The 70,216-nt window shown below is 36.9% G+C and overlaps 7 protein-coding genes and 2 pseudogenes across 8 annotated transcripts; 5 read left to right on the top strand and 4 right to left on the bottom strand.

Annotated features, from left to right (window-relative positions):
- Positions 1–2,813: 2,813 nt before the first annotated feature.
- On the bottom strand, positions 2,814–4,599 carry LOC145584298 (uncharacterized). The gene is made up of 3 exons (XM_081641170.1): positions 3,970–4,599; positions 3,268–3,441; positions 2,814–3,178 (listed from the first exon to the last, which is right to left on the bottom strand). The coding sequence occupies exons 1-3, from the start codon at positions 4,597–4,599 to the stop codon at positions 2,912–2,914; spliced, it is 1,071 nt and encodes a 356-aa protein (XP_081497296.1). The 3' UTR covers positions 2,814–2,911.
- Positions 4,600–18,947: 14,348 nt separating this feature from the next.
- Positions 18,948–22,213, bottom strand: LOC145585309 (F-box/LRR-repeat protein At3g03360-like). Its single transcript, XM_081642019.1, has 4 exons — positions 21,957–22,213; positions 20,283–21,193; positions 19,703–19,879; positions 18,948–19,615 (listed from the first exon to the last, which is right to left on the bottom strand). Exons 2-4 carry the CDS (start codon positions 21,030–21,032, stop codon positions 19,322–19,324), a joined length of 1,221 nt encoding a protein of 406 aa, XP_081498145.1. The 5' UTR covers positions 21,033–21,193; positions 21,957–22,213; the 3' UTR covers positions 18,948–19,321.
- A 954-nt stretch (positions 22,214–23,167) lies between these two features.
- Positions 23,168–25,564, bottom strand: LOC145585308 (signal peptidase complex-like protein DTM1). The gene is made up of 2 exons (XM_081642018.1): positions 25,221–25,564; positions 23,168–23,471 (listed from the first exon to the last, which is right to left on the bottom strand). Exons 1-2 carry the CDS (start codon positions 25,460–25,462, stop codon positions 23,384–23,386), a joined length of 330 nt encoding a protein of 109 aa, XP_081498144.1. The 5' UTR covers positions 25,463–25,564; the 3' UTR covers positions 23,168–23,383.
- A 2,774-nt stretch (positions 25,565–28,338) lies between these two features.
- On the top strand, positions 28,339–28,791 carry LOC145585307 (multifunctional methyltransferase subunit TRM112 homolog A pseudogene; annotated as a pseudogene).
- A 778-nt stretch (positions 28,792–29,569) lies between these two features.
- On the bottom strand, positions 29,570–34,691 carry LOC145585306 (uncharacterized). The gene is made up of 8 exons (XM_081642016.1): positions 34,168–34,691; positions 33,930–34,070; positions 32,854–33,081; positions 32,154–32,361; positions 31,710–31,846; positions 30,834–30,914; positions 30,241–30,307; positions 29,570–30,114 (listed from the first exon to the last, which is right to left on the bottom strand). The coding sequence occupies exons 1-8, from the start codon at positions 34,434–34,436 to the stop codon at positions 29,797–29,799; spliced, it is 1,449 nt and encodes a 482-aa protein (XP_081498142.1). The 5' UTR covers positions 34,437–34,691; the 3' UTR covers positions 29,570–29,796.
- A 5,252-nt stretch (positions 34,692–39,943) lies between these two features.
- LOC145584297 (uncharacterized) lies at positions 39,944–40,405 on the top strand. Its single transcript, XM_081641169.1, has one exon. The coding sequence runs from the start codon at positions 39,944–39,946 to the stop codon at positions 40,403–40,405; it is 462 nt and encodes a 153-aa protein (XP_081497295.1).
- Positions 40,406–46,062: 5,657 nt separating this feature from the next.
- Positions 46,063–51,581, top strand: LOC145585305 (monothiol glutaredoxin-S15, mitochondrial-like). Its single transcript, XM_081642015.1, has 7 exons — positions 46,063–46,199; positions 46,560–46,679; positions 47,487–47,618; positions 47,756–47,855; positions 48,856–48,922; positions 51,170–51,248; positions 51,324–51,581. The coding sequence occupies exons 2-7, from the start codon at positions 46,608–46,610 to the stop codon at positions 51,381–51,383; spliced, it is 510 nt and encodes a 169-aa protein (XP_081498141.1). The 5' UTR covers positions 46,063–46,199; positions 46,560–46,607; the 3' UTR covers positions 51,384–51,581.
- Positions 51,582–54,180: 2,599 nt separating this feature from the next.
- On the top strand, positions 54,181–60,812 carry LOC145585303 (synaptonemal complex protein 1-like). The gene is made up of 19 exons (XM_081642014.1): positions 54,181–54,700; positions 54,784–54,833; positions 54,935–55,142; positions 55,238–55,363; positions 55,453–55,551; positions 55,997–56,673; positions 56,755–57,003; positions 57,094–57,222; positions 57,326–57,394; positions 57,522–57,632; positions 58,362–58,469; positions 58,557–58,667; positions 58,742–58,828; positions 59,065–59,130; positions 59,230–59,337; positions 59,583–59,669; positions 59,772–59,834; positions 60,114–60,223; positions 60,545–60,812. Exons 1-16 carry the CDS (start codon positions 54,544–54,546, stop codon positions 59,637–59,639), a joined length of 2,412 nt encoding a protein of 803 aa, XP_081498140.1. The 5' UTR covers positions 54,181–54,543; the 3' UTR covers positions 59,640–59,669; positions 59,772–59,834; positions 60,114–60,223; positions 60,545–60,812.
- Positions 60,813–62,384: 1,572 nt separating this feature from the next.
- On the top strand, positions 62,385–64,713 carry LOC145584296 (pre-mRNA-splicing factor SLU7 pseudogene; annotated as a pseudogene). Its single transcript, XR_014100345.1, has 3 exons — positions 62,385–62,579; positions 62,665–62,777; positions 63,466–64,713. The product of XR_014100345.1 is annotated as a pre-mRNA-splicing factor SLU7 pseudogene (transcript).
- The last annotated feature ends 5,503 nt before the right edge of the window (positions 64,714–70,216 follow it).

The following is a 70,216-nucleotide window of genomic DNA, read 5'->3' as shown; positions in this document are numbered from 1 at the left end:
AGAATGGATTAATAATCGTTATTATAATTTCATAACTAAATTCATACTTTCATCGAACAACCACCATGAGTTTCAAAATCAAACAAATTTTTTAAATTTTACAAAATCAAATTCGTTAGATCTTATGCACAACGACGAAATACCAGAAACACAACCTTAGATGCTCGTCAAAGGCTCGTCGAACCGTACGAAATCGGTACGTTGCGATAATTTTTTTAAAAAAAAATTCGAAACCCAAGAAACGCCTAGAATTTTCGAATACCCTAGGCTGAAACACCTAGAATTTTCGAATACCCTAGGCTGAAACGCCTAGTTTTTTCGAAACATAGGCGTTTCAGCCTAGGGTATTCTAAAAAACTAGGCGTTTCACCTCAAACGCCCAGATTTTTCATACAACCACACGGTTGTTTGCACGAACTAGGCGTTTGAGCCTAGGACGTGCGAAAAATCTAGGCGTTTGCGGCGAATTCAGAAAAAAAAAACATTTTCTCCGCCGGCGACCGACTTCCCTTTGTCCTTACTCGTCATTATTGTGGCTGTGTAGATCGTGAAACCGGAGGTAAGGAGTTGATGGTTAAAAGAGGAGGAGGAGGAGGTGGTGGTGGTGGTGGTAGTGGTGGTTAGTATGAAGAGGTGGTAGTGGTGGGTAGTATGAAAAGGGGGGTAAATTGAGGGGGTAATTTTTTTTGATTAAAAAAGGGTAAATTTGTAATTTTAGTTTATTTTGCGGGCGTTAGTTAGATATTCGAGAGCGAAGTTTAGCTTTCCACTTTTTAATTTAGTAAATTAGTACTGTATTTCTTAAGTATGATTTTTTTGTAGGCTTTTTATCACGAACGGCCAAGGCCCCGTTCACTTCATCTTATTTTTACTGAACTAAAATTATTTTACTAAATTGAAATTATTTTTATAGAATTGAAATTAACTTTGCTGAACTAAAATTATTTTTACTGATTTCATGTTATATTTCTTCTTTAAATTTATTGAATTTTTGATTGAAAATGTCTCGAGCAAGACTCATACCTCGCTATCACGGCAAATTATAGATTAATAAGTTTATCGTTATTTTTTTTTGTTGTTTAGTTCGTTTGACTCTTTTTTTTTTTAGAGATGGGAATCGATCTAAAGAGGTCAGGATATTCGGGAATCGAGACAGAAGCTCTAACCACTTGATCTATATAAAATAATTAACCTAGCCTTCAATTCCAAAGCCAAAATACTTAAGAATTATTTTATTGTTAGTATTATTTACTTATGTACAACTTAAATTAATTTAAAATAAAACTCTAAATATTTAAATACTAAATGAAAGCATTTGCGATATATGGATTTTTTTTTATTTTTTTACTATAAATCTCACGAGATGACAATTTTTTTTAAATTAGACATTTCAGCCATTTTGTGTGTGGCTGACCATACCGTGTGAGCACTTATAAAAAAAAAATAACCTCTATAACAATCGATAAGTAACTTCAATAATACTAAGCGGGTAACCCCTATAACAGTGACATAATAACTCCTTTAACACTGATAAAGTAAACCTATTTCACTAACGAAGTAACTCTTATGATGACTAGCTGTGGTTAGCCACATATAAGAATTTGTAATTTTGTGTATATAAAATTTTAGAAGTATATCTCTGGCTATGAAATTAGGCTTTATTTATTGATATATGTTAGATTATTCAGTAACATTCTATTTTATAAAATAGCAATAAAAAATGGTCAAAGTTCAGGAAAAAGAAAAGTCAAGTGTATCAATTATTCAAGAACAGAGGGAGTAAAATGAATATGTCAAAAATAGAATAAAGTAAAGGGGGTAAAACAACCTAAAATGGAAATTGAGTAGAATTCATTACTCCGTGATTAAAAACGCACACAACATCTATAAAATAATTTGAAATTCAATAAATGCATAACCATGCAATTGAATCAATCAAGGCACTCCTGTTTTTCATGAAGCACAAAACCTATTTTTTGTGAGACTGGAGTATGCAAGAAGAAGATGAACAACACATAGCTTTGAACCTAGAACTTAAAACATCAATAATATCATCAAAGTTTCAGGGTTGAGTCCACTTAGAGATCCCTCTACCAAAGAAATCCTAATCAGGCAAGAGTACACCAGCTATACCAACAAGTCCTACAAGGTAATGTGACCATCATTATAATCGGGCTAGCCCCAGTTGCTCTTATTGATTAACAACTTTGTTTCTCAAAATGGCACTTTAGTAAATAAAATCAATTATTTTAATATTTTAATATTATTTTGCTGTACTTTTGGTTCTCTGTATTCCACTTCCACACTTCATCTGGGTAGTCTACCTCGTGAATCACGCTGCTTTTCTCCGTCCTTCATTGAAGCAGATCGCGAACCAGCGCCTCACCTCCATCATTGAAGCAGATGCGAACCAGCGTTTCACCTCCATTGTAGCAGATCGCAAATTACCGTTTTACCTCTATTGAAGCGTTTCCGGCGGCTTCGCCGCCAAATTAAAACGAAAACCCTAAGGAAATATAGAAAAATAAGGGTATGGTTAACCCCAAAAGGGTAGGGTTGCCGTCCTCCTCCATTAAAGATATTCGCGAGCTTTGATTACACCATTGAAGCTGCTTCATTCTCCATTAAAATTGGTTGATACCTCCATTAAAGCTCTAGTCTTCTGCTGCAATTCTTTATTTTCTTAGGCAAATTACAATATTAACCCTCACTTATTGTCTAAAATTACGAATATACCCTCTTGAGATACATCTCTTGTTAATCAATAAGAGAAACTTGTATTTACCCATTATAATCACTGCTAGCAACACCAAACAGCGCCATTAAGGCCGCATCTTCTGCCTTCAACTAAGATAACCACCATTTTTAATATGAATGCCAAAATAAAGACTGAGGTGCAAAGGTGCAGCTGCTACTTGTATACTTCCGACCCACAGATTACCCTTGCATTTGCGGAGGCCCTTGGAAAGCTGCACACTTGCTCCACAAACTTATGCTGCTGAACTCCTACCATTACCATCTTCTCCAAATTGACACAACTCTTAAGCAAAAATTCTGCTAGTCGAAGCAGACCCTGAGAAAGTACCTTGTGGCTGTGCAGGGTGACAGATTTGAGTTGTGGAATCACACGAAGAGAAGAGAGCTCTTCGAAGAACAAATGATGGTCATGTGTTTTACCCTGTACATTATTGAATTAAAAGACTTTATTAAATGAAAATCATGCCAATAATAGATTTCAAATAAACATGATGCACAAAATACACATACTGAAACTCGTTGCATATTCCTCCGTGAAGTTGAGAATACTATGAGTTCTTCCAACTGAGTTGAACTCCTCAAGACTCTCAAAATACCTATGAGCTGATCTTCATTAAGTCGTGACTCGATATGTAAACGCTTCCATCTAGTTTGTGGAATATCTAACTCCTTCAAATTTGATTGCTGAATGAGAATGACAAGTATGCTATCAGTAATCTAACTTTGTCCAATAAGTTGACCAATGATCGTATGCTAATTCATTATGTGATCACATTCAACAATAAAGCACCAGAATCATGTTAATTACCAAAAAGAAAAAAAAAAAAAAAATCCTTGATGTTGATTGGATCTCTACACTCAATTTAATTAGGATTTTGGGAAGGATAATCGCAAGTTAACTAGTACACACTAAAAACCAGTGAATGATTAAATAAACTTAACACCGATGGTGTAATGAACGATATTCAATTGTTAGTAGAAGGCAAGATTTCTAAAATACTATTCAAGATTAATTTAGTACTCATAATATACTTATTCTAGAGCGAGGTAATGAACTTCAATTATAAAATAAAATATGAAGAGCACATGGTTGCATCGACTACCATCAAGACAACACCCCTACATGACAACAATATTGGAAATTTTTTGACTACAAGAGATTGCATAGTTAAATATCAACTTGTAAGGTCTAGTGAAAACAGGGAGACTCACCTGAAAAGCTTCCTCTGAAAATTTGACAACCTCAGCTTTACAAATATTGTTCACAATTTTATCAAACTGGGGCATAGAACTAATACGAACTTCACGAACAGATGGAATATTAATCACTTGAAGATATGACCCTGTTCTACAACTAAGATGAACGTTTAGAATTTTCAGGTTGGGGCAATCAAGCACACTTATTTGATCGGAATCAACATGTAACTTTTCAATGTTTGGAGCAGTAAATCGCACCTCGTCCAAGTCATAGGCATGACACAGAACCAACTCTTGTAAAGAAGGGCATCCAAATATGACTTTCTTTAACATCTCATTACTCACCTTAACACAGGTAAGTGATAATTTTCTTAGTGATCCCATTTGGACACTAATTAACCCCTCAATTTTACCTTCAATAAGTTCAAGGATAACAAGAAACTGACTTGTGAAGGCAGAGCGAGGCAAATTGATATCATACCAATGACCAGATGAACCAAATTGGACTCTACTCAGCCCTTCAATTTCACAGCGATCAAGTTTCAGCTTAACAAGAAAAGGATTTCTGAAGACACAGCGAGGTATAAGTTCATTATAAACATCATATTCAAGTCGAACATCTAATTCCTTGACTTGTCTCTGCATTGTTAATCTCATCCAATGAATCATATCCGGGATTAATAATGTATCATAAATATCACACACATTCGTATCGCAGAAACGGATCAGCAATTTATCAATGGGATTCCTTTTGTGAAGCCATAGCACATCGCACAAAAAATTGGTAAAGCAAAAACTTCTTTCTTTATGATCCACTGTTCCTTTAGGCCTTCTGCTTTGAAAAATTCAGTCTTTAAAATCAAGGGAGGAAACCAAAGTCCAAAGATTACCAAATCTGCGAATCAAGACGGTTCTAACAGCATCTAAAATTGGCAGAAATGAAAGAATGTGCACCAGAATATCATCAGGCAATTCACTCAACCTATCTCTTCCATCATTTTTCATAAAAGCAATACTGGTATTTGAAGTAGATCCCATGTTTTTTGAGGTCATAATCTAGAAAAAACAACATTGAAAGATTTAATTCATAGTGTTTCGGGTGAAAACAATGGGACCTTGCCGAAGGTCCAATGAAATGGTGAAGACTGGGCTCGGTCCAAGTGATGTCGGGCCGAGGGTTTCCTGCACAGCAAACACACGTAAACTAGCCTCGGGGGTGTTGCCGAGGAAGGCCCCTCCAATGCTAAAGTCAGTACAATGTGTAGAGGAAAAGCTATGCAAGAGAATTAATTGCTTGAGGCTTTGTGTGAATGTGAATCTATGTACAAATGTGATATTGATGGCTTTTATACCTTGGCATATATGGGAGAAGTGGGCCTTGGCCCAATTGACTTGCCTTGTGGACTGATCTTGATTTTAGCATAATTGGAGAGTTGAATCTTGACCTTGGGCTTTTAATTGGATCATTTAATGACTAGGCCCAATTGGACTAAATTGGACCCAAACAACTTGCCCCCCAGACCCGATTTGGAAGGATGACGGGTCGGGTTTAATTAGCCAGAAAAAGGAGGAAAGCAAATGATTTAATTAATCCAAAAATTTGAATTTAAACCGCAATTAATGAAATAACGGCGGGTGGATGGATAATTTGTGGAAGTTGGACGGATAATGGGCGGTTAATCAAGAGGAAATGTGTTTAACGGTTACTTAGTGAGGTATTTAAGAGAAATTAAAGACGCGGACTCCCAGAATTCCCATTTCTGGAAATATAAGCAAGAGAACCGCTCTCTCTCTCCTCACTTCTTCACAAACACGAACTCCGACTTGCGCAAAACCCTTGAATCCGCATCAAAACTTCCTTGAATCCCCGAGAATTAAGCTTAGAAACTGAAATTCGTCATTCCGAACTCATAGATCGGCAAATTCCGCTTCAAAATAAGGTAATTTCCTTTGATTTTTGTTTAATTTTCTTCGAATTCGAACTCTTTCCCCTTTTTTCGACTTTTTCTTCGAAACTCAACAATGGTGAGAGGAGTTAGAGGTAGGGCCCGTGCTCCAAGAAGGGCAAGGCAATTCCCCGATCCCAGGAACAGGACTGGGACCTGGAACGGACAAAGAGTGGGGTCTGACCCTGCTGAAGGAATCAAGGCGACCCCAATTTCATCGGCGCCTCCTGAAGGAACGGAGAAGCCGAGCGCTTCTGGGCGGGACGAAGAAGTTCCCGCCTATCTTTGGGATGTTCTTCCTGGATTTCAGGAGTGGGAGGACGCTGAGGTTGCCTCAGCCATGATAAAGAACTGCCCCTACTCTTGGTGGGTAAAGCATGCCGATGTGTATCGGTTTGCTGAACAAATAGAGCTGCACTATGGCATAATGGAAGCCGATGGATATTGGTGTAGAATGCCCGTTGCATCTGATAGAATCCATCGTCCACCCCCGGGGTACGTGGGGGTGTACACAAGACAGCTTCAGTATGGGCTGAGGTTTCCTCTGGACATATTTGTCCGAGACTTGCTGATCCACTACAGGGTCTCCCTGTGCCAGCTAACTCCTGTCAGCATCCGAAGGGTGATGACGTATTTGTGGGTCTGCAAGTTTTTCAGATACGTGCCGAACCTCCATTGCTTCAAAAAGCTTCATCGGCTAGTGCCAAACATTCAAAGTGGGCACGGAGATCACGGTCCTGGGTGGTACCGAATTGAGTCTCGGCCCCAGTATTTAACAATGTGGCCAAATGACTCCTCAGACAAGGACTGGAGGGGTCAATGGATTTGGGTTAGGGCGCCCACAGATCCTAACCACCCTTACATCTTCAGCGCTCCCAGGTATCTATCTGAGCCTGACCCTGAAATGGGAAGCCTGGGCCCTCCCGAAGATAGAGGCCCAGATCTGCACCTTAACCAGCAAAATATTTTCGGCCGAAAGCCGAACCCTGGGGGCGCTGGGGGCCGAATGAAGTATATCCCGGAGACTTGGCTCCCGGATAACCACTATATTTTCCAAGAGCACATGCTAGCAGCTGTCGGCCTCAGCCGAAAGTTCAGGGATGGTAAGTTTCTTCGGCTGGGGTCGAGGCCTTTATTATTTATTCTTAGCAAGAATTTTTGTTTTGCACTTTCCTGCTGAGCCGATCCAGCATTTTTTATTTTGCTGAACTAATCTTTGCTCCTCTTTTCTTATGCTCAGAGCGAGACGAGACTAACGTTGGCATCGACTACAACCGTCTCAGCGTCACCCAAGAGAGAGTTATCATCGATCGGGCCCCCTCTATCACCGATTCGAAGCACAGGGAGGTCCATCTAGATCACTCCCATCTCCAAATCGAGGTTGTTGCCCTGTATCAGAGGCAGAAGCCTTGGTGGAAGAAGAGAGATCCTTGGCTTCAACTGCTAGTTGAGGAACTTGAAGCTGCCCGTACAGCCGAGGAGGTTGCACGGGCTATTGAAGCTTGTGAAGGAGGATAAGGGTCCTCCAGGGCTGCTGAAGAAGAAGCAACAACAAGGGCAGCTGAAGAAGAAGACGAGGCTTTGCTGAAGACCTCGGTGAGTTATACTTAGCTTTTTAGCTTCAAAATTTTTCTTTCTTCTTTCTTTTTTTTTTTTTTTTTACTCACGTTCTTCCTGCCCCCCTGTCTTTTGCAGTCTGAAGAGACCAAAAGACGAAGAGAAGGGAAAGCTCCCGTTCGTCCCGAAGATCAAGTCCAGGAGGAATCCGAATACTCAGAAATGGACGAACAGCCCCTTCGAAAAAGGAGAAGACGGATGGCCATCATCGGCCCTCACGACTTCCAGACGAGGCCGATGTATGTCGGCATAAGCATTAGGGAACCTGAGGAAGGCGGTGGATCGCCGAGGGCTCCTCAGCCACCACCCCAGTCTCCGCCGAAGACCCCTTCACCACCTCCTGAGATGGAGGTGGATCAGAAAACTCCCGATCCCAAGGGAGGGGTTCCATCAGAAGAGGTTCAAGAAAGTGCCGGAGGGCACAATGCTGAGAGTGCTGAGAAACCCGTTGCTGAGGGTTTCTCAGCTGATATTGTTCGGGAGGTTGAGGCTTTCGTCCTCAGCCCTGAAGAAGAAGCAGAGGTCATAATCATTGACTCTGCTGAGAAGGAAGAGAAGGCTCCTGAAGAAGAAGATGCTGAGCCCTCTAAGGTTCAAGAAGCTCCTGAGTCTTCCTTCCCTTCATTCCAGACGCTGCACTCTGGAGAGATGGGTTTCTCGGCCCCCCGAATTCCAATTCCAGATCATATCTGGGACCTCATTTGGGGCCAGAACCGAGAAGGTGCTGCAGCCTACTTCGGCAATTTCTCTGGCTTAACCGAAGTAGATAGGGCGAGGATCTGGTCGCTGAAGGCCACTGCTAGGATGGGCGAATCCAGCAGATCAGTTCCAGACCCTGCAAGGTCGAATCAACTGCTGATGATGCAGTTAAATCCGTATCCTTGCTTTTATTTTTCAATTCAGCTCTTCAGTTCAGTTTTTTTTTATTTTTTACTGAGTTGTGCCTCTGTTCCCAGTTTGTGCACAATCAGACTCTCACTGTAGAGCTGATAGACTTCCTGCAAGACAGGGTCGACGCCACCGAACATGCAAGAAAGGTGGCAGTCGAGGAGCTGAAGCTTGCTCAGCTGAAGCAAGCAGCAGCTGAGGAGAAGCAGAAGGAGGGGGAAGAATATGAGAAAAAGGCTGTTGAAGCCCTCCAAACCTTCTGCGCTGCAATGGAGAAGGAGGTTTTTCCCCCATTGATAGAAGGGGAAAACTTCCTTCGGGATCATCTGGGAGTGGACATCTCCAAGTTCAAGGCTGCCATTGAGAGCCGAATTCGAGAAGGAGCTGCTGCACAGGCTGAGGTGCAACTCAAATTAGAAGCTTTGGAAGCCAGTAGAATGGTTGCTGAAGAAAAGCTCCAAGCTCAAAATGTCCAACTCTCAGAGGCTGCTACTGCTGCTGAAGCTGAGAAAGCCAAGCTTCAAGAGGCTGAGGATCAGTTAAGGGTCAAAGATGATGAGCTGACCCAAGTGAAGACTGAAGCTTCAAAGGTTCAGCAAGAGCTGAACGAGCAGAAGGATGCCTCCTCCAGGCTCGCTGAAGAGCTGAACCAATCCAAGAAGGACTTGGAGGAGGTACAGAAGAAGCTAGCAGACGCTGAAGCCCTGCTCAAGGTCCGTATCTATACTCAAGAGGAGTATGATATGGGTTTCAAGAATGGGTTCAGAGTGTGCCGAAGACTCTATCTTCATGCTGAGCCGAAGCTGGACTGGTCCCAGTGTGCTGAATGGGTCTAGGATCCAGAAGATCCCCATATGAATTTCCCCACTCCTGTTGAAGCTGAGATCCTTGCGGCTGAAGAAGCCGAAGAAGAAGAAGAGAGGAGGGAACTTGAAGCCGAACAGCGGGAAAGGGAGGCTCAGCAGGGTGCACAACCTGCTTCATCTGCTGCTGGAGCTGAAGCCACCATGGGACCCAGCACTGCTGATCAGTCTGATCCTCGGGCTGAAGCATAGGAACTCGGGCAGTCGTCTTCAGAATCTTGCGGTTCATCATGCGCTCAACTTTAGACTTGCCGCTTTTGAAATTTTTTGCCTTGTTTTTTGCTTCAGCTTGCCTTGATGTACAAACTGCTTTTTCTGTTTTTGCATGTACATCGGCATCTGTATTTTTCCGCTTGTGGGCGGCTGCCGATATTTCATTATGTCCTTTGAACAGTCTGAACTTTGTAGCTCGTTTTCTGAGCATTTGAGCTTTAACTGATGCATTTTTCTTCAATTACTTTGCCTTATTTTGAATGCTTTACTTTTTCTTCAAAAATTTGCTAAGTACAAAGCTTTCGGCTCGAAGAATTCTGCTAAAGATAAACTTGCACTAATAGTGCTTCTTGCCCCCCTCAGTAATCTGAAGACTCGGGTCTTTGGATTACTGAATTGGGTTTCTGTCTATCTTTAAAAATGGATATCTGAAACACAAGGCCAACTGAAGGCAATGTTTCAGATCATGGCTTTCTGGGATACAAGGCTCAGTTAAGGCAATATCCCAGACTTGTCCACAGATTCATGTCTTTGGAGAACAAGTCTTACTGAAGTTTAACTTCAGCTGAAAGACCAAAGTTCTTTAAAAAGACAAGTTTGTCAGCAATCTGAAACCCAGTTACCCGAAGGCGAAGGTTTCAGACGAGGCTGAATAAAAATTTTCTAATAGTTGTCGTTATCCTTGGTTTTCTTTCTATCTTTAAAAATGGATATCCGAAACACAGGGCCAACTGAAGGCAATGTTTCAGATAATGGCTCTCTGGGATACGAGGCTCAGCTAAGGCAATATCCCAGACTTGTCCATGGACTCATGTCTTTGGAGAACAAGTCTTACTGAAGTTTAACTTCAGCTGAAAGACCAGAGTTCTTTAAAAAGACGAGTTTGTCAGCAATCTGAAACCCAGTTACCCGAAGGCGAAGGTTTCAGACGAGGCTGAATAAAAAACCTTAAAAAGTTGCAAAAAATAATAGAAATGGTGGCTCTGAAGCCTTTCATTAATAATTCAAAATGTACTTACAAAGATTGCTCTGCCCCGAAGGGTTTACACATGATATTTCTTAAGTACATCAGCATTCCAGTGATTTTTCAGCTCAGTTCCATCTAACTGACGAAGTCTGTATGTCCCTGGCTGAAGCTCATCATAAATTTCATAAGGTCCCTCCCATGCAGCTGAGAGTTTCCCATGGATTCGGTCTTTCTGAACTGCAACAGCATTCCGAAGGACAAGGTCTCCAATTTTGAGAGGCCTTGCATGGACCCTTCGGTTGTAAAATTTGCTGATTCTCTGCTTGTAAGCAGCCATTCTGTCTCGGGCTGAGTCTCTCACTTCGTCAAGGAAATCAAGGGATTCCTTCATAAGTTGCTCGTTCTCTGCCGAGAAGTGGTGCACCCTTAAACTTTCAGAGCCGATTCCCACTGGAAGAACGGCTTCGGCACCATACACCAGCTCAAAGGGTGAATAGCCCGTTGCCTCCTTTTCAGTTGTCCGAAGTGACCAGAGGGTTCCTGGAAGCTCCTCTATCCACTTAGACTTTTGATCTTCAACCCTTTTCTTCAAAGCATTGAGGATCTGTTTATTTGCAGCTTCGGCTTGGCCATTACTTTGTGGATGACAAACTGCTGAATATGCCAATTTGATGCCGAACTGGTCTGTGTACCGCCTCAGTGGTAAATTATCAAATTGCCTCCCATGATCGAAGACAAAGACCTTCGGAATACCGAAGCGAGTGATAATGTTCTGCCAGATAAATTTCCTGACAGTTTGCTCTGTGATGTTCGAAGCTGCTTCAGCCTCAATCCATTTGCTGAAATAGTCTATGCCGACTATTAACCATCTTTTTTGGTAAGGTGCATCTGGAAAGGGCCCCAAAATATCCAGCCCCCATTGGGCAAATGGAAGCGGATTTAGGATCGGCTGAAGGTCTCTAGCAGGCTGATGGATGACTGGTGCGAATTTTTGGCATTTTTCGCATTTTCGGACCAGCTCCTTAGCGTCTGAGATCATGGTGGGCCAGTAATATCCGGCCCTCAATGCCTTGTGGGCTAGGGTCCTTCCCCCAATGTGATTTCAACAGATGCCGAGGTGAATTTCCCGAAGGATGTAATCTGCATCTGTTGGTCCCACGCATTTCAGCAATGGGGCTGAGAAGGACTTTTTCAGAAGCTCTCCTCTGAAGACGATGAACCTTGAGCTAGTTCTCTTCAGCTTGGAGGCCAAAATTCTATCTTCGGGAATTTCTCCCCGAAGCTTGAAAGCTAGGATGGGGTCCATCCAGCTGGGCTCTGGGTCGGCGCAGCACACTTCAGGTGCTTCGTCGACACTTCTTTCTCGGCGCACTTCCACATATACAGATCTGTTCAGCTCGGTGAGGGTTGAACTGGCAAGTTTGGAGAGTGCGTCGGCCTGAGCATTCTGACCCCTTGGGATCAGCTGCACTTCAAAGGTTCTCAGCTTGATAATGGCAAGATAATTCTGATTTGATCTTGGCAAGATAATTTATCATGGAGGGCTCTTTGGCCTCGTAGCTGCCACCGATCTGATATGCAACTAGCTGAGAGTCTGTTTTCAGACAAACATGCTCGGCTTCCAGAGAGATGCACAGTTCTAGGCCCGCGATTGCTGCCTCATATTCAGCTTCGTTATTCGAAGTCTTGAAAGAAAATTTGAGTGCATACTCGAAGGATTTGTCTTCGGGAGAGGTTATCACTACCCCTGCCCCCGAACCATTTACGGTGGAGGATCCATCCGTAAACACGGTCCAGATTTTATTTTCATCGTCTAACGTCTCTTGGTACGAGCATTCGGCCAAGAAGTCCGCTAGAGCTTAAGCCTTGATGGCTGTTCTCGGCTGGTAGCTGATGCTGAATTTAGTGAGCTCGAAAGCCCACTTGGCCAACCTACTAGATTTTTCAACTTTGCCGAGAACTTTTTCCAGCGGCTGATCAGTTAAGACCACTATCTGATGGCAATCAAAGTAGGGCCTCAACTTCCGAGCAGCTACCACTACTGCAAAGGCAACTTTCTCGAGCAGAGGGTAACGAGTCTCGGCATCCGTCAGAGTGTGACTGACAAAGTAGATCGGTTGCTGAATTTTATTTTCTTCCCTCAGCAGCACTGCACTAATGGTAGCTGGGCTAACAGCTACGTACAGATACAAAGTTTCCCCCTCCACTGGACTAGCCAGAGTTGGGAGCTGAGCTAGATGCTCCCGAAGCTGCTTGAAGGCCTCTTTTTGCTCTTCTTCCCAAACGAGCTCTTTTGTTTTTGGGAGTTTCAAGGCTTTGAAGAAAGGTAGTCCCTTGTCCGAAGCCTTAGAAATGAACCTCGAGAAGGCTGCCATTCTTCCAGTGAGCCGTTGAACGTCCCTCTTTGTTTTCGGCTCAGGAAGATCAAGAGCTGCTTTGACTTTGGAGGGATTGGCGTCAATCCCCCTCTTGCTGACCATGAATCCAAGGAATTTCCCTGACTTCACGCCGAAGACACACTTCTTCGGATTCAGCTTCATTTGATGCTTTCTTAGAGTGGCGAAGGTTTCAGCCAGGTCCTTAACATGGTCTTCAGATTTTTTGCTTTTGACGATTGAATCGTCAACATAAACTTCCATGTTTCGGTCCTTTTGATCGGCGAATACCTGATCCACCAGCCTTTGATAAGTCGCCCCCGCATTTTTCAATCCGAAAGGCATCATTTTGTAATTGTACACCCCGGCGTTCGTGACGAATGCCGTCTTTGCTCGGTCGTCGGGGTGCATGAAGATCTGATGATACCCCGAGAATGCGTCCATGAAACTAAGCAAGGCGTGGCCACTCGTCGAGTCGACTAGCTGATCGATTCTCGGTAAGGGATAGAAATCCTTCGGACAAGCCTTATTTAGGTCCGTGAAGTCAACGCACATTCTCCAAGTACCATTGGCCTTCTGAACCATCACCACATTTGCCAGCCATTCTGGATATTGACAAGGCTCGATGAAGCCTGCGTCCAGCAATTTTTTGACCTCGGCTGCGATGTCTCGATTCTTATTTGCGGAGTAATTCCGCTTCTTTTGCTTGACTGGCCGACACGTTGGGTCGACGTTAAGCTTATGGGAGATGAGGTCTGGACTTATCCCAGGCATATCGGCTGCCGAGAAAGCAAACACATCTCTGTTGTCCCGAAGGAGTTGAATAAGTTCACAACGGGTGCTCGGATCGAGGTCCATCCCGATTGTTACACATTTCTCAGCATCTCCTACGGTCAACTCGACCGTTTCAGTCTGCTGGTCCAGGTCCATTGTTGATGGACTGGACTCTTCACAATCTGGCCTGCTGTCTATATCAGCAGGCGTCCCAGACATTTTCTTCTTTGGCTGGCTCTCTGAGTCTTTCGGCTCAGATGAAGAGCTAGCCTTTTCTTTTTCTGACCCTTTTTCTTTGGGCACAGAACCTTGGGCCGAAGCACTTAGACCTTTCGGCTTTTTTGTGCTCGGCTCTCTTTCTTCTTCTTTCTCCTCCTCATCCTCGTCGTCGTCGTCTGGGCGACTAGTGGATGGCTTGAGGTAGTTGCACCTTTGGGCTTCCTTTTGGCTGCCCTGGATCCTTTCAGGGAAACCGGCGTTTGAAACGTAAATCATCAGCTGATGATAAGTTGAGACGACCCCTTGAATCTCGTGAATTATGGGTCTCCCCAAAATCACGTTGTACACTGAAGGAGCGTCGATGACCAAAAATTCGGTCATGACATTCCTAGCTGCTTCATCGCCGCCGATGGTGACAGGAAGTAGAACCTTCCCATCAGGATAAGTTGAAGCCCCATTGAATCCGGATACTGGGTAGGATACTGGCGTAAGGTGCTTGGGCTTCAGCTTGATTTGATCGTAGGCCTTTCGGAACAAAATGTTTGCTCCGCTACCACCGTCAACTAGAACTTTGCTGACGTCGTGGTTGGCCACCGTGGCGATGATCACCAACGGGTCCTCGTGAGGGTACGTCACCCCCCGGCAGTCAGCGGCTATGAACGTCATGTTCGGTACCGGTGACTGGGGTGGCTGAATATCAGCATGATTCACCTGGTGGGTCAGAGCCCTGAGGTGACGCTTGTGCTCCCTCCGAGAGCATGTTCCTCCCGAGATAACATGGATTGGAGGGAATTTTCCCTCCGCAGTTTTGTTGTTCTTTCGGGGGAAGTTGATTTCTTGCCGAGAGTCTTTTTCGGACTTCTCAGCCTCTTTTTTCTCGCGGTGATCCGCGATATATTTTTTCAAGTATCCCTTCCGGACCATGTCCTCGATTTGGTCCTTCAGCTGGATACACTCCTCAGTGTTGTGTCCCGGCGATTCATGGAACTCACACCACTGATTCTTATTTTTTCGCTGATACCACTCAGGGAGTGGTCTCGGCTTTCTGTAACTCTGCTCCTCATTCGTCACACTGTAGATCTTAGCACGCGGAAGAGAGAGCGGAGTGTACGATTCATATCTGCCCGCGAAAGGAGCAGATTTTTCTTTCTTCGACTCGTTGGCCGAAGATTGTTCCGAGGCTTTCGCCTTTCCCTTTGCCTTCTGGCCTTGGCCTTCAGACGAGGGTGCTTGTTTTTGTTTCCCTCCCCCAGTTTGAGGTTGGGTTTTTGCTTTGTTCCACTCTTCAGCTCGGATGAATTTATCCGAAGCATTCAATGCTTCCTCCAAGGTCCTGGGTGAATTCATGACCATGAAGTCAGAGAACGGCCCAGTTCTGAGACCGTGCTGAAGGGCGAAAACTGCCAGCCCTTGGTCCAGCTGAGAAATGCTGGATGACTCGTTGCTGAAGCGAGTCAGATAGTCTAGGAGGCTCTCGGCCTCACCTTGCTGCAATCCCATGAGCTCTGCAGTAGTCTTCTCTCGGCGATTTGCCGTGGAAAACTTGCTCTTGAACTTGGAGGACAGGTCGTCCCACCTAGTAATTGAGCCTTCTTTAACTCCCTTGGAGATCCACGCTTGCGCGACCCCCTTGAGAGTGGTTGGAAAATACTTGCACCAAGTCGCCTCGGACTTGGGGCAGAGATGCATGTGAGCCTCATATGAGGCAATATGGTCCTTCGGATCCGAAGTTCCATCATAAGTAATGTGCGACGGGATTTTAACCGTCGGCACATGAGATTCCAGTATCCATTGCTCGAATGGAGAATTGGAGGGCAGCATTACGGCCTTGCCTTTATTCCCAGCCGAAGGGACCGCGCTCCGCCCTCTCAGAGAGGTAGAAGTGGTCTTCGTCCCTGGCTGGGAGGTCTGGGCCTCGGCTACAGGGTAGGAAAGGCGGCTGTGCACGCTCCGTTCCCTATCGCCGAGACGGTCGTGAACGCTTCGGCGAGCAGTTTCTGGCCGAGAGGCAGAACTGCTGCTTTTATGGGTTCTGCTCATGGTGAGCTGAATGGAAGACTCCCTGAAGAAGTGAGAGTTCCTGTTTCTCTCCCTCTCGGTTCTCAAGGTATCCTCCTCCCATTCGCCAAGCTCCTTGAAAGAGGAGAGTTTCCCCCCCTCCTGGCCGAGGCACCTCCGCTGGTTTTTGGTTTGCGGAGGGGTTCGGTCGCGTGGAGGTGGCATGTTCTGGGCCTTCATGGCTTCCATGAGGACCGCTAAGCCTCTCGCCACCTCCTCCGAGTTGGGCCCTGTCAAGGGTGTCCTCGGCTGAGAGCGAGAGTAGGTGCGAATGCTCCGGGATTGGCTCCGGGCATGAGATTGGGTCCTTTGACTGGACCGATTATCCTCATTTGACCGAGGCGGGCTCGGCGGATGATTGGACTGGATGATAGGAGATTCGGATCTCTCCCTAGGCTCCTCATGAGAGTCGGGTCCCGCGGAGGGGCTCCTATCCCGAGGAGGAGACAGGCTAGAAGTGGGGCGTTCCGAGGGACCCCCTCCTAGTGACTTTCGGTGCTTTCTCGGAGGAGAAGCACCGTGTTTTTGTTCTTGCGATTCTTAGCCATTGGAACTAAGATTGAGGTAGAACGATTGAAATTGGCTTAAAGATTTTTTGAAAGTCTTCCCCACAGACGGCGCCAAATTGTTTCGGGTGAAAACAATGGGACCTTGCCGAAGGTCCAATGAAATGGTGAAGACTGGGCTCAGTCCAAGTGATGTCGGGCCGAGGGTTTCTTGCACAGCAAACACACGTAAACTAGCCTCGGGGGTGTTGCCGAGGAAGGCCCCTCCGATGCTAAAGTCAGTACAATGTGTAGAGGAAAAGCTATGCAAGAGAATTAATTGCTTGAGGCTTTGTGTGAATGTGAATCTATGTACAAATGTGATATTGATGGCTTTTATACCTTGGCATATATGGGAGAAGTGGGCCTTGGCCCAATTGACTTGCCTTGTGGACTGATCTTGATTTTAGCATAATTGGAGAGTTGAACCTTGACCTTGGGCTTTTAATTGGATCATTTAATGACTAGGCCCAATTGGACTAACTTGGACCCAAACACAGAGTTTTATCATCAAACATGAAATCAATAAATTGAATAGAATAACAATATTAAAAGGTTTAATTAAGAGAGTATTACATCACATATAAAGTTAGGTCAAAATTAGTGGTATAATTGAACAGAATAACAAAATAAAAAATCTTAAATGAGGGATTAAGAGAGTGTTTTCATCAAACATAAAATTAAGTCAAAAATAGCGATATAATTGAGGAATATAACAAAATTAAAAACTTATTTTGTATGAACTCAACCAACGTAACCTGAAATCATATTGTCCATTCGAACAGGATTACGACACAATTGAAATAAATAACATAATTGGAAAGCTAAATCAGAAATATAGTACATCAAAAATAGAATTAGGTCAAAATTACATAAGAAATTGGAAACAAAAATATCAAATTCAGAACGGAGAACAGACAATTTACCAGATGAAATAGAAGGGATTAGAAGGCAAGCTTTAAAACTTAAATTTTCATCAGAAAAGCGTGAAATTTGGATTTTTCTGCAAAAACCAAGTGAAGGGATTCCAGGCTCATTGGTTGAAGCAGAGCGAAAATTAAGTTGAATTAGTTATATAGTTTCCCCCGTAGCCTTTGCCTTATTTATTTGTCATTTTAGTTTGACTTGAACCTTGTGGCTTACTGTTACTTTCTCTGTCTGCAAATAATTATCACTTTTGATGAAAATTTATGGGAATTAAGGTGAAAAATGTAAAGTAATGAAAGTATATGGAAAAATGGAATTTCCAACCAATAAAGTGATGAAAGTGTATGGAAAAGAAAAATTATCAATTAAAAAAGTAATTAAAGTACATGAGAAAGAGAAATTCAAGAGTGTAAAAAGTTAAATTAGTCAAAAGTTAGCATAATCTTTATAGCAAATGTTAGGGTAATATAGGAAGAAGACTTTAAAAAGACAAAAAATGAAGGTATAAAAGTATTTTTATGTATCTTAATAATTATAAAGATGTGAAATATGATAAACATTTACGAACAGAGGGAGTAATATAATGAGTTAATGACCCGTTTGATAGGTGTTAATAAATTACGAGCATGTTAATGAATTACGAGTAATGGGTAAATTTATAAAGAAAGTCAATCTTTTTAAATAATGGAGCTCAATCTATGTATAGATTTTTTTTTCTCTAACCATATACATATACTCCTCTCTTTTTTTTCTTCTTTTTATGGAACTCTTTCCCATAATAGTGCTATTAAATCATCCAATTCCCAAAATAGAGTCTCTTTTTTATATTCTTGTATTCCCACTTTAAGTTCTTTTTTTTTTCTTCTTTTTTTTTTTTGACAAAAGATTCTATTAATGAATAACAGAATTACAATATAAAGGCAAATTAATACAAGAATACAAAACAACCTAGAAGGCACATAAGGTGCACTTTATGTTAATGATCCCCTAGAGTGAGTTTGTATGTTGATGAGATTATTTCGGTATCTTAGCATCAAGTTCAAGGTCTACTTGCTCAGTAAAACTTCGGCCCGGATACATGGTAAGAAAACATGCTATATACACACAATATAACTATCATCCCAAACAAAAGGCCCAAGACCCTGTTCTATTAAGATTATTTTCAGTTCAGTTCATTTCAGCTCCAATAAGTTCAGTTTAGTTCTTAATTTCCTTCTCTCATAAAATATGCAGTTTAATTTAGCTTCAATAAGTTCACTTCAGTTCAATCAATGAAAACAGGCCCCAACTCTAACATCAATATTTGTCCCCTACCACCTCCCTCCCTTTGTTAAAACAAAGATTCAAACCAAAGTTGGACCTCTGATTTCAGGGTGTGCTACTATTATTATAACTACACATCTCCCTCAATTCAAACAAATGTTGATATCTTTGCGTTATTGCTACATGGATTCAATTGCTAAGAAATTTTGAGAAATAACTTTTCATATGTTATCTACATTATACTTGATACCAAAATACATTGGTCAAAAGGTTTCTCTCAATCAACCATCACTCAGTCCCTAGTCCATCTAGAAAAGCCGGTTTACAATGTAATTTGAACCAGTAATGCAACAACTAATTTCGAACAGAGTACAAAATAAAACCTAAGAGCGAAGAACTGTACTAGTAACCTCGTGGATCCAGCCCTAAGAACATCAGGACGGTTAACAATCTTAATATGATCAGCACTAAACTTAGAGATTTATCTATCAAAGAAATGCCAATCAGGCAAGAGTGCACCAGCAATAACACCTAGTCCCACTATTTATGTGACCATCATTTTTTTAAATGAATGTGTAAATCAGTAAATCCTCACCACTGATAGGCACATCAAACACCGCCGTAGGGCTGCATCGTCTGGAAACACTACATTAGCCACCATCATTGACATGAATGCCGAAATCAAGACTGAGGCATAAAGGTGCAGCTGCCACTAGTATATCTCCGACCCACAGGTTACCCTTGCATTTGCTGAGGCCCTTGGAAAGCTTAATAATTGCTGCACAAACTTAAGCTCTTCAACTGCTCCCAATTTATATGTACTGGGTAAAATTACCATCTTTTCCAAGCTAACACAACTTTTAAGCAAAAATTCTGCTAGTCGAAGCAGACCTTGACAAGGGACCTTGTGGCCATGTATGGTGACAGATTTGAGTAGTGGAATCACACAAAGGGAGGAGAGCTCTTCGGAGAGTACGTGATGTTCATGTGTTTTACGGTTTTTACCCTGTACGTTATTGGATTAAAAGACTATTACATGAAAGTCAGGGCAATAATAGATTTTAAATAAGCATCATACACAAAATACACCTACCAAATCTCGCCGAAAATTCTGCTGTGAAAATGAGCATACTGTGAGTTCTTCCAAGTGAGGTGAACTTCTCAAGACTTTACAAATACCTATAAACTGATCTTCATCATTAAGCTGTGACTCGATATGTAAACGCTTCCACATAGTTTGTGGAATATCTAACTCCTTGAAGTTTGATTGCTGAATGAAAAATGAGAAGTCATCAATAATCTTATTTATACTTTCTTCTATAACTTGTCCAATTATGATTGTATTATATTCAAGTAATAAACACCAATATGTGATCAATAATAAAGCACCACAATCATGATATTTACCTAAAAAAGAGATTGGATCTCTAAATGCAAATCAGGACAACATGATTTATCAAAGTTTTGGTTTATTAATCATTGCAAGCTAACTAGTACAGTATCTAAGCCTGTAAATATTGCTCTGTAATTTGAATCCATATTAGATATACAAGATTAAATTGACTAACAAAAAAATGCTATAATGGTCAATAATTAGCATATCTATAGTTATTCACTAAATGTAATATAGAAGATTAAACAGTATCAAAAATCATATCAACAGAGAAACTCACCTGAAAAGCTCCATCCGAAAATTTAACAACCTCAACAGTACAAATCTTGCTCACAATTTCATCAATTTGGAAAGTAGATTGAATATAAACTTGGCAAACAGACGGAATATTAACCACTTGAAGAATTGACTCTGTGCTACTAATGAGATGAATATTTAGAATTTTCAGGTTGGGGCAATCAACCTCACATCGACTACAGTATTCAAGATCTAACTTCTCAATGTTTGGAGCAGTAATTCGCAGCTCGTCCACTACATGTACACGCCTTATAACCAACTCTTGTAAACAAGGGCATCCAGATATGATTTTCTCGAACACCTCATTACTCACCTTAACATAGGTAAGCGATAATTTTCTTAGCGATCCCATTTGGATTGTACTTAGACACTTGATTTCACAGTGAGCAAGTTTCAGCATAACAAGAAACTGACCAGTAAAAATACATTGAGGCAAATTAGAATCATAAACTTCTTCATCAATTTGAATTTCTAGTTCCTTGACTTGTCTATCTACTGCGAATCTTATCAATGTGTTTATGTATGTGATAAGTGATTTATCATCATCGTCATACATATATATGTCATTGAAATGAAGCACGAATCTATCAACCGAGATCCCTTTGTGAAGCATGAGTACATTGCGCGCAAAACTAGTAAAGCAATGAATTTGTTTATCAAAATCTATTATGAAATTAGGCCAATTCCCTGCTTTGAAAAATTCATAGTCTTTAAAATCAAGGGAGGAAATCATAGTCCAGAGATTACCAAATCTGCGAATTGACACGGTTCTAACAGCATCTAAAATTGGCAGAAATGAAAGAATGTGCACCAATATTTATCAGGCATTTCACTTAACCTATCTCTTGCATCATGCTTCTTTGAAGTAGATCCCATGTTTTTTGAGGTCATAATCTAGCAAAAAAAACAACACTAAAAGGCTTAATTTAGATTTTTGATAGTATTATAGAGTACATCAAACATAATACTTAGTACGTACTTATAAAACAACAAAATTGAAAAGCTTAAGGCTTGTTCTTTTCACCTTAAAATAATACACGTATATATTACCTAATTTGATTGTATTTATATCAAACATAAAATTAGTGGCATAGTGGAATAGAATATCAAAATTGAAAAGCTTAATTTTGAGAATTTTTACACATAACATATGATAGATATTATATTCATGATAATATTTGTCGCAGATTATGATAGATTTTATGTATATTTTGTATCCTTATCGTATCACGGCTTTAGGTTTTCGATCCCGATTCTTTTATGGTTAATTATTTTGTTTCCGCTTTCAATTCCAAACACATCACCGCCCCTTAGCTATGACGAAGGACGGCGACAACCCGCCTCCTCTGCCACCCTCCACTGAGTTCCACCCAGCACTCACGAATACTAATATCAAGAATTCAATGCCGTTATCTCTAGATTACAAAAAAGGTCCAATATTCTTATTGAGTGGAATTGTTTGAAAATCATGTTTGTGCATATAATGTCCTTGATCATATTGATCCGGCAACACCTCGTCCCTCCGATATTTATGGAAACCTAATGTTGTCTAAATCCAAACTAATCGAAATAAGTCAAAATGAGTCGAACAAAACAAATCCTTCGTGTTACAATCGAATACAACAGCACAATTAAGAACGGTAAAAAGAAAATATACCTGATTAAAAGAGATGGCCTGGTTTAAGGGGCAAGCTTATATACTTGAAATTCTTCAGAAAAACATAAAATTTGGACTGGTGATTTTCTGATTTGGTGCAAAAGCAAAGTGAAGACGATGATTTTATGATATGAGTTTATATAGATTGGCATAACAGGGGTACAATGATTATTATTATTTGTTGAAGCGAAGTTGTTAGTTTGTTACTTCTTACTTATTTGGATTGGAGAGAGAAAGTGAGAAGTAAAATAAGAGAGAGAAAGTTGCCAATTTGATCATGAAGTAGGAGGAATGGATTGAGAAAGAAACGGGAGAGATACGTGATCTCATTGTATATATATTTTGTATTTAATTTATTTACCATTGTATTGTATTACGTATTGGTACTGTATCTGTGTATCATTAGAGTACTTTGTATTTATTTAAAAAAAAAAAAAGGAAGGCTAGTTTGCATTCCATTAGTTATATTATGGAGTAGTGTTAGAGATAATATCGGAAAATATATGTGTGATATATTTTCCGTATTGATCTTATTAGGAGAATAATATATTTAGGTTTATTATATGTTAAGATATTATTTAAGTATATCTTTTAGGAATATTGTTTCCTATCTTATGAGGTTAGGTTTTGTATAAATACTCAACCTATTGATGAATAATAAACAAGCAAGCAATACAAAAGCCATTCTATTCACTCTTCTCTATTAATTTGTCAAGTAGCTATTAGCCTGCTATTTAATTTATACTATACCAATTTTTTTTTTAAATTTTTGCAAGTTTTTCTTGAGTAAATTAGCAAATGAGCTTATTGAAGCTAATTTGCTTGACCAAACTAATTTCAGTTTTAGCTTTAATGGTCAAACTAGTAGTCATAAATTTTTAAAAATTGCAAGTAATTATAATCCCTATCTACAACCACTAATGGTATTCTTCAATTACCAATAAAAGGTATTTTAGAAAGTCAATTTGGCTAATGGTAGTCTTTGATTACCAAATGGTATCTTAAAATTATTTGAAATTAAACTTGTTTACATCTTTGTACTTTATGTATCTCATTATACTTGAAAAAAATGGAAAAAAAAAAAAAAAAAACCGTATTAAAAAGAAAAAAAGTGTTTTATTGAATAAAATAATGTGATACATCAAGCATGTAATTAAGATCCTAGAATGTGATAATTAAAATAAAATGCAGAGGAAAAAATTGATGCCCCCTTTTAATGTAAATCTAATTACTTCATACTCAATAAAAGCTTGTTCAAAGTTGAAATACATAATCCCTCTGCCAAATATCTATTAGTGACGAGCTGAATTGATTCTTTACATTCTTACACTACAAGTTCATTGCAATCTGCAAGTTGAACTGATATTTATCATCAACTAATTGACAATGTAAATTTGATGTAGTGTAAGATATCATCATAATTAAGTTCATTGCCTTACATACGTCCACCACTTGTACAACCCGAAGCTGTAAACTACGACGTATATTACTGTTCTGACTGGATAGAAGCGAAACCTGCATGTATGTACCACAGTGTGTTATGAGTATTACTAAGGCAAAACAGAGAAACCTACATAAATATGTAACATATATGCAGGTAATAATAAGACTTTATCTCTATTATGTAAATTGGTGTTTAGGCCAAATTAAACACATTTTGGTCACCTCATTGAATGTATCAGCTAGGTATGCTAGTATATACAGAGCTTAATACAATTTTACACAGAATTCAGATGTCTCAAAAAGATTTCACTAGCTAGATAAACAAGCTCATCACGATTAGCTACCTAATTCGCTTTAAGCCATGTATAATTTGAACTTAAGAGTTGCATTATCCCCTCCCATCTCACAATGGTTTCAGAGTTGGAATTGAGATGATAAGACATTGCTGTGTATCCAACAATCAAACACACACACACACACACACACACTCACTAGGTTCTCTGTCTAGAAAACTCGATATCAGAATTCTGAATGATGAATATTAAGATTCCTGTGCTATTCAAAGCTATCCCTAAACAACCAAAATTTTGTAGTTGTCCATTCCCTTTACAAACTACTATCAAAAATGGTACACTCCACACTCTATTTTCAATGGGAGTAGAAACACACCTCGATTGCTTAGTCAGGCTGGTTAGAAACCATGTCATGGCCTGGCCTGGGTATGCAGGTTGAGATAAATGAAGACATAATTTTTAAAGAACATATTTGTGAATAATTACTCTGGATTGAGTTCTTATGTTGATGAGACAAATTCAGTATCTCACCATCAAATTCAAGGTATACTCGCTCAGCAAAATTTCGGCCAGCATACATGGTAAGAAAACATGCTATATGCACAAATTAGCCACACAACATACCACACCACATACTTCTAAGGAGTTTAATTTTTTTCGTGATAAAACGTTTAATGCACTAGTAAGACATGAAGAGCTCATGAACTCGAACTAGTAGTAGTGGTGGTAGCAGTAGTAATAAAAATGATCTCGTGCTTAAGGAAGCGATGTACCTAGTCTAAAAGAGTTTCACACAAAGAGGATGAAAGCAACAAACCCCAAGAGTTTGTAAGGCAAGTTTAAACAATCTTATTTAGGTACACAAATTCCTTTAATTTAGGCCACCTTTTCTCAGAGCCCAAACCAAAGGCCTAATTCTAACATCGATTTTTGTCTCCCCTGCCCCTTTCCTCCCATTGTTAACACGAGGATTAGAACCCAAGTCGAAACCTTTGATTTCGATGTGTGCTACCATTATAGCTACCTCTTCCTCAATTGAAACAAATGTTGATTTATTTGCAATTTTGTTTTGAAAATTTGCTCTTCATATATATGTTATCTAATTTTTAATTCTGTAAATCGAATTATATGGGCCAAGTAATCAACTGAAAACCACCAAAAACTACTACAAAAAAATGTCATTGATCGAAATTAATCATCACATTGATATGGAGTGCTCAAGTGCATCAACATAAAAACAAGTTTACAAGTACATGAACATAAAATCAAACCATAGTATAAACCAAAATTACGCTCCCATCCAAAATTAATTGTCACATTGATACTTTTGATAGTATAATTTTATAAAGGCAAAGATACCAATATCTGATCACATGAAATGGTGGTTAAAAAATTTCATTCTCAACCACTATTCCAACTAAAAAAGTCGGTGAATGCTATAATTTGAACCAGTAATACAACAACTCATTCCGAACACATTAAAACTAAAACCAAATTACGAAGAACAAAACGGTAAAATTATACTAACCTTGAGGATCCAGGCCTAAGAACATCAGAGCGATTAATATCATCAACACAAACAGGTTGAGTCCACTTAGAGATTTCTCTATCAAAAAACTCCCAATCAGGCAAGAGTATACCAGCAATACCACCAAGTCCCATAAAATATGTTACCATCATTTTCTTAAATGAATGTGTGTAAAATCCCACCACCATTACCACCACCGCTAACCACATCAAACACCGCCGTAACGCCGCATCATCCGCCATCTAGTCCACCGGCCACCACCTAATTTACGAGAGCGAAATACTTTTAAGTACTTTGGTTTTTTTTTTTTTTTTTTTAAGAAGGAAAAGTACACAAGTAGTTCTAATTTACGAGAGCGAAAATAAGATAATTATTTTTTAAATATTTGTGAGTAGTAACACTTAACACTAGTAAGGCATGAAGAGGGCATGAGGTTGAAATTGTAGTAGAAGTGGACTAGTACTAGTAATGTCATTTGTATTGGTAATAGTAGTAGTTTGATTTATCTTTATTTTTATTTTTATTTTTATTTTTTAAGGTAAGTTTATTTTCTTGTGTTGTTGTACAAATTTAATGAAAATCTTTCAATTCTCAACTGTCTCCTAACTCGTTAATTAAATGCAATGGTGTGGTGTGGTGTGGTAAAGGGGTTAATTAGAATAGTGGGTGGTGTGGGTCATGAACCATAATAAAGGATGGGAAACTTTAAGTTTTTCCTCATATAAAAATAACTATATAAGCCAATGTAGAATTGTAGACTACATTTATGATGACAAATTGGCAATAAGAGTGTTTCAGTATGAAAATTTATTTTGCAGTATGTACATGATGTGTACGTAGAATTTAATATGCATAACCTTAACTTTATAACAAGATATGTAGCCTAGCTAGTAGAATTTGTAAGTCATGATGTGTTGTTGCTATCAGATGGAGTATGGACTATGGACCCATAACTTCATCCTATCCCACCGAGGGTCCATTTAGAAAAAATATGCAAGATAACAAGTTTACGCCACTAGCTAGCACAATTAAATCCATCAGCTAACTTCGAAAATCCGAGCCGCACCTCTCCTTTCTCTCTCTATTTTCTTTCTACAATTCATAAAATTCGTGTTTTATAGGCCTGAAATAGCCAAATTTCTTCACGGATATTTCCAAGTATTCCAGCACTTTCTCTTTAATTTATTCTTGTTTTGTTATTAAATCTAATAAAATTACATTCTTTGTGTAGTAAGGGCCTGTTCCGATTTACAAAAAAACAACTGAACTTATTGGAGCTGAACTGAACTAAATAGAGCTGAAATGAATTGTTTATGAAAGAAGGAATAGTACAAGTTATCTTATGGGTAAGGATTTATACGGCCTCGAAAAAAAGTTAAACCATCAATTACAATTAGATGAAACGTCATATGAAAAAAAATTCACGGATACAACAAATTGATAAACCCTATTGTTGGGAAATGATGTAAATCATAGCAATATCAAAGAAAAAAGATAGATTGTTGGCTAAGGTAAGCCACAAGCCCACAATGCTTCAAATGTCAAAATTTTGAGCATTTGGCAAAGAATTGTAAAATCCAAAACAATGAGCATGAGTCAATGACAAAAATGGTTGTGAAAGAAAGCTTATATTGCTTTTGAGAAGAGAAGTACACTGTGAAGAGAAGTGTTTCGAAATCCAAATATTAGAGGTTGGTGAGAGACGTGCATTAGAGAATGAAAATTGAAGGTGGTGAGGAATGTGCATCACAAAATTAAAGAGGCGTGCTTCAATACTATAAAAATTTGAAGAAGGGGGGTATGACTAGGCCTTGTCTGGTTGATGTAGAAAATAAATTCCCAATACTAATTCATAGAAATTGACTCCTTTATAAATTTTCAAGGAACTACACAAATTAAATGTGGGAATTTGTAAATCATAGGAACTGTGAATAACCAAGAGTGAGGACGATGAATAATTTCCCATGTTTTGTGGTTGAAATTCCCATAAATTGTGATTTCCTTCATTTTTGCTTTTTAATGTCAACCAACCAATATAGCCAAAAGAAAATTTATGAGAAATTGGAGTGCCTATAGAAGTTAAAGGCAACTAACCAACTAACAAAAAAAAATAAAAAAAAAATGCCAACCAACAAACAACACCTTAGTTTTAGGATGATTTGGTTTAGTCAATACTCCGTAGCTTACAAGAAGTATTATAGTTCACCAGACCTCAACCCTCACAATTTTTTTGGTCTAATATTTGTGAGTTAGACATTTTGAAACTGAAGGGAAAGGGTAAAGGGTATCCACCCTTAAATTGTCTCTAGTAGGGATTGAACCCCCAACTAAAGATGGTTGTAGGCTGCGCCCTGTGCCAGGCCCACGTGCTTTCAGGTTAATTAGGCCCGACCCATGGCTTGGTCCATGAGTTTCGTATTGTGCCGTGTAGGACCAAAATTTTCAAAAGGTTGGCCCGTGCACGACCCCAGTCCCACATGTCATCGTGTCGGGTCGTGCTAGCCTTACGTGCCTAAGCAAAATTGCATTGATTTTAACATATTTTGTCGTGCCAGGCTCGATCGTGCCGTATCGTGTTTCTTCCAAATAAAGGCAGCCCACGGTCCACACGCACAATAACGTGTCAGGCAGGGCCGACATTGTGCCCGTGTCGTGTTTTTTCGTACTGGGCCTCAAGCTAGTCCAGCCCAGTGCCATCTTTACCCCCAACCTTAACTTTTTTTTTTTTCTAAATCTAGTATTTGCAGGTCAAATACTTCCGCACTTAAAAGTAGAGGGAAGGGTAAAAAAATCCCTACACCCAAACACCTTCCCTTGGCATAATTCGAACCCCAAACATTTAACATCTAAGGGAAACTTACCAAATAAACCAACACTTTGTTGGTTACTTGGTCTATTGATTTATATATATATATATATATATATATATATATATATATATATATATATATATATATATATATATATATATTTTGGTAAATGCTATACAAGCCGTGCTAAATGATTGTCTCGACACGGCCCAATGCCAAGCCTACTCCCATCCCAAAGTCCAATCCAACGGTAAAATCAAGTTATCAACCCAATAACACAAATTATTACTCCAAATCACCTAATTAAGTGTAGCACTACAAAATAACCAGAAGAAAACAACCAACACTCCAGCCGCCGGCGTTGCTCGAGAGAGGAGAGAGAAAATTTGACGATGAGGCTGTTAACACACAACATGCTATCTTCCAACATCAAAGGTGTTATCAATGGCTTTCCTCTAAAAATCGAAGCAGCGAAAGTGGTGGAGAAGCAAGTCGATATGAATTCCGATTTTCTCAACAACATCTTCAGCAAAATCGAATGGAAGCCATTTGTTGATGCTGCTAAAACCTTGGGATTTTCCGAATTACCTGAAGATGTTGATCAATCTTTGCTTGATTCTCAGGAATTTCTTACCAAGTTTCATCATGCTCTGCTTGAGATTCATCTTGAAGAAGGTGCCCTTGTTTGCCCTGAAACTGGGCGTAAGTTCCCTGTTAATAAGGGTATTCCTAATATGCTTCTTCATGAAGATGAAGTTTGATTTTGGGAAATTTTGTTTAGAACTATCCTAAAGATAGGGTCATTTGTGAACAACTACCCATTTTTTTTATTTGTTTAGAACTACCCGCAAGTTTGGAAAAGTTTGGGTAGCACTACCCACTGACGTTTTTCGTCCAATAAAAACGTTATTGTGGGCCAATTTTTCACTTTTTTCAATTATAATGGCCAATTAATGCTAAAATAAGCAAAAACTCCAATTCAATTAAACCCCCAAACCTTAGAAATTAAAATCCCCAAATAATACTACACTCATGAACCCTAAAATGAATTATGATTAAAACCCTAATTAGGTTAATTAAAATAGATTAAAACCTTTATACAAATTGGGACAGTTAATTGGGTGGCAAAAGTGAAAAAAATGAGCCTCGATAACGTCTTAATTGGACGGAATATGTTAATGGGTAGTGATACCCAAATGTTTTTAAACTTGTCGGTAGTTCTAAACAAATAAAAAAAAAAGGGTAGTTGTTCACAAATGACCCTATCTTTAGGGTAGTTCTACGCAAAATTCCCTTGATTTTGATTCTTTTTATTACTTGAAACAATGATGATTGTAATTGTTCAATGGATGCATATTAAGTGTTCGATGAAATGTCTCAATGAAGAAAAACGTGTTATTTTGATGCAATGATGCAAATTGAGAGTATTGACTGTGCAGTGTGTGTTTTAGTTTTCGTGAATTACTGGAATGAATTTTACAAAACAGTTAGAGCTAAATCAATTGATTACCATACATTAAATAACAACGCGAATGAAACTAATGCAAAAATGAAAGTTTACATAAATTACCATACATTGAATGAGGGTTACAACTTACAAAAACACTATAGACACTATAGAGTATAGACCTATCGTTAATAATGTGACTACTCACAGTAACTAATTGTTGTACACTTGTACATATGGCTCCCTAGTGAAACATGGGTTAAAGAAAAACTTGCTGAGTTGCTGGGGAGAAAAAATGATGATCCTTGATGCTTGAAGTTCATTCTTTGCTCTTCTGTTTGTTTCTATAGCGAGGAGTGTAGCAGGGTGGTGGTGGCACACCAAATACCCAATCGAGAACATTTAGGTACTTGGATCTGAAGACCTCTCGCTCTTGTGAATAGCAGTGCATAATAATGGCTGTTGAAAAGCTAAATACAACCACATCGGCTCTCTTGATGTTTACTAGTGATTGAGGGAGATATCCAATGTCAGCCATACATGTGAAGAAGCTCTCGATTGCACGAGCTAGGCAATACAATGATATTTCAATTCGTCTGCTTTTCTTTTCAATGGCTAGTGCAAGGCCAGCTGGGGTCTGTTTAAGAGCCAGATTTACCATTAGGAAACATAGAGCAAAACCTGATTTGTTTTTCTTTCTTTGGATGGAAGAAAGGAGGGGAAGTGTCAATAGAAAAGGAAAGACTAGGAGAAGAAAAAGTACCGTCCCCATTGCCACCATTGGAATGTTGCATTTCTTGAAAATCCTAAAAAGAATGCATGTCCACATCCTGAAACAATGGGTAAGTTGTACTGTAACTTCAGTTGTATAAATGCAAGATTCACTACAATTCCACTAAGGATCCTGTTTAAAAGTAATAAAACTACAAAGTATGAAAGATTCTTAAACTCGGTGGGCTTAGTTCCAGTTTAACCCATTTAATGCATACTAAAGGCTTCAGAAAGTATCATGCGCAGTCCATAGTTGAGAATAAAGAGGGGAGCTCCATTACAGAAAATTTTAAGTTATACAGCAAACCATCTTAAAAACAGAATACAGGAGCAACCTCCAAATGCCAAAGTGTGTGTGCGTGTTTTTTTTTTTTTGACAGAACTGCCAAAGTTTTCAGACATGTACTATTCGAACATTAGCCTCTGAGTCTCACAGTTTATCCCTCAATATGTTATAAGATAGTTTTCTGCCAGAAGTACTAGTGAACATGTAGCAATAACAGCACTTTCCAGTTGTTAACCCAAGAGATACAAATACTTGTTGAGCCAATTACCGTTGAATGTAATGGACAAAAGAATACCTACCAGGCAGAAGCACAATATGAAGACAAGAACAAGCTTGAACGTGCAATACCAATAACACTCTTCCCCAATATTGGGTACGGTCTGCACAACAAAAGACAAAAACATTGTTAGAAAAACATAGTGATTAGCAAGGATTACAAGGATTTAAACCCCATAGCCTAATCTTCAAGAATACAAGGTGCACCATGAGGCAGAAATATATCCCGTCAAGGAGTCTTTCACTCAAGGCACAACATTTTGAGAAATCCTTATAGATCATTTCAATACATAAGCTCTACTAAGAAGCACACATGTTATACTCCTATTGGGTTGGGCTCTACTAAGAAGCACACATGTTATATCCTACTGCATTGACAAATTAAATTTTGTCCTGCTTTAATACATGTGTTACTCACAAAGAGTCTTAATCAAACAAAGATAAGAACTGAAGGATGGATTTGGTCACATCATAATGCAATGTCTTATTACACAGAGGTGTGGCCCTCACCCTATAAAGTGCAAAAGATGGTGCCTCACAAGGCAAAGTTTATAATAATAAGTCTCACACAGCGTGGGAAACAAGGTGGGTAGTGAGATAGTCATACAGAAACATCAGCCAGGTAGTACTTAGGTCATTCAGCACTCCCTAGATAGGGTTTTTTTTCACCTTTCCCTCATGGTACTTGAGGTGTAGACTGTTGGGTACAACATCTATTGATGCAGAAACAGATGATTTGAGGACACATTCAAAAATCCTATCAGCCTTCTATATATTATAATTAAAGCAAAAGGTTGTAACGAAGGTACAAGGCATATAATTTGAACGAGATAACACAAAACCACCTCTGCTAGGGGCCATTTGCAGCATAATGACAGACTGGCTAGTAAAGATCTTACCTTTTCAATAGGTCTTTACGATGAACTATTAGTGCAGAAACCAAATATACTGGAAGATACACTGGAAGTGCTCTTTTATACGCTTGAATAAGAAACCTGAAGACATGAGCCGCACATGATTGATTCCCATGAACAATCTGCATTATCCATTGAGATCAACAATTAGACGCTGCTAGCATTATTATATGTTGTCCCTTTACTCTACCAAAGCACACTGTGTAAGATCCCTAACACATATGGCCATAAAGAGACATCACATACAAGCATGATTATATAGAGGACACTTTATTCTCAAGTTGTGATCACTAAAATCTATAACCAGCTAAAATTTTCAGCAAAATAGTATTTACTTGTGGAGGCAAATGTAACCTTCAAATTAACAGCAAATTTTCTCAACTATCTAAGGAAATAAATATGGTAACAGTGGTAGAGAAATATTCATACCGAACAGGGAACTTTCATTTCTGGGTCTAACTTGATGTCTATACCCGTTAATTTATAATAATTCTCTATTGCCCCCAGATTAGAAAAAGGCATGCCACAAGCGATCTCTTTCACACCCTGCAGGATAGACAAATCCTTTGCTCCATGTTTATTGAGGAACAACTTGTATGATGAAGGCAGACATTCTTGCTTCAATATGTAAGCAGACCTGAAAAGGCAGGTCCCAATTTAATTACATAGCTTATGTACTTGGAAAATGTTGTATATTTATATGCCTATATCAGCAAAAGCAGGACTGCTGGAAAAGCTAGCTTTCTTATATACCAAATTACCAATTAGTCAATTGAGGCAATGAAATAGAAAATCTAGCGCAGGAAAAGAGAGACACCGTAGAGACTGCTAACAGACAGATATATACTTTAACTAATGTGACTCTGCATTCTGTATACAAGCAAAACTGACCTTGTAACACTAGAGCACAAGATATTAACTTTAGATGAAATGAAGAAGAACCTGATGCAAAAATTGGGATGCATGAACTACAATCCACTAGCCTATGTCATTCACTAAATCAGCTAACAATATAGCTGGAGAACAAGTATTTCATAAGTTAATGCCCTTTTCACAGAATATACTAATTTGAGATGCCTGCGCAAATTATGTGAAAAAAATTCATTTAAAAGTTTAGTAGTATGCTCACAAAATTTGAGAGGATGAAAGACACATGAGGAAGATGTCCCCATGAGTCCAAGTCAATGGTTTGCAGATGCGACCAAATCGTTTGCTCTTAATTCCACAGCGAGATGCCAAAACAGCTGCTCGCATGAGGATATAAATAGCCAAGCTATTATGTTGTGTATTTAACCCAGTTAATAGCATAGAAGGCCCAGCAATACCACCTGCCAGTAACGCCCTCCATTTCGCAGTCCTGAATCACACATGTAACTGACTTAAAAAATCAATACAACTAGACAAGTACAGGCATTGGAGGAGTTTAACTAAGGGGATAAAAAGTCAGAACTATAACTCCAATGTGTTTCAATAAGTATAGCAAACACAAATTAGTAACAACCCTCCGTATCTTCACGAATAACTTGAGAATTCACTGCATTTTGATATAATATAGACTACAAGTATAGTCACTCATCTCAGCTACTGTTAAACTGGAAAAAATGTAATCAAACTGTGCATTTTTTACGAAGGACCTAGCAAAGCCAATCACTTAGTAGTTGCAAGGAGCCACACGGATAGGTTCGTATTGAAGGCTTTAACAAGATTTTTATTTCTTGTTCATTAGACACACAAAACCAATACAACTGATATAGCCCTTCCGAATCCAAATGATAACATGATCAGAATGCATCTGAAAAAAATTGTCACTTTACTTGAAATAGTAATACTTAATGATTAGAATTCCCCAGCAACCCAACTTAAATAAAGTGATGAGAATCACATGGAAATGACCTAACTATTATATACCATTTTTCAGTAAATCATGACATACCCTTACCATAAGATTGCGACAACGTGACAAGCGACAACGTGACAACTAATTCCGGACTGAAGAACCACGCATAAGTCGCATAACACATGAATGTGAGCTCTAATTTGCTCAAACATGTCTTATCCAATCAACAATCAACAAAGTTTCAATTTCATGGTAATTCTGTATAAATTAAACAAAATTACAGCACTAAACTAATCACTTTGATCAAACTATAATTAAGCTAAATTATACAAATCCAATGATGAAAATTAAGTTCAGAAACAACATACCTACGATGTCCACCCAAAGTAGCAACAATTTCATCAACTGAAGAAAAAGTACCAGCGAAAACACCAAGAAACAATCCATATCTCAAAGTTTCCTTAATCACCGATAAAATCTCCTCACTACTCGAAACATCACTCACTTTCCTGAAACATGCAACCAATTCAAATTTTCAAACCCTTAAAAATCCAGCTCAAAATTACTAAAAATAGTAAGTAACAAAAACGAAGCAATGAAACTAACTTGAGAGAATTGGGGGATCTCCGGCGACTCAAACGAGCGAGGAGAGAGAAAATCGAGACACCGCCTTTCAATCCAGCACCAATAGAGAAACCTTTTACGGCGGCGGAGATAATCCGGCGAAGTTTATCGGAATTTGTCTCGGAAGATGACGGAGATTGATCGGATTCCTGGCAATGCGGACAATTATCGTGGTCGGAAATTAGGTCATCGGCGTCGGAAAGAGAATCTCCGGCGGAGAAGCAGGTGGTGCCGTCGGCGTGCGGCGGCATGATCGGCGGCGATGAAAAAAAGAGTGAGTGAGGGAGGGAGGAGAGAGAGTGGAAATAACAGGTGGCGAATTAATAAGAGAGCCTGATTCTGAGAGGTACGTTAATGGTAGTTACGAGGTTAAGGAGATAAATTCATTAATGGGATTGTGTATTGGAAAGAATTGAAATTTCAAAGTTTAATTCTATGGATTGGTAACGTGTTGAGGGTTCTTATATCAAACAACAACTATGGTTTCGTGTTATGTTTTTGTATTAAATTTTGGGGGTTGGAAAATGGATTTAGGTATTGATAATTACGCGGATTCGAGATATTTAGAGTAAGGCTGTCTAATGCCTATTTTGGGGGATGATTTAGAAAAAAGAGAGAAAAAATAAAATAATTTACTGGATTTATGAGAAAGAAAATACTTATCTATGGATCTATTTACTTCAGCTTAATTTCAGTTCAGTTCAATTCAGCTCCAATCATTTTAGTTTAATTCAGTTCAGTTTAGCTCAACTCCTAATTTCCTTCTCTCATAAAATATTCATTTCAGCTTTATTCAGTTCAGTAAATATGAACAGGCCTTAAGTCGGGTTTTGAGTGTTAGAAATCATTAGGAGTTTAGGTATATCATAAGTGGGTATGGGAGTTAGTCATAGATGACGGGAAAAAGAGATATTTTCCAAGCAATTTAATGAGCACAATCAAAATGTCCAACCAGTGATGATATTCTTAAGTACTCCGTATAATAATTTTTCAGGTGTATTCTATTCATCTGATTTTTACTTATCTGAACTTATTAAACCTTATTAAAATTTATTTTAGTTGTAATTTGAACTTAAACACCCTTATTTAAACTTATTTTTCCTAAACTGAATTTATCTAGAACTTATTAGACTTGAAATAAGTGAAAATAAAATGAACAGAACATACCATATATATATAAACTAAAACAACAACCGCTGACATCATCACTTTTCAAATTGTACACATGTCAAGTTGTGGTTGAAATTTTTCCCACCTAAATTAATTGCTGACATCATATTTTTATTTTTTACCTTAAATTATTACAATAGTGTTTTTTTTTAAAAAAAAAAACAATTATTATATTATATTATATTATGATGAATTTGAGTAACTATTTGGCTTCAAAATATAATTACTCCCGATTAAAGAGTAATTCGTATTGCATAATTTACTTAAATTTATACTCTTCTTCAAAATTACCTAGATCTAAATAGCATTGCAATTAATGGTTAGGTTTTTATAATTTATCTCATACGAGGAACATATGTAAAATAAATATTTATTCAAAGAAATTTTTTATGTCGTGCATCGCACGGCCTTATATATATATATATATATATATATATATATATATATATATATATATATATATATATATAACCAAGTTATAATGAGAACCAAGGCTAAAATAAGAATTAGGAACTAATTTAGGCCCTTAGATCATGTTAATCAGACGGCTCACATGCTTCCCATGTCATTAATGGCATTTTGTAATATTTTAACTTTATAAAAGTAGTTTCCAATTTCATTTCTCAAAAGTAAATGAAAATTTAGTAAAAGTAAATTAAATCAGTCTTAAAGTAAATGAAATATTTGCCTTAAAAGTTAAAAAACAAACTGGAAAAAAGTTTAAAAACAGCGAAATTACGAGAAAACCATTAATGAGTGCGGGTGCAGTGTGAGCCATTAGATGGAGTGTGATCAATGGCTGAGAATAGTTCCTAGTATTCACCTTAGCCCGGCCTGATTTTGGGCGGGTTTTGGGTAGAATTTTCCGACCCGGCCCGAAAATTAATTTTGTTTGGGCAGGTTTGGGAATACGTTTTTATGCATATTGAGTTGATTTTAGGCCCGGCCCAAAAAGCCCGCACGGCCCAACCATTTTGGGCGGGTTTAGGCACGAAGCTTGGCCCGGCCCGTCCAATTATCATCTCTAATTTATATATGAAGTAAATTAGAAATATATAGGAATGGTTCTAAACATACCAAACTTCCTCTTTTTTCTTCCATAAACTTTCTGAAATAGTGCATAGTTTTCTCAAATCTTAATTATTAATCGAGAAAACGTTTATAACCTGTTAAACAATTTTAACATAACCACCCTTTCTTTGTCCCTTGTCAATTTAAACATTGATAATATTTTTATTGCTCCAACCTAATTTGATCACACTAATTAACATTTTGTTTTGTTTTTTTTTTTTTTTTTTTTTTTTTTTTTTGAAAACCACAAACTACTAATTAACATTTTGGATGTACGTGTATGTTACTTATATTAGTGAAATTCGTACACATTTTTAATAGCTCATCTAAGGTTTTTCACGTTTTTGTTTTTCAATTTCTTAATTAGCAGAAGTGACAATACAAGCCAATTTAGTAATGTGCAACAACGAAATGATGGCGGTAGTACTTGTGGTCTTGTAGAAGCGTGTTGCCAAGTTCTTTTAATTGATTCATCATTCATGTACCTCTTTGGAAGTATATTTATAAATGATCGGTTTAGTTGGCCAACATTGACAACATTAAAAACTTAAATTGACAATAACAGTTGGAATTAGATTTTTATTATAGAAAATACTGTACATAACCCTTAGGGTTACATATAAGCATTAAATTTAATCTAGAAAATTGTTTAAATTTAGAAAATCATAACAAAAATACACTAATTACACTGATTTACGCGTGTTTTTGTCATGAATTCCGAATTTTATAGTACAATTTTCTAGAGTGTATTTAATGTTTATATGTAGCCCTAAGGGTTATGTATAGCATTACCCTTTTATTATTATTCAACAACTATTACAAACCAAAAAAAGTTCAACAACTTACTTTAATGAGCTAAATTAGCTCTTACATTACAACAGAAGCTTAAACTCATCATCTTCGAAGGAATTTGATTCCTTGAAACGAACTCGTCTTGTCTTCGGCCATACTTACAACTTACCTATGTTGTACACTATCACAATAACTAATGAGAGTAGTCAATAAGAAGGAGAAAAATTTTGTTGATAAGGAGTCGATTTCTTAAAGGGTTACATAAAGAATCCTAGGCATGGGCTAAAATTTATGGTTTATTAACTATTACTAAAACAAAATATTGATGACATCATCAACTCTCAAGTTATTCTACGTGTCATTCTAATATTAAAAATTTTCTCTCCAATTTCTATGTGTGATGTCATCGTTTATTTTATTTTTTTAACCCTACACTACTATACATTTTTCTAACAAAACAATTACCGCTCTTTTTATACACAAATGATAAAACTTTATTTTATGCATAATAATAAAAATTAATTAAATTGTGTAACGCACGAGTCTAATCTAGTTATTATTATTATTATTATTATTATTAATCAATCCAAATAGATCTTTTATACTAAGGCCCTGTTCACTTCACCTTAAAAAAAAATATCCAGTAAAAATAATTTCAGTTCAGCAAAACTAATTTCAGTTCAGTAAAAATAATTTCAGTTCAGCAAAAATAAGGTGAAGTGAACGGGGTCTAAGACATTTTTTAAAAATAATGTAAAAAAAACTGTAAAACCTCATTTAACTGATTAACTCCGACATAACTACATAAGTGGGGTCAAGTTTGATTATAAGAATGATAAATAATCCATGCTTCTATTATATTTTAAGAATTTGACACAAATGTAAGTGAGTTTATGTGACCCCTAATCTTTCTTAATGCATCCGCCTCTGATCAAGGTCAAAATGTGTGAAAAATATCACAACTTATGACACGGCACCATGAATCGAAACAAAACTATAGTTGACATACTATAAACCCCCAAAATTTTCATTAGAAAGCAAATTTAGTCAATAACCAATTTCTTTGAGTAGTATTACATCATCTATGGTCAATGTTATTATGTTTATCAACTCTCATAACAAAGTTGTCCAATAAATTGATACATATTGTGCTTGTTTGAAACCTAAGTGATATCAATTAGAGGGTGTAATTAGTTGGCCAACATTGAAACTATATTAGCCAGCAGTTGGAAAATTGTTGTAATAGTAATTGGTTCTTTATTTTGATTGAGATTTATCATTTATGTATGGGTCAAGGCTCAAGTGCCAACCCAAATTTTAAGTGGAATCAAGTACTAAAGCAGCTTCAGTAGATGCAGCTTCAGTAGATGTTGATAAGAACCTAAACATTAAAACATTACTCCCTTTTATTTCTTCATTACATCTTGTACTGTATTGTCTGTATGTAGTATGGTACTCGTTAGAAACATACGAAGCAAGTATGTATCATCTTTTATAATTTGAAATAAATTTCAAAAATACACATCAAGATGTATACGTGGATAAAAGAACATTTCCGAGACGGTTAAGTTAACAAAAAACCTAAGAAGGACAGGTCGTAACAAGGTAGCCGAAGGGAAACACGAGATTTCACTTCTTTTTTTTTTTTTTTTTTTTTCTTATACATTGATATATAATTAAGGTTAAAGTTTAATCAAACTAGAAAATCAAATTAGATCAGCAAAATTCAAACTAGGTCAGATCAAAATTTAAAAAAAGATCAGATAACCTTAGATAAGGTTAACAAAACATAGCCTAAGAAAGTGCGGAATGATTACATAATCATCCCGTTGTTAAGTTGGAAAAGTTAACTCAATACAGAGTATTTTGCTTCATTAGAACAATTCTTAACATTTTGTTTAAAAATATACTCCCCCATATTTTAATAAATGTTTAAGTTTGATCGACATATAGTTTAGGCAATTTAATTGACTTAAATAAATTAAGAAGTAAGACCCTATTCACTTCACCTTAAAAAAATAATATTAAGTAAAAATAATTTCAGTTCAGCAAAAATAAGTTCAGTTTAGTAAAATTAATTTCAGTTCAGTAAATATAATTCCAGTTCAATAAAAATAAGTCCAGTTTAGTAAAATTCAGTTTTCTTAAAGAAGAATTATAATAGAAAATCAGTAAAAATAATTTCAGTTCAGCAAAAATAATTTCAGTTCAGTAAAATTAATTTAAATTCTGTAAAATTAATTTAAGTTTAGCAAATATAATTTTGTTTCAATAAAGATAATTTCAGTTCAGCAAAAATAAGGTGAAGTGAACGGGGCCTAAGTAAAGTACTTGGAGTATTAAAAAATTGTAAAAGAAAGATAGTGTAGGTAAAATTTAATTTATTGGAAAAGTAATGAATGTGAAAGGGATATAATAGTAGTGAATTCAAGTGAGAACCATGAAAAGAGAAATACTAGTATATAATATTAAAATGTATGCTACTGTAACACTTATTAAAACACGGCCGTATTTGACAAGTGTAACACTTATTAAAATCTGAGGGAGTAGTATTTATACAATAATACTTACTATTTTGAGTATTTTCATTATATGGGCCTATGGGGCGCAAAAGATAAGTTACAAGTGGAGTGATATCCAAATATCCAGTAGTTGTTGATAAGGGACCAAAAGCACATCCATACAAGTTTCAGCTGTTTTGATAGAGTGAAATCCATCAAAAACAATGGCTGCCAAGTTACTCTTTAATCAATACTGTCTGAAGCTCACAACTTTTACACCACCATTACTCCTAAAACACCAACCAGCTCATAGAACTTTAAGCTTCGGTCTACACCCGACTCAAAACGACGGAGTTCGAAAAGCTAAGAGGTGCTCTCCAGTGGTGGCAGTTTCTGCAGCAATGCAGCCACTTGACATGACAGAGGAGAATATCGTAAAGGTCTTGGCTGATGCTCGGATCGAGTTAGCTCAACTTTTCGATAGAGAAGTGGGTATTACAGGTCAAGTTGAACTTGCAGAGCTGGATGGCCCATTTGTGAAGATCAGATTAAGAGGGAAGTTCTGGCATAAGAGAAGTACAGTGGTGGCTAGGCTTGAAAATTATTTGAAACAGAGGATTCCTGAGATTCTGGAGGTTGATATTGAAGATGAGAAGCAGTTGGATGACAGTCCTGCCAGTTTCTGATGCAGTAATTGAGTTTTGTATAATTGTTTGTGCAGATTGTTAATTATGGTCTTCTGTTTCATCTAGAATTTTGTATCAGAGATATCGCTGCTAAGTTCAGTTGCCAGTACAATTAATAGAACAAATCAATGCAACAGCAGATGCAATACTAAATTAAAAATAATACAGAGTAGCGTAATTATGATTTGAATCTCATAGTGCATTGCTTATTTTCTAAATTTTTTGGATGTCTCAGGTCAGCCAGTACCAAATACCATCGATGTACAGACTTAGTCGTCACATTATACCAATCTAAGACTGTAAGAGTGTAAGGTTATAATAGGAGATCGATGTGTTGGGCAGTCAGACATGGGAAATGTGGGAGTAAACCAGAAGAACAGTAACACCTTTTCAAACATCCTAAAATTGTTTATGTGACTATCAATTACTGATAGAGGAAGTAGGTTGTTTCAAGGTTGCCTTAAATAACCAGCTTGACAATACATACACAAATTGCTAATAGCTCTGTCAAAATGGAAAGGCAAGGCTCAATTTGATACATATGCTGACTTGCTGTCATAAATTCAGGGTTTACAAAAGACAGAAAAGTTACTTTAGAATTCGCGAGTTTGATCACATCCAAATCAAGGTTCTAGCCCAAAATCTTTGATCTACAGGCAATTCAGGTGTCTTTCTACATCTAGCACTTCAACAGATTTGTCGATTTCCCCCCAATTTGCAGTAAGCTAGGGCATTAATGGCCATACAGTTACTGCATACAGACAATGCACATGAATTGACAAGAGAGGAGCACCAAATTCAATATAGTATGGGATAAGAGGATAACCATAAATACTCCCCCAGTAGGTCACTGAAATACTGAATACCAGCTAACCATATTTTTGGAGAATTTCCTAGAAGCTGTCAGAATGCAGTGGCTTTACCAATCTCAATACATGACATGCTCGTCCATGGCTCCAGCATCGACTGGCTTCAGTGCAGCTGCTGCTTCCTTTCATTCAGCTTTCAGAACTATTTCCATTAACTCATACACAAAATAACTTATTGCAACTATTGGGTGTGCCTGTAGATGTTCAAGGCAACACAAAATGAATTAGACAAACCTCATACAAGCTGTGTCACAAGGAGACGTCAACGTTATTTAAATGTACAGTACTCCATATATAGCTAAGGTAGAGGAATTGGAAAGCAGAAGATGTTTCATGAAACATTACTTGCATCTTTTTATCCAAAATAGTACAGTAAAAGGTGTAACAAATCAAATTGACACCATCCATAATACTTAGTAAACCAAAGCCAGCGAATAGTTTATCTACTCATAATAACCTCATAGGCAAAACATAAACATTTCATTTTTTTTTTTATTATTATAATTTTTTTTTAATTATAGTCATGGTAATGAAGAATTGATTCAAACGACAGACTGGAGTCACTGGACAGAGGCATATTCTATCAAACCAGAAGAAATACTATACACAGAGAGTACATACTATACATTACAGTTCGGAAAATACAGTCTATAAGCATAACTAGCAAAGACACTTGTTCTGATCATATACCCATCTTTCTTTCGCTCATTGGATTTTCTTCAAAATAAAACCACACCCAAAAGGCCAAAAGTTCATGAATGTACTTACCAGTTTTAAAGCATATAATACTCATGGCTTCACGCCTTTTCACCTAACAATAATTACACATTTAGAATACAAGGGGTCTTAACCAGGCTCCTAAATACAATGAGCTCAATAAGATAGATTTGGTCATTGATGTATTATTAATTATTATCCTAATGCAGTACCATAGAGCATGAACTGGCCGGAAACTTGAGGAGATGGATCTCTGATGTGGTTATATTAAGTCTAGGGTCTCCAACTTGAAGTTTTGGTTTCTGTCACAAACAAATTCAAAGGAAGTATGAAGAAGAGTTCAAAAAAATCATGAACAAAGAGAATTTTGACTCCATAAGAAGATGGAATAGCTGGGGTCTAAGTCTTTAGATGGAATACCTGGACCTCAATTCAGTGATCCATATGAAGATGGAATAGCTGGGGTCTAAGTCTTTGGATGATATAATAAATTTTGGGTCTTGTCAATCCTTAGCAATATAGCATATGACCGAGCTTAAGAGTGCAGGATGGTAATGATCAAGCAAGCATGAACAAGAGACTCCTATCTGAAGTAAGAATGAAAAACTACAGAATAGATGCAAGAGTTTGGATATATTAAAGCTGATTTCCTAAACCTAATTCCCAATACTTTGTCTTACTCTTATCACTAGTAAATTTGTAATCATGAATGCCTTTAAATTCTTGGATATTGCAATACAACAGGCTAACCATCCACCTTTCCCGAGTATTGATTTCAAACTTGGTAACAGATTGGGCCAGGAAAGACTATCTCAAAGACAGGAGGCTGGCTATCTTGTACACATGATGCTCACTCAACAGTCCATACAACTGTTCCCATGGTCTAAGGGTATGGAGTTGGATAGAATGCAGCTTAACGCCACAAGAATTCTGAAACTTTAGCTTTTTTCCTTAACTCGGGTCCTTACATAATCACTAAATACGAGCTTATTCATTACAGAAAATTTATTAAAAGTCTATTTCTGACAAGTATTGCCTTGTGTTTCGATACTACTTAGGTAAACAACTCAGCACAGATATTTGGGTGGTGGAGAGAGGTGGAAGCCACATAAACATTTCCGTCCAAGCCATTATAATTATCAGATTTGGTTCCAGAAAGGAAGAGAATAATATGACCAAGTTCCATGATTTCCATTCTCACTTTCTAGCTCAAAACTGAAATCAAATGCTTCTTTCCATTCTTCAATTGCAAGCTCAGACAGAAAGATATAAGTATTGATTAGCAATAGGAAAGAGCATACTTATTACGTGAAGTATGCTGGGAAGGTGTCCAGCATAGAGAGCCAAAATTCCTCCTTGCTTGACTATCATAATATAAGTTGCCAGAGCAATCAATCTTGCTCCATGAACTTGCATTTGAAGCTGTCTCCTGACCACCACAAATGGATAGGTAACACTTTCAGCACAAGCACCAGGTATAACCCCTTACAGTAAGGTTCTTACACCGCCCAATTCCGGTAGACTCAAGGCTATTATGTCCTGCCCCTGGAACTTAGTTTTCTCTACTCTTTCCCCTCCTTCAAGTGAATTTAGATGGGAGTTTCAAGTTTATCAAACACCCCATAGGCCCATAGAAAACTTCATTTAAGAATGGATGGAAGGAAGTCCTTAAGCACTAAAATTGAGTGCCATAAAGAGAGCTGTGCATAAACATTAAGCAAGTTCCCCCTTCCAAAATCCCATCTACCACTGATTAACAACAATTGTCCTTATGAGCTCCGAAATGTTGTTCTGCTCACCACAAACTACAGATTCTAGCATCAGTCTCCCGGGCAACAACAGTTCTGAGACAGTAAAAATCAGTCATAAACTGATGAAATTAACAAGATTTAGACCCAAAGAAAGGCACAGGTTAGGAGTTTAAAATCTGAACCATTTCCATTTGTAACACCAAAAGGGATGTGAGACAGAAAGGACCAAGTACAGCTGATAGTCTCAAATAAATTAACAGCACATGATAGATGAGAGTATCAGACAAGCACTCAGCATATGAAAATATAGATGAACTTTTTTGTAGGGGGCAAGGGTTAAAGAAGAATGAACCGTAACACACTCATATATAAACGTGTTACTAGTGCACAGAAGGCGACTTGTGCAATTAAACACTGTCCTAAATCCAAAATGATAATTGATGCAATGATCGCAAATTTTCTACAACAACAGCCATGTATATGGATCACATAATAAGGATTAATCACTATACCGGACCTCCTTAGTCCTTACATCAATAATATACACAGCAATACCCGATTACCCCCTTATCATCAAGACACTAAAACTAGCTGTGGCCTGTGCTGCAAATACCGGTATCACACTACCGAAAATGCTTACCCCGTAACAAATCCACATTTGAGCCCTATAGATATAGACCATAAGATATGACTATAACAACCAATGCTAGCTCTTGTATTGCCACAACATACAGCCAATTAGGCAATTACCACACCATTTGCAATTATGCAATATATAAAATTCACTACATAACAATTTGAAGATTAAAAGTCCTCCTCAACTTCAGGCTATGATATTGGAATTTTAAGTCATGGATAAAATTAACCACAGTTCTACAGAATACTATACTCCAAATTCAGTATTCGTTGGATTTAAAGAAACCCAAAATTGCTAAATGAACCTACACAAACCTAATTAATACGAATAACAACAATATTGCAGACCAAAGCAGTGAAATGAATGAAGGGTGGCGCCACTGCTTACTTAATACCCACAATTGCTTCTCCATTACGAGTAGTAATACAATCCTTCAATGTTGCTCTCTTCCCTTATATAAAGATTGCAGGATTTGGAGAACATGGTTTAGAGAAAGAGGATAGGATAATGGGGTCGAGAAGAGATACGGCGGCCGGTGAGTGAGAAGGGTTGTTGGTGAATAGGATGACTTGTAGATTTTGAAAGTCCAATCAAAGTATTATCTGAATTTATTTTTTCTAATTTAATCTTATCTCAAATTTCTATTTCTAATTTAATTTTGAAAAAAATAATACTCTGTAAATGAGGTGAATCAAACATAGATTTAGTGAATAAGTGAGGACTTTTAAACGAAAAGTATAGCTAATTTTAAACACCGAAAACAAAATATATGTAATACATAGACATACACATGGGAAGAGTGAAACTCTTGCTATTTTTGTCAAGAAACTCCGAGTAGCTATTGAATTTACGGAGTATAATTGAACGTATTTTACAATGTCTGAGTGGCGTAATAGAATTCTCATCGATACCTTTCAATCCATAGGATCTCCACTCTCAAGATCCTATCCCATCCCCACATTCTTCGTGAACAAACTCCATCTTAATTGATTGGGAGGTACCACCTAACAATTCTTCCAAACTTAGCATCATTAGGAATCAACATTTGAGATAGTGACAAGAACTTTTTAAGCGCGCATTTTCAACCATGGCAATCCTAAAGATTTCATAGCTACAAGCCTACAACATGTGTCCTCTTCATTTGTATCCTTGTTACAATTGACTAAGTTATTAAAATAATACATATTAAATGAGGCAATCTCATGGTTATCAGCTCAGTTAAAGGTTTATAAGTAGCCCTACGGTAGATTGATTAAATTGTTGAGGACAAGTGTCTTCTTCTTAGAAATTTTGACGACTGGAGCATTCGGCATACATACAGCTTGCTTCTTATATTAGTATTTGTTGAATAATCAGGTGTCCAATTGGCTTCCAATTCAAAAATAAAAAAGCGAAACCAAAACAAATTACAACCGCTTCTTATACTTCGGGTCAGATACTTTGGGAGCGAGGGGGAAAGGGTGAGATCTCCACCCTCAAAGTGCCTCTAGTAGGAATTGAACCCTCAACTTCAAGATTGAAAGGTACAATCTTTCTCACTAAATCGAGTTTACCTTGGTTCGTAGTTCGGATGGTTCCACCCTTGTACTCGTAATTTTTGTTCACCCCTGTCACGTACTCACGTAGCCACGTAGGATAACTTGAACCGTTATTTTTTTTTTGTTCTTAAAGGAATACCTTTTCGGCTTCTTTCACCACACTATTCATCTTCCCTTCCATCTCATTTCGCACCGGCACCACCACGACTCCCATCCCCTCGCACCGCCGCTGCAACCGCCACGCCTCCGCCGTGAATTTCTGTAAAAGCTACGACTTCCGTAGTAAGCCCTAATTTGTAAATCAGCACATTTGACCGAATAATATCTTCATTATTTCACTCATAAAACTAGGGTTCTTCCTCTTTCTTAAATTTAATTCTGCAATTTGCTCAAATTGCTAAATTTTTACCTGAAATTCACTCTTTGTTTTACAAGTTATTGTTTATTCACCTTCCTTGGATTTTTTTTTTTCTCTTTTGAAATTTCAATTGTTCTAGCGAATTTTTAGCTTACATGAATACTTATTTGTATTTATTTGATTGCAAATCATTAATAATGGGTTTTATTTTTCGAATGTTGATTGGAAAATGAACTATTGTTGCCGACCAGCTCATATCTTGTTATATTTCTTGTATGATACAGGAATTGCAATTTAGCATATCAGAAGGGTTTATTCAGAATTTTGGGATCATGGCGAGGTCATTATCTAGTATGTTGTTGAGGAACATTACTAATTTCTCGGCTGCTCGTATGAACGCCCAAGTAAGGATCTTAATGCCCCTTTCTTTTTGTTTGATTGGTTTACGATTTTCCGATAGTGGTTGTTGCACCGATTCCTTGGTAAAAGGATGGAATTTGGGATACAAAGTATAGTTTAACTTTTGATATCTTGTTTGTTAACTGATTGGATTCATAACAACCTCACAAATGCTAGTTAATTAGAGCTGTGGTAATGGATCGAGGTCGCCATTTTGCTTTTCCGATAGCACCGTATTAATGTGCCTTATTGCTTCAATGAAGTTTCACGAAATAAAAGACGAAGGCTTTTAAAGTACAATTATTTGTATATCCTAAGTAAAGGGGTGGTTATTCAACACCAACCATAGAGTGTTTGATTTCTCATGTATTGGATTGTGTCATTAAATAATAGTCCAACATTAACTTGGTTTCGTAGTGAAGACTTTGGTGATTCTAATGAATTTGGAACCAGAGTTAGGAACTATAGCTTTGTGCCTTTGTCTAGGGGGTGTACAAAAATGATCCTATTGCGAATGGTAGTTGCACAGTCACCTGTTTGTTTACATATTAAATTTTGAGTTTGGACTCTTGTGTCATCCCCAAGGTAAACAAATAGACATTTATAATACGTTTAGAAATGCCTTCCCCCTCATCAAGGCAAGGTTAAGCAGGCGAATATTATAGTCTGATTAGATGCATTATCAAAAATGAGAAACATGTTTAGTCTTCTGCTTTTAATTTAAGGGGGGAGGGGGTGTGGGGGGAGTTTATTCAGCTCAAGTTTGGATGTGAGGAGTCTGGGGATTATTCCTGACTGTTCGTTTGTATTAGGTATCTGGGTTGTCATATCAAAATGCAATGAAATACTCAACTACTTCGCCCAACGATCCTGATACACATGAAGATTTCAGACCAACTAGTAAGGTTGAGAGTTCTCTCTCCGTCAAAGATATTGTTGATCAGGTGATTTTTTTCTTTTCCTGTGATTATTTATACAAATACTTTGTTAAATACGAAGTATGTACTTTTCCTTAACCAGGAGTTGTATCTTTTAGGTTATAATCCTAGGTTGAATTCATCTTTTTTCTTGTTATCTTCAGGATGTGAAGGAGAATCCAGTTATGATTTATATGAAGGGAAATCCTGAAATGCCTAGATGTGGTTTCAGCTCTCTCGCAGTGAGGGTATTGAAGGAATATCGTAAGTTTTCTACTTTTGGTTGATTATTTGACATTTCTTCACATCTGTTCTGTAATTGTTTTCATGCACCATACCAGATTACCAGTTATGTATCATTTTACAATTTGAGGCCCTTAAAAGTGTTGGTATAACTTATGAACATGATCGCTGGAGCTAATTTTATATATGGGATGGACCTTGAGAAAAACCTCCCATTTAATGGATTAGGGAGGACAGACCGACAGACTGGTAATAAAGCTATCCTGACTAAGCTCAGTATTGGCTCTCATGAAGTTCTTGGCTTGCATGAACCCCTTGTCATCAAGTCAAGGAATATGTTCCGATTGTTCTATTAGCCAAATTTTATTGGGAACTTATTGTAATGTTTTATATGTAGATTTCTGTTGTTATCTCTCTTGATATATTTCAGTCTTGTATCACATGTATGGTCATATTAAGCTTTTTATGTAGGCCCCTTTTTTGTCTGTGCATTTGGAAAATTGAATGATGGCTCTAGAGTCTAGATTCTCTTTCTTTATCTTTTGTATTTCTTCATACCTAAATTCTTGTTAAGCTTTTGTTGCTGACATGGCATTGATTTGACGCTTCCCTAGCAGTGGTAGCATTGTGCGTAATGTAGTGAGGGCATACCAGCCAAGTGCAAAAGCTCCTCATCCTATAAATTTAATTATTATACCTTAATTTGGTATCTATTTATGCTGTTGATCTGTCCTTGTCAGAAAATTAGTCTAATATTCATCTATGTAAAAAAAGATTTCATAAAGTTGCATTCTGAAGGTAAAAACATTTTTCCATCTTCCACTGACCTGTTGAATGCTATTAAGAGATGGCTAGTGAGGTTGAAGGGTTTACATATTTCCTGATATTTTTTTCAGTGTAGTTATTCCTTTGTAGTGTTCTTCTTGGGTTTGGCTGTTATTTTTCTGTAACTTTTTGTATTACCTGGAGACCTGTCTAGCAAGCTGGTTGCCTCATCCTGCTCTTAATGTGTTCTGTGCAGGTGTTCCTTTTGGTTCAAGAAATATCTTGGAAGACTTGGAGCTAAAGGATGCTGTCAAATCCTACAGGTGCATTGCCTATTAATTTTATTGTTTGAGTTGCTACTTCTCACAAATTCATCAGGATTCATGATATAGCTTGATTTACTTTTTGAAATGTTCAATGATTTAACTGACATGCTAGCAGTTTTCTGATTCATGCTGTATTGGTTATGCTTGTGGTGGCTCAACTTGCTATGGGTTTACTTTGACACTTTCCTCCTTTCTGAATTCTGAGTTTTAAATTGAGATTTCCAAAAACATTTGTCACTCTATATTGTTAAGATGCAGCTATCCTTTCTTCTTGGTCCTTAAATACTCTTGGATCAGCTTTTTGTTAGGTGTTGCAATCATTAATCTTAAATTCACTGCATTGTTGTCTCACCTGTAATTGCTGACAAAGTGATTGGTTATTAGGCTAATTATTAGCTTAAATAGATTGGCTTTAACAACACTTTTATAGCTGAATAAGGATAGTATATGTAATCTCAATCGTTATCCAGTGGACATTGACAGGTGCCCTTGATAATTCCCCTAGGTTTCTCTAAATCTGTTCTGCTGTACTTTATGAGCTACAAGTATGACAAGACTATACCACTGTCACTTAAGACCTCTAATACCATTAATCCTACACTCGGAATACTGTTTGTTTCCTAGTTTCCACATCCCATGGCATATTGGCATGTCCTCACATCACTGTCATTGATATGCTTCCTCCTGTCCCCATCAGACTATACCACTGTCACTTAAGACCTCTAATACCATTGATCCTACACTCAGAATACTGTTTGTTTCCTAGTTTCCACATCCCATGGCATATTGGCATGTCCTCACATCACTGTCATTGATAAGCTTCCTCCTGTCCCCATCACTCAACCGTCAAAACACTATTTGTTGAATCTATTCACATGCTTCCTGAGTTACTTAATAACATATAAGGAACACCTTGGGTGAATGGGTCATTTATAATTGCTTAAGCTTTCTGTTCTTGATAGCATAAAGTGTTAATGTGGAAAGGAGTATGTATGTGTGTATGTGAATTGTGATTTTTTTTATCCAGCCTCATAGTCACAGGCTCCAAGCCCATCTTATAAGCGTGCACTTCCACACCCTCAATGTATGCAAATTGTCCTTCCCGGGAAATCTTGCTAGCAGGCAACCTTTGCCACAACATCATTTTCATGGTTGCTATATACCTCCATATTGGACCCTCAATGCAAACCAGGTCTAATCCTTTGCATGTGCTCAGCGTCACTTTCACCTCTGGGCACGTTGGAACTCTGATATTGCCTCATGTTGGTCAGCTATTTTCTCATGTTATAGGTCCTCACCCCCCCCCCCCCCCCCCTCTCTTCCCCTCTCTGCTGGCCTGCCCCAGACCCCCAGAGAGGCAGAGACTACCCTTTTTGCTCTGATGCAATCATCCAACCCAAATTTCTTTTTGGTAACAATCTGTAACACACTGATGGTCACTCTAGCAACTCGACCAAGATAGAGAGTGTGGGTGGATGGAAAGTTCCTCTTTTAAAGTTGGTTGGGAAATATCTCTTATGAAGTTGGCAGGGTAATTGGGATTCAGTCATTAGCTTATATAGATTTTTCTGGTGGATGAAATGTTTCTACACCAGCTCACTTTTAACCTATTTTGGGGATATCTCTTTAGTGAAAAAGCTTTGATAAATGTCGAAATGCAGGGTACCAGATGTTTCTGTGCTTCAAAGGTAAGAACCAGCTCCCCTCTTCCCCATGTGGGCACAAGTCATGAGCATGAGTGTTAGAGTTACACAACTTATCTCGTTGTACGAGTGTAGCAATAAAAATTGGGGTGTGACATTTGGTGAAATGTTGTACAATTAGCAATGTTGGCCTTGTATAACGGTATTTATGGATACTTGCATGTAGGCAAGCATGATGCAACCTAAGATCATCTACAATTATGGGTGTGGTGTATCAAGGCTTTTGGGGGGCAAACTAGTACCTTTTCAGATCGTCTTCTGAAACAATATAGTTTTATTAGGTTTCTCCTTTTGGTGGTGTTGCTTTGTTTTTGAGCTCATTGTCTTATTATGCTTTCTTTTACTAACTTGTTATTGCTTCATCTATTGTTAATGTGCATTTGGGGCCATTAATTCTTAACTCTTAAGCAGGAGGTTGTCAACCATCATACTATCACCGAGACTTTTCACATTAGAAAATCCGCATTGTATATTATTCACATTAAATAGTTGTTTCAAATATTAATTTATCTGTGTGATGAACCTTTGCTCTTCTCTGCAGCCACTGGCCTACTTTTCCACAGATTTTTATCAAGGGAGAATTCATTGGAGGATCAGATATCATTCTCAACATGCACCAGGTAAATTCTTGTTGCATCATCAACCTACTATTGCTAATAAGTTGAGTCGTGATTTGACACTCTCTTCCTCTGCAGACTGGTGAATTGGAGCAAAAGCTGAAAGAAATAGTTCCTAACGAGAAGAAAGCGGAATGATTGTGTTGCTGCTTGATTCAATCTCAGTTATGAGAAGAGAGATTATTTCTCTCTTTAGGTGACGTTGAGTGTGTAATTTTTTTCATTTTGCACCAAAAGATGAGTGGATGTATCATTCAGTGTGACCTAGATAGAAATATTTTGCAAATAATAATCAATAATTTTCCATAATAATGGGAAGCAAGTGAATTTTTGGTATCTCAACTTTTATACTTTTTAAACAAAGGTATCTCAACTTTCTTGATTCATCTGGAGGATGAGCACTCTTATTTTTCACATTGAACCATTTCTCATTTGCAGAGAAACATTGGAAAAAAAGGGGGTAAGGTGGTAAAAAAAAGTTTACCTTAATTGGAATAAATTAGATGAAATTTGCATAATACACCAGGGTGTACCATGCTCACGGTACACCCTGTAAAAATAAAGGCATTTTTCAATTTAGTTTTTTTTTTTCTTTAAAATGATTTCTCCTTAATTTAAGGGATTTGTTAGTTATTCCCTATATTAATAGTTTTCAAAAATAGATTTGATATTTTTAGAGATATATAATTACAATTTCGAAATACAGAGAGAATTTCTAGAGAGTGAAAATTTTAGCATAGAAAATTAATGGCGGGGTGTAAGAAATTCGACATGATTACATTACAGATTTGTTGATAATATGTATGAGAATGAAGATTCGGTTAATAATGAAGATGAATTTGAGGATTTCATAATCAAATGTGAAGGTAATTTATTTTTTTTAGATTTTTTCGTATTAAAATTTATAATTATAATTGCGATGTTGATGCTAATGATAATGTTCTTTTAAATTATCAAATTTCATAATTTGTAGATTTCGTAATCAAAGGATTTTTTTTTTTTTGGCTGTTTTTGTATTATTTTCAAAGGTTGAAAATGATGTTTTTCTGATTATGATGAATGTTCCTTTATCATGCATTCAATTTGTTAATTGTAATGGAATATGTTCTTTAAGTCCGATTAATATGTTCTTTGAGTCTAAAGTATATGTTCTTTACAATACAAATTATGTTCTTTAAGGTATAATGTTCTTTGTGTTTCAATAATATGAACTATGTTCTTTTTACTTGAATAATATGTTCTTCTATTTTTATGTTCTTTTGGCTATTGAGTGATATAGCACATATTAATTTAAAATGAGTTTTACATCATTTCTAATTATTAAACTATTCATCTTGAATGTTATTTTTTAAATTTATACTTTTATATGTTAATAACATTAAATAATTGTGTACATTTTTTTTTTTTCAGGATCACGATGGTTGATGGAGATTTTCTTTTAGGACATCATCTATTGATGATTGATTTCCAGATCCAAAGAACATCCATAACATTTATAAAGAACATGATTATATTATGTAATAAGCACTACTTAAATTTAAATATTAAAATTTAACAAGGATGGTCCAAACAAAAATTTAATAAACATTTTCACAATAAGCAATGAATATTACATGTCAATAAATGTACATTACAATTACAGTTAGAGAACATGGACATTTAAAATATTTTATCAAAAGGTCTAATAAAGATCATAATATTAATAGTGGACATATGGAAGAAAAATTATGCTAATAATTAAATACTCCGTAGTACTTTACATACAAAATAAAGTACATCATATTTTCTAATAAAGAACATTATAAAAATATATAAAGAACAACACAAGAATTACACATGACCATTATTATTATAGTGAATATTATAATAATTACATTAAAAAAAATTGCTGAAAGAATATGATTGATTTTGGTAGAGATTTTTTAAATTATCGAAAATCAAATAAAATATTGGTAACTAAAATTTTAACTATGAAATGAATTTTTGAATTTAAATATTGAATTTTGAAAATAAAATCTTGAAATATTTTGAAAAAGAAAAAAAAAAATTATAAAACGAGAAAATTATTTTGGAATCTTAATTTTTTTTCGAAAAGATTGTATCAAGTAATGTGGGATTTGGTTGATTCCTTTCCGAAATTTACTGAATATACCTAAAAAAACTCGCGTTCTTTGTGTTTACATCTACATGTTCTTTTTTAGCAGAATGTTCTTTGTTCCAAAGCACTATGTTACTTTCCGCATTTTTTTAATTTATTTGTTGCATGCGTTTTATTTTTTGGACAACATCGTTTTTGCCCGGTTGTACCATGCTCATAGTACACCCGGGTGTACAAATCAACGATTATAAATTAGAATTGTGGTTAAATAAATGGGAAAGTGAGCAGGTAAAAATAGAGCCATCAATGAAATTGTATCAATAAACTTCACACAATTCTCTAGCCTTTTTTTCTTACTCCATATTTAAGGTTTAAATAGACATAAATGGATTTAGATTTACTCCCAATTACACTTGAAGATGTATCACTACCCTTTATTTTCATATGCTAGGGCAGTGAAGAGAATAAAACTTCTTCATTACATTACCTTTAGTACGGAGGTAAGCTCTTTTTTCCCACCTGGTCAGCATATTAAAAAAAATAAAATGCGGTAGAGATATAAAAACAATCATTGAAAGAAACGTGTTTTTGATATGAAAGGAGTTGATATAGAGATTTTTAGTAAAAACTTTTAAGTTAGTGACAATTAAGGAAAACATAGGACCTATTTACTCGTTGTATTTAGTCAATAGTCGTGCGGATCACTCTAAAATCTTATGGAATATATATATCTAATAATCCCAAACCCTACTAGACTCAACAAATATTATTGTGCTCCCAAATCTCAAACCCAAAACCTTAGTTAAACTAGAACAATTCCCTCACCATATGTTCTAATCAGGTGTTGGCTTGTTGCCTTACTGGTAATTAATTTTTCATTTCATTACAAATAAATCAATGCTCAAATCACTTCTTATTTCATTTGGATGATTGAACCAACCAACCAACCCACAAAAGGCCAAACACAAAGAAAGATTATCCGCGAAACGAAACCTATAAATACTGTAACATGGCGCGAATTCCATTTTTCAAATACTCATTTCTGTCTGAGAACTTTGAGAGAAAAAGCGAAAGACAGAGAAAAACTGTAAATTCTCGAAGTTTCTGGATTTGTCGTCCGCCATTGTTACAGAAATTCGAGGTCGCCATAACCTAATTGTGGCCTAAAGCTTCAATCAAACGATATTTTGACACTTCAAAATGCAGAAATTAGGGTTTTTCGGCATGAAAAGCTTAGATCAATTCAAATCCTTAACAGGATCTGCTTCAGGAACTGCGAAACCCTTATCAATTTCTTCACGTTCAACTTCCGATTCAATTACTTCAGGAGGTTTCGCGAGCTTGAAGCTCACTGCTGGTTTGTCATCTAATTTTCAGTCTTAATTTCAGAAATTCGCCGATTTTTGATGTTGTATTCAATCTAATAGTGATGATTTTTAGAGAAATTGGTGAAGGAACAAGCGTCTGTGAGAACTGACCTAGATTTAGCGGTAATTATTCTCTCGATTTTACGATTAGTTCAATTCTGAAGTTGTGATTAGTGAAATGCTGAAGAATTTGCTTCAACCTTGATTTTTGATTAATTTTGTAGAATTCGAAGTTGAAGAAATCTCTTGAGCATATTCATGTGCTGGAAGAGAAGCTACAAGCAGCTTGTAATGAGAATGCGAAGCTGAAAGTGAAGCAGAAAGAAGATGAGAAGCTCTGGCAAGGTCTCGAATCAAAGTTCTCTTCGACGAAAACGTTATGTGATCAACTCACTGAGACGTTGCAGCTCTTGGTCTGTCAAGTTCAGGATGGTAAGAATACCTTTGTTTTCGACTGTTTCGCAACTTGTGTTTCGATTCTGTTCCTGTGTTCCAAGTTCTTAATAGAATTGTGCTTGTTTGAACAGCGGAGAAGGATAAGCAGTTAATTGGAGAAAAATTAACTGCGAATTCGGCTGCATTGGATACATTAAATGATGAAATGAAGAGTTTATCTCTTAAATTGGATTCAGCAGAGGAAAACATAAGAGAACGTAAGCTTCTTAACCTGTTAGAATTAACATTATGTTTATGATAATGATTGTTTTTGTGTAATATCTATTTGTTTGAATTTTGTACTTAGGTGACCAGGCATTTAAGGAACTAAAAGAGCAGAAAGAGGAACAAGAGGTGCTTTATGAAGATGAACGATCCAAAACTACCAAGCTTATGGAGGAAAAAGGTAGTCAAAAACTATACAACATTTATATGATCCTCCCATATTTCCAATTTTTGAGTAATTATGAAGTGAAGTGGTTGTATAACATTGTAGAATTGATTTTATGTGGATATTGTATTGTCACTTAATCTAAGCTATAAGCTTGTTTTGTCAATTTAAACTGGGGTTTTATTGCAAGTACCTTATCAATAGTTTACTGAACTGATTATTGTTATCAACAGATTCACATTCATAACTCAAACAAGTTCAGTCCATAATTTTCTATCATTGTTTACTTGCTTTACTTTATATTTAATTTATTGCATTAGTCTATGATTGTTACGTGTGGATTGTGGTCTTGAGGAAATCTTTACCATTCCTGAATGGTATAAACACTTTTGGATTCAGTGAACTGTTTCAAAATGAGATATTGCTTACTGAGGATTTACATGCGCTGTATTGCATGCAGATTCTTTGATAAAATGCCTTGAATCTGACCTTACCACAAGCAGACTGACTGGTGAAAATTTGAAGTCAAAATTTGATGATGTGAGAATAGAACTGAAATCGAAAGAAGAGGATCTTACTCGGATGAGAATTACTCTTGAAAACTTGGAGAGGGAGAAAGTTGATCTTCAATCCAACAATGATGAGTTTGCCAAAAGATTAGCAACATCAGTGCAGGAGACTCAAAATCTTAAGGATGTGGTTAATGCTTTCGCTTCAAAACTGATTGGATTGGATGAGCACAGTGTGGCTGTTTCCGACAAGATTTCTCAGCTCTGCTCTGTGTATGATAAAGCTTCTAAGTTGGCTGAACAGGAGAAGGATCTCACTGCCAAGCGTGCTCAAGGGCAGTATGGTCTTCTGCATCATCAGCACATGCAGTTAAAATCAGAAATGGATGAACTTCAATCAGTTAATCAGGGATTGAAGGATAAGGTAGATGAGCTTCAGAGCGCACAAGAATCTGCAATGGTGCAGCATGCTGAAGAGTGTCGATTATCAGAAGAGAGGATACGAACGTTAGAGTCTGAAGTAGAGGCTCTTCTTTCTAAGAAAACTGAAGCAGGAAAGTTAGTTGCAGACTTAGAGGAGCAAGTTCGCAATCTTTCTGAGAGCTTAGGGTCATCTGAGAATGAAAAGGTCTTTTAGCTTTTAACGATGATCTATGTTTTTCTCTAGAATCATAAGTCATAATCTCAATGACCATTTGTAAATCTGCAGAAAGATTTGTTGATCAAATTATCAGAGCTAGAGTTGGAAAAGAAGGAGAACATGGAGAAGCTACAGGAAAATATACATAAAAAGGAGGATGAAATTGATGGTTTTCAGAAGGAGATTTTGAAGATCAATCAGGAGGTGAAATCTTTGGAGGAGCAAGTGAACAAGCTTTCTTCCACTCTGGAGGAAAAGGAACAGCTAATCTTGCAATACAAGGACAAAGAGAAGGAACTGGACAACCAAAAAGCAGAGGTTTCTGAAACTGTCTTGTTAATTATTATTTTGGGTGGAATAACTATGAACCCTGGGATGTGCATGTAAATCGCATAAGGATTTTCACAGATTCAGGCGCAGTTAGTAGCTGCAGAAGGCAAGCTTGGAGAAGCTAAGAAGCAGTATGATGCTATGCTTGAGTCTAAACAGTCGGAGCTGTCAAGGCATTTGAAGGAGATCTCTCAGAGGAATGATCAGGTAGTATCTTCTTTCCCTGGATAGCACAAGATAGATATTATTTCATCAGAAATTTTTGTGGCATTTTCTGTTGACAATATTGACTTTGGCTGCCGTCATACAGGCAATAAATGACATCAGGAAGAAGTATGAGGTTGAAAAGCAAGAAATCATTAATCATGAGAAAGAGAAGGTTGGCAATTGTCAATATTCATCATGGTTATTTTCGAGAATAATTGAGGAATTGTTTCATTATTTTGTTTCAATATCTAGAAGATAGAATAGATCTAGACAATGATGTTGCTTGTTTGTTACTTTAGGCAGACAAGACTGTTGCAGAGATGGAAAGGTCTTGTGAGCAAAGACTTGACAAGTGCAATGAAGAATCAAGGCAGAATTTAGCTCGCATCCAAGAAGAGCATACCGCTCTGGTATGTGCTAAAATTATAAACCAATTCATAGTTGAACCAATATAGTAATGATTAAATGATTCTCCTGTCTTGTCAAAATGCAATTGAATACCTGTTTTCGGACAAGATGCTGTAATTTTTTTTTTTCATTTGCTTGATTATGGATGCAATTTATGTCTGCTTATTGCAAACGCATACAATTCATTCACAACTAAGCTGGCTAAATCATTGATGCGTTAAATTTTGAATTTGGATAAAGATAGACTAAATCAAACATTTCATGAAACATGCCCTTATTTAATATTGATTGTGTGTAGTAGTATGCCAAATTTCCAATTGGTTGTCTTTCCATTCAAAGGTCAATCAGGAACAGCAGTTCTAATAAATTAGTCCTAGAAAGGCCTCTTTGTTATTGTGTAGATAGGGCCATAGGGCTGCGTACATCTGACCCTAATCTTTATCTGAGGTAGGTAGGAGTTGTGTTAGAATCATTAGGATGATTGTATGTGGTACAGAAACACTAAATGTTAGTAATAGATTATCTTGACTAGTGATTTGATGTTAGAACATTTTGTTCTTAACTACCTGGACTTGCATAACAGCATAAATTGCACTTTAGAAAGACACATTTGGCAAGCATCTCTATATCTTCTAAAAGGGGCAGGTTATTCTAGTCTGGATGTGATTAAATGAATGTCCGCTCATTCAATATCATATTCCTGACTAAGCTTTGTCTTGTCATGTTCTTAGATTGATCGCATGAAGAAGGAGCATGAAAGAAAAGAATCCAATCTCAAATCTGAGCACCTTGAAGAAATGAAAAATATCCAACTACATGCAGAGAACGAACTCAGAGAGGTTGTGAAACTTCACATTTGGGCATTTGAGCATTCAAGTTCTTATTGTCGTATCAATTTCTCTTTCTAACCAGTTTGAAATTTCCAGAAAACAATGACACTCAGGAATGAGCATGAATCCCAGATTAGAGCCTTAAGATTGCAGCATGAGGATGAATGTAAACAGTTTCAGCAGGAGCTGGATCTTCAGAAATCTAAAGTGTGTGTCAATACTTCAAATTCAGCAGATAGGTTTATTCTGATAAAATTGACTGGGATCTCATCATATTACAGGAAGAAAGGCAAAGGGCTTTGTTGCAGCTACAGTGGAAAGTGATGAGCGACATACCCCAAGAGGATCAAGAAGCGAACTCAAAGAAGGTTTGATGTTGATATCTCTCTACTCACTCTCCTAGTCTCTCCCATCCCCTCTCTCTCCATGGATGAGTATAATATGTATGGTCCAGAAACTTGCAAGTATCTATTTGACTTCCATTTTGTTATAACTTATAAGCATGTCTCTATGATGAATATCGCAAATGTGAATGCCTTATAATAAATTACTTATATTTTGGATAGAAAGCGGTTGAATCACAATCTCTGTTTCCTTCCTTTAGGAATACTCTGTTTCATCAATCAGGAGGAGAGATCCAGATGGCACTAAAAGACGCATGCCTCCTCCAGTGAGTGAGCTAAGAGTCGTGAAAAAGCTTTCTCCTCCATAAATTAAATCATGGATCTATGCCATTGTTGTCATTACATTTGACAATGTTTGCATTTAGGAATCACGTTATGAAGCTACTGTGCAATCTCCAGTATCAACCTTGCTTAGGAAAGTAGGGAAAGAAAATGCAGGAAATGTGATGAATATGTCAAAGCATGGAAGGAAGGTGAGTTGTTTAAAGTTTCCCCAAACTTTGTTGCTTGACTGTTCAATTGGAGATCACTTCCATATATGAAGTTTTTATTCGATGTTTATCTGACAAAAGGAAGCTATATTAGTTGGCCTATTGTGTATATAGTGTTAATTTCTGACAGTAACCTATAGTGTATAGAGTGTTTATTTTGAGTTAGTTCTGACAGTACATGTTGCTTTATATATGTCTTCTTGGATGATAACTGAGTAAAATCACAGGTAAGTAACCGCGAATTTGAAGAGGAAACAACCAGTGGAGGAGGCATCACCAAATGAAGGAAAACTAGGAGTACTGCTATGCTTGCGGTATGCCCTTAAGAGAATTATTCCATAGAAATGGGTGAACTTAGGAGTTAAGAAAATGTGACTACTGAAAAATCTGAAACTTTTATTCCTGTGTTTTCTTAGGATCCAAGAAAACATAAGAAGGTTGCTACTCCTAAAGTCAATACTCCTAAAAGCTCTATCAAGGTAATGAAAGGTATCATTTGCATTTGTTCTGGTTGTTTCTGTAGTCCGTGTCATATACGCTGAGTATTTAATCGGAATAAATAGAGACGAGTTCTGTTTTCTTACTGGGGCTCATAGAATTGTCCTATAGGCTGTTGATTGCTATTCTACTCGTGGTTTGGATTGTTAGTTTCTACTCGTGGTTTGGATTGTTAGTTTAATTGTTTTGGTTCCTGCTTTTGTAAGTCACCAATTAATTACAGGACAAAAAATAATTGATGGCATAATCTCTTAATGCAGGGAGTTAGGGCAGTGGGTTACTCTCAGCCTACCAATATCGGTGAATTGTTTTCTGAAGGGTCTCTGAATCCATACGCTGATGGAGATGATCCTTATGCATTCGATTAATGGTAGACAATTATATCCTTGTTCTTTCTACATAAAATCATGCTATTTGATTCTTTTTACTCTGGCTTAGTAGCTATAATCTAAGAATTCTCTTGGGCGAGTTCTCATTATGCATCAAAGAAAACTGTGAAAAACTTTCATCTGACAGTTTTTATTTTGTCTGAAATCTTTACAAGGCTTGACAATTTACTTTTGTCACGAGTCAAATGATTTCAAACAGGAGATTTGATTGCAATATTAAACAACTAGGCATCATGTGGTGTATTGACTGCAAATTACTGCTGCATCTTTTTTACTGAACCAGTTTTGAACAATTTTTGCAGATGACAGCAGAGAGTTCCTTTCTTGTACAGGCTGACAGATGTACATTGATTCAACTGGTTGTAGAGTGCCAGACCGATTTACCTAATGCAGATATGCAATATACTCGTGTGCAGCTTTAACTTCAGGATCAAGTGTAAAGTTTCTTTTGCATAGTGTAGGTCGTATAGAGAATTTAGAACAATGTCGAAATATAATGTCCATGTTTGTAAAAAAATATTGGCTAAATGTCATGGACATTAGTGTCCTATCAAATTTTGAAACTCATTGTTCCACTGCTTCTTTTTACAATCAGCTAAGGCTGTCTTTAAGACTTGTTAATTCTTTGTCATGGATCATTTTTGCGCTTGAGCTTTAAGTGAAAGCATTCAATTCTGCAAATGTCCGATATTATCAACTGCAACTAATTTAGGAAACCAAAGCTGGTGCACTGGTAACTGCAACTTTTTCGCCTGTTTATTCATAGTTGTTTTGTCTTAGATTTGACCCTCCAAGCACATCCCCATCATAAACAGATATATCCGGTTAATAGTATTTTAGAAATTAGTCACGTACATCCTGTTATAAAAAAATTCTTATTCATAAATGTATTTGTCTAAAATTGTACATCGCATGGATGGTAACTAGTTATTCAACATATGTATAAGCCTTGTCACTCTTGCGAATGTTGATCTAGAATAAATACTCGTAAAATATGTCAGAAACTGAAGTTCTGAGCTCAAACAATCTTCAATGGCAGAATCAAGTTAATTCCACCATTGAAGCTTAGCAAAAATCAGAGAGAAAATCTAGAGAGAGAAAGTGTTTGAGAGAAGTAATTTGTGTGTATTTAGATTAAAGAGAAATAAATTATTACAGCTGAATATTTATACAAGGAACAAGGAAGTAAATAGCATTAATTACTTCAACTAATTAGTTATAACAAAGTGATGAGCTGGCAAAGTTTGTTATAACCGAATTTCCTTTTACTCTGCTGACGTGGCCTGCTTCTAAGGGAGCCCCAAATTATCATCAAGATAATAAAATATCATTAATCTAGTGACATTTCCAAATAAATCAACAAATATCCTAGTCAGCATGACAATTTCGTAAATAAATTAATATTTATGAGACCCGCATTTACTAATAATTGTTAATTTATTTAAAAAAATGCCATAAACACTTTTTTGTTTATTCTCATGAAGATGAACTCGTATTTTCTCTAATATAATTGTGGAGTTTTATTTTGCTATCAATGTAAAATTTACTCCTATGGTGCGGTATTAAAAGAACGGAGGAAATAGATCGATGGACATTGGATAACATAGATATTAGATACTCCGTAAGATGTACGAATTACTTAATCCCCAAGCTTTAGGTCGGTAATTTGCACTAACTTACCGTATTACCGCGTCTTATATCACTCCTTCAAAATCTATATAATCTCTCTCCCTTCTTTCTCCCTACTCTTTTTTTCTCTGTCTCTGAAACTTTCTTATTCACTGCTGTTCATTCTTCAAATTCTTTCGAATCCTTCAAATTATTCACTAAATTCTCAATTTCCCAGAAAACCAAGAATTATTCTTCTCAAACCAAACTTTTTTTTTCCCAATGGAGATTCCTCCAGGTATTTTTTTGAAAATTAATTGAATTTTTTCTACTGTTTGATTTCTTTTATTTAGGTTAGGTTCGATTAAATAATATTTTTTTCTAATTTAATAATACGTGATAAAATGATTTTAATTCATGATAAATTCTGATTATGATAGATTTTGATTATTTTGAATTGGTGCTGTTTTTGAATTGATGGTAGTAATTAAATTGAAGATATAATGGAATCGAGTGATTTTATGTTTGATTAAAATGTGTATTAAAATTGGGGAAATATTTGCAGGGGCGTTTAAGTCTAGGGAAGATCATAGGAAGCAGTTGGAATTAGAGGAAGCTCGAAAAGCTGGACTTGTGCCAGCAGAAGTTGATGAAGATGGGAAAGAAATTAATCCTCATATTCCACAGTATATGTCTTCTGCCCCTTGGTATCTCAATTCAAATAAACCGGTATGTTTTATTTGTTTGTTTGTTTTTTTTGAATTTATTGGTAGTGTTGTACAAGATTTAAGAACTGACATTGGTTGTTTTTCAGAGTTTGAAGCATCAAAGGAAGTGGAAATCGGAGTCGAATCATTCCAAGGCGTGGTATCGAAGAGGTGAAAAGGGTTTCCAGGCTGATAAGTTTCGGAAGGGTTCTTGTGCTAAGTAAGTTTAACCTGTTAATTCCATTTGTTATTTGCCCTATGTTTTTTGCTAATGATTTTGTAATTGAACCAAAGTAAATTCTACTATTCCATTGTGTTTCAAGACTCGATATCGATGACAACCCTTAATATAAGTTAAAAGTTCAAAAGTTTGTTTTGGAACTTGGCATTAAGTAAGTCGATCCTGTTAATACGCGCGCGTGTGCTCGTATTTGCCCTATGATGTGTATCTTGAACCTTAAGAAATTCTACTATTTGTTTCAAAACTCAATATGACAAAACTTAATAAGCTAAAATTCAAATGTTTGTTTTAATTTGGAACTTGACATTATTAGTAAATGAGGATGATCAAGTGGAAGTGTGGAATTAAATGGATTATTCAACGTTTTATACAATCTCTGTGAACTACTTAGGTTTTTCTCATACTTTTTAATAACCATCTCAAATCGTTCAGAGGGTAGAGTGTTTGTTAGAATTTTTTGAGAAACTTATGCACATTTAGAGGCCATGGCTTTATCCAACATGCTTTCCAAATTATGGGATGAGTACACTTACAATTTCTTGGAGCCCTTAAAGTTCCTTTCATGCTCACTGTATTTCTTAGATGAAGAGCTTTTTCTTGTGTAATTATCTTCATGGGGTGTCTTAAACATTAAACATGTGATTAAAGTTTATTGTGTTTTCTGTAGTTGTGGCGCTAAGACCCATGATGCAAAGTCTTGCACGGACAGACCTCGAAGAGTTGGAGCAAAGTGGACAGGGAAGCACATTGCACCTGATGAAATAATAGAGGAAATTAAGCTGGATTACGATGGGAAACATGACAGATATAATGGTTTTGATGCTGCAAGTTATGTCTATGTTGTTCATAAATTTGAGATGAAGGAGGTAGCAATAGAAAGATACAAGAAGGAACAACAGTTGAAAAAGCTCGAGGAGAAAAATAAAACCAAAGAAGGTGAGGGTGAGGAAGATGATGAAGATGCTTTGAAGGTTGATGAGAGTAAACAAATGGATTTTGCAAAGGTTGAAAAACGTGTACGTACAACTGGTGGAGGAAGTACTGGAACTGTTAGAAACTTGCGTATCCGAGAAGATGCAGCCAAATATTTATTGAACCTTGATGTTGATTCGGCCTACTATGATCCTAAAACCCGGTCCATGCGTGAGGATCCTCTTCCTGATGCTGATCCAAATGAGAAATTTTATTCTGGTGATAATCAAAATCGACTCAGTGGTCAAGCTTTGGAGTTGAAGCAGCTCAATTTACATGCTTTTGAGATATATGATAAGGGACAGGATGTGCATATGCAAGCAGCTCCTACCCAAGTCGAGTTACTACACAAGAACTTTAAGGTCAATAAAGAGAAGTTGAAAACTCAGGTGAAGGATACCATAATGGAGAAGTATGGCAATGCTGCAGCAGAAGAGGAGATTCCACGGGAACTTCTACTTGGCCAAAGTGATAGACAAGTTGAATATGATCGCTCTGGCCGGATAATCAAGGGGCAGGAGATGGCTGTCCCCAAGAGTAAATATGAAGAAGGCGTCGTGTACACTAATAATCACACAACTGTTTGGGGGTCATGGTGGAGTGATTTCCAATGGGGCTACAAATGCTGCAAGCAGGCAATTCGAAACAGCTATTGTACAGGTGCTGCCGGGATTGAGGCTGCAGAAGCAATGGGAGAGCTGATGAAAGCTAACATCGATCTCAAAGAGACTTCAGAAGAAAAACCGGAGTTGACTGAGGAGAAAAGGCTGCCTACTTGGTGTACAGAAAGGAAACGGAAGTATAACATGACATATGATAACGACGTGACACCAGAAGAGATAGAAGCTTTCAGAATGAAGAAGATCCACCATGATGATCCTATGAAGGATTACCTGTGAATCTATTCTGTTATAGTCCTATACATAACATTTGTATCAGTAGAATTAAGATCTTACGGAGTACTATATTATTTTTTGCTAGTTAGAATGGAGGGCATGGTGCTGAACTGCTGCTCCATGATGACATACTCCACTAATCCGAAATTTCGGACTGTATTTTTGGACTTTCCTTTAACATAGCATAATGTGATTGTGTTTAAGCGAAAGAAACGAGAGATAATAAATTAAAAACATAATACAAAACAAGACCAATACCATAAAATTGCAAGAAATTTGTTTAATTACTTCATATTAAAAAGATTTCAACTACTAGAATTTGAACTACTAGAAATTATTACACTTGAAAATAAGCATTCAATTCAACATAATCAAACTGATCGACAAAATCAATTGATTTTCCTTCATTTTTTCTTCTTCAATTGAAGAAAGACATAAAAGAGAAATTAAACTCCAACAGTAGATACGAAAAACACTGATGCTCAATTCATCATCTTGAAATCTTCATCACAAATCGAAGGCACGCAAGACGAAGAAAGTGAGCAAAGAGAACAGCAAGACAATCTGAATCGTAAACTCAATCAGATTACAGAACTTCAATTTCTTCCTCTTGAAACGCTCTTGAACAACCTCCATCTTCAATTGTTCGATCGTTTGCTTCATCATCTCCTTTTCCTAAATCAATCATTTTCAATTTTTTGTTTGAGATACTCTGTTTTAGAGAGAGAAAGTAGAGAGAGATGGAGAGGAAGGAGAAGAAACCTGGTGTTGGATGCGATCGCCGAGTGAGGAGAGCAGCATAGCAGCTTTAGCGCAGCGTATGGCGTTGTGAGAGGTTGAATTGCTTCCGCCATCTTCCTTCTCCATTGATGTTATTTTCTCTCTCCTCTTCTTTTTTTTCTGTTTAAAGTTTGAAAAAGTAGAATGACCGCCAAAATTTTTTTTATTGAGAAGGGGAAATGAAGGGAGAGCGCGTTTATACAAGAGTGCTAATCAACGAAACGGTGTGTTCATGTGTTGAAGGCTAACTCAAAAATAAAAAATAAAATAAAATATAAAATGTGTGAGAAATAATTGAATAAAAGCCTAAATGGTAATGACATACGTAGCCCTTAGGACTAGAGGTGTCAATTCGGATAACCGGATGGAGTTTGGGTCGGGTCTGTTCGGGTCGGGTCTACTCGGTTCGGATATGTTCGGATCAAAATTATCCTTTTAACTCGGGTCGGGTCGGATCGGGTCAAATTCGGGTCGGGTCAAATTCGGGTCATGGTCTATCGAGTCTGGGTCGGATATGGGTCGGGTCAACTCCAGATCGGTTCACTTTCGGTTCGGATAAATTTGGATCGGGTTTAAAACGGGTTTAACCGGATAACTTCGGGTCAGATGAATTTGGGTCGGGTTGATTTCGGTTCGGATGATTTCGGTTCGGTCAAGTTCGGTTTGATTAAGATAAGGTTGATCCGTTGATTCATTAAATGGTCAGTTTCGATTTAATTCCTTTTTGTGTTTGGCTGGATTTTGGTCGAGCTGACCAAATTCATATCCAAATAATGTTATTTTTAATCTAGAGATATTATTGAGTTTTTACCTTATTATTGGTTCAATATAATTATTAATTATGAAGCACGAAGTTTTAGTTTTCTCATTTGATCAAGTTATGTATAATTTTTATCTTAAAGGAAAATTGAGATTGAATAATTATCGATAACTTATCATACCTATATAAGTGAGACCGAGCTAGTGATATATTGATGAGTAATAATAGTTACATATGGTGATATATACAAAATAGAATATCAATTTTTTAAGGTTATTACAAGGTTACAACTCTTCATCAATTGTACAATCTTGCGAGGTTATGAATTCTGTACTATTAATTTAGTTTATTACTAATTCAATTTGTATAAGATATTTGTTAGAGTTGTTAGAATTACTTTATTACTAATTCAATTTTTATATTAAAAACTTGACATTATACATAGTGATAGTTAATTGTTACTATGTACATTCTTTTTATTTGAGCATAAATTATTGCATATGTACGTAGTGTGTGTACAACCGTACGATGTATAATGCCTATAATTCTAGGATAATGCATAGTTGTAGAGGAAGTAGTAATGAAGGAATGTTATGTATTTGTAAATACATAACAACGATTAAAATATTCTAAAAACACATGGTAGAGAGAGAAAAAAAGGAGAGAGATAGGAAGAGAGAGCTCTTTATATGAACCCCATCTACTTTTTAGTCAGATTGTCTCACGTGATGGGTTTGTAGTAAACTTAAGACTCCAGACTATTTCTTTGTAGTAAAAAAGTTAACTTATTAATAATTAGTAAATATATAGTATAAGAACTTGAATAAAAAGGTCAATAATCAATTATGGTCGGGTTAAATTCGGATCGGGTAAAAATCAAATCGAGTTTAAATCGGGTCGGGTTAATATCAGTTCGGGTCAAAACGGATCGGATCTGATCGGTTATTTGTCGGGTCAATTTCGGATCGGGTTGAGCTTGAGTCGGGTCAAATCGGTTCGGTTTGAGTTCAGGTCGGGTCAAATCGGATTCGGGTTGAGTTCAGGTCGGATCAAATCGGTGCCGGATTAAGTTCAGATCGGGTCAAGTTCGGATTCGGGTTGAGTTCAGTTCAGTTACAGATTGGGTTTGGGTCTTGAATTTTTCGGATCAAATCGGATCGGTTACAGTTCGAAACGGATAATTTTTTTCGGGTCGGTTCGGGTTTGACACCTCTACTTAGGACTATTCATAAGTATTAAATATATTTTCCAAAATAGAATAAAGTTGGAAATTCATGATAAAATCAGACACAGATCGGTATAATTAATGTTAATGTTTTCTTAATATTTCTTTTTTGAGCTTCTTATACATAGCCCTAAGGGCTCTGCTAATGATCAATTATGCCAACATTTTTTTAAATTTCTTTTTTCGATTCTCATTTATTTACAGTATTAGAGATGGTACTATACTACTATAGTAGTATGACTCAATTTAATCAAGTCAATCTCCTTAATTTTTTTTTTTAAACCTCTCCTTATTCAATTGTAAGGAAATACTCCGTAATAAACATGCTTAGATGCTCCTAATACCTTGAACTTTGACTAGTGGCAGACATAGAGGGTAGGATTTGAGCCTGTGACCTTTAAGTTATAACTTATAAGGCGAATTTCCCTTCTTGCTTGGTACATGTACCACTACACCATTTGAAAATACTACATACCTAATTAGTGTTATTTTATACGGTACGGAGTATATGTTAATATTTTTAGTTTTTTGTTTATTGTTGTAATATTCCCATGAGAATTGTTTCCAAGGCACACGACCTTTTAGCAAGGCAAAGTGACTAGGCCCAGATCTTTCTTTTCGCCTTGCAAAAAAGAAAAAAGAAGAAAAAAGGTATGTTGTTTAGGACTATTAGAATTGGCAATTGTATTCTGTGCGTATTGTATTGTTGTGTTATATATAAAGTACAGCCTTATTTTTTTTTTTTTTTTTTTTGGTTTTTTTTTTTCACTTAAGCAAGTTGAGTCGTGTTAATTTTGTGTAGGGCTTTTCAATACTAACCCAAACTGTTTGGTTAAACGAATAAACGTGTTGTATCAACCTTGTTAAAAAAAAAAGGTGTTGTATTAACTTTTTTTTTAAAGGAAAGATACAAGAAGTTAGGCTATTCTTCTGTCAAGACTATAATCCAATCTATCTTAAGTTATAAAAAAAGAAAATTTACTGTCTAAAAAATGATCAATATCATGGTGCGTTTCCATGAAATGACCTAAAGAAGCAACGTAATGTGCTGCTCTATTGCCCTCTCTATAAAAAAGTGGTGTATTAACTTGTTTAATTAAGAGCTTTTTTTTTTTTTTTTTTTTTTTTTTTGTTTAGAGAGCCACAAGGGCGGGGTGAAAATCGAACCTAGGATTTTAAAACCGGGAAAGAAGCTCTAATCACTTGAGCTATCCCTCACTCTCATTAATTATTATTATTATTATTATTATTATTATTTTTTTTTTTTTTTTTTTTTGATAGTGAGAACTAATAAACAAGAAAAACAAACAAACTAGAAAGAACAACAAAGGAAATCACGACAACTAGCCTTCCCAGCCAACCAGTGCACTAGAGAGACCCAAAGTCTAGGCACCTTCTTAATCTTGTATGCCTCAAACGAACCCAATAAGGAGTGAAGATCCCGCAGTAACCAGATCAGTGAGATATCTGCTCGACATTCCTTTGCAAGCAGAAGACACATGGTAGCACAGTTCGTGTAAAGAAGAATCCTTCAGTAACCTTTTCTGGTCGCATTTTGTAGTCCCCAATAGCAAGCCAATAATTCTTCATGAATGGACGAGGAAGCACAAGTAGCACGAGCCCCCCCCCCCCCCCCCCCATCGCAGAGAATGGGGAAATCTAAAGGCCGGAAAAACCATCCTATACCAGCCGTATTATCCTTAGTCGACCAAGAACCATCAAGGATCAAGCAAATCTCAAGAGGGGCCGACGAGCCCCCTATAAGCCAGTGCGAGGATTTAGGAGGAACAGAAGAACACCGAGGGGCAATGCGAGTGGTGGAAACAAGGAAGTCTTGAGCCGAATGGCATTTGGCCTCCCAATGAGAAGCAAGATACAAGATGTCCGAAGGAGACATATCCTGCTGACGGAACCGGCAATTATTCCTCGTGAGCCAAATTGCCCAAAGGAGAGCGAACAAAGCCACCAAGGCTGAGATTGTCTCCACCAGCTAATGGACAAACGGACAATCTGAAAAAGTGTGCTGCGGAAACCAACCGTCACTCTCATTAATTAATTAAGAGCTTTATGACACTATGATTTCTTCTCCCACAAGTGAGATGAAGTTTTGGGACCAAACTATTGATTATGAGGAAATTCTAGTTAATAAGTCAGAGATACAACTTTGTATATCAGGAGGGTAAAGTTGTCATTTCAATGGCTTAAGAAAGGGCAATTTTGTAACTTCATCCATCCCTTCTTCCTTCTCCATCCTCCATCACAACCTAAGCAACTCAACTATCATCCAATGCTCGACCAATTGTTGATCATTGCCACTACCGCCTCCACCACCACAATAGTTAAAACTGTTGCTGCAAAGAACACCCTTCCCCTAAGGGGTTGATATGGCATACTTTAAACTCTTGGCAAAAAGGGTGTCGTTTTGTTATCGCCATGAAACGGCATTGGGGCTGAGGTTGAGGAATAAAAACGAAGGTGGTGGTGGATGAGACGACGACGAAAGACACAGACGGTTGTGGAAGACTCGAAGCAACGAAAGCAAAGGTGAAGGCGGAAATGGTGGTAGCTTTTTAGATCCGAGCTTCAATTTTTGTTTTTTGTTAATCTTTTTTTTTAATAAAAGAAGGCTGATTAACGAAAAACGTTAATTAGACTTATTAACTGGGGCTCCCTTAATTCCCTCAAAAAAAAAAAAAAAAAAAAAAAAAATAGGGATCCTTAAACGTCGTATGACTTTTAACTACTACCTCTGCCTAAAAATAGTTGCAACAAATGAGGGGTTCAC

This window comes from Chenopodium album, chromosome 16 (assembly GCF_948465745.1).
Source record: "Chenopodium album chromosome 16, dcCheAlbu1.1, whole genome shotgun sequence".
NCBI classification, from domain to species: domain Eukaryota; kingdom Viridiplantae; phylum Streptophyta; class Magnoliopsida; order Caryophyllales; family Amaranthaceae; genus Chenopodium; species Chenopodium album.
This window is presented reverse-complemented; position numbering and strand designations above follow the sequence as displayed.

Bases quoted from the DNA above. Each gene is read 5' to 3' on its own strand.
- LOC145584298 (XM_081641170.1), bottom strand. From the start codon at position 4,599: ATGCAGAGACAAGTCAAGGAATTAGATGTTCGACTTGAATATGATGTT. The intron at 3,442-3,969 runs GTGAGTCTCCCT...ATTCTCATTCAG, and splicing joins TTTCAGAGGAAGCTTTTCAG to CAATCAAATTTGAAGGAGTT. The intron at 3,179-3,267 runs GTATGTGTATTT...AATAATGTACAG, and splicing joins GGAATATGCAACGAGTTTCA to GGTAAAACACATGACCATCA.
- LOC145585309 (XM_081642019.1), bottom strand. From the start codon at position 21,032: ATGATTTCCTCCCTTGATTTTAAAGACTATGAATTTTTCAAAGCAGGG. The intron at 19,880-20,282 runs GTGAGTTTCTCT...TTTTTCATTCAG, and splicing joins TTTCGGATGGAGCTTTTCAG to CAATCAAACTTCAAGGAGTT. The intron at 19,616-19,702 runs GTAGGTGTATTT...AATAACGTACAG, and splicing joins AGAATTTTCGGCGAGATTTG to GGTAAAAACCGTAAAACACA.
- LOC145585308 (XM_081642018.1), bottom strand. From the start codon at position 25,462: ATGGCGGATGATGCGGCGTTACGGCGGTGTTTGATGTGGTTAGCGGTG. The intron at 23,472-25,220 runs GTTAGTATAATT...ACATACATGCAG, and splicing joins CTTAGGCCTGGATCCTCAAG to GTTTCGCTTCTATCCAGTCA.
- LOC145585306 (XM_081642016.1), bottom strand. From the start codon at position 34,436: ATGCCGCCGCACGCCGACGGCACCACCTGCTTCTCCGCCGGAGATTCT. The intron at 33,082-33,929 runs GTATGTTGTTTC...TGTGTGATTCAG, and splicing joins ACTTTGGGTGGACATCGTAG to GACTGCGAAATGGAGGGCGT. The intron at 32,362-32,853 runs GTGAGCATACTA...CTGCCTTTTCAG, and splicing joins CTTTCATCCTCTCAAATTTT to GTCTGCTTACATATTGAAGC.
- LOC145584297 (XM_081641169.1), top strand. From the start codon at position 39,944: ATGGCTGCCAAGTTACTCTTTAATCAATACTGTCTGAAGCTCACAACT.
- LOC145585305 (XM_081642015.1), top strand. From the start codon at position 46,608: ATGGCGAGGTCATTATCTAGTATGTTGTTGAGGAACATTACTAATTTC. The intron at 47,619-47,755 runs GTGATTTTTTTC...TGTTATCTTCAG, and splicing joins TCAAAGATATTGTTGATCAG to GATGTGAAGGAGAATCCAGT. The intron at 48,923-51,169 runs GTGCATTGCCTA...TCTTCTCTGCAG, and splicing joins GATGCTGTCAAATCCTACAG to CCACTGGCCTACTTTTCCAC.
- LOC145585303 (XM_081642014.1), top strand. From the start codon at position 54,544: ATGCAGAAATTAGGGTTTTTCGGCATGAAAAGCTTAGATCAATTCAAA. The intron at 56,674-56,754 runs GTCTTTTAGCTT...GTAAATCTGCAG, and splicing joins GGTCATCTGAGAATGAAAAG to AAAGATTTGTTGATCAAATT. The intron at 57,004-57,093 runs GTTTCTGAAACT...GGATTTTCACAG, and splicing joins TGGACAACCAAAAAGCAGAG to ATTCAGGCGCAGTTAGTAGC.